Here is a 72,089-nt window from a genome sequence, read left to right as displayed (position 1 = left end):
ACAGGGGTATTTTTAGGGTTCAGGGATAGGTTTGGGTCTCGGGGTACAGGGGTATTTTAAGGGTTCAGGGCTAGGTTTGGGTTTTGGGGTACAGGGGTATTTTAGGGTTATGGGGTAGGTTTAGGTTTTGGAGTACAGTGGTTCAGGGCTAGGTTTGGGTTTTGGGGTACAGGGGTATTTTTAGGGTTCAGGGGTAGGTTTGGGTTTTGAGGTACAGGGGTATTTATAGGGTTCAGGGCTAGGTTTGCGTTTTGGGGTACAGGGGTATTTTTAGGGTTTATGGATAGGTTTGGGTTTTGGGGTACAGGGCATATTTATAGGGTTAAGATGGGTTAGTGTTTAAGGGTGTTGGGGTATTTTAAGGAGTAAGGGTGGGTTATGATTATGGGGTGCAGGGGTATTTAAAAGGAGCAGGGTGGGATTAGCACACGATATGGGACATGGCATGAACGTACCACATGCCCCCAGCGTTTGTCACACCCCCAGCACACGCCCACAGCACAACGCAGACACGCCCACATGGGACTACTTAGCTGACCCGGTTATTTTACCTTTTAAATGTATATGGTGGGCGTCTGCATAGCCTATGTCCTTCTGCTGCAACTGCCCTTTCCAACGCTGTATTGGGTTTTGTGATTGGTGGTGTGGTTCCCGAGATTACCCGCCTCAAAGGTTTGGGCTCTCTCTTTATTATATTAGAATGGATACCAGCGGCCACCATGACAGGACACAAGGGTTTGTTCCCTGCATCCAGAAAAAAATGACAAGAGCCATGAGAGGTAGTGTGAGCACCTACTGATTACCGGGTTCATGTGGGGGCCCCAAAGTGACCCTATAGAATTGAATTTTATTTTTGGGTTTCTTTTCAGGGATGCCATGGGAAAACTGCTATACTCAGCCTGGCTGATGGTGAGAGCTGTGGAGCATTTTGCAGTGCAAACTATAACGGGGCGGTTCACCGGGCCACGCCCCAACCCTAGCGGGCGAACAACTTCTGCTGAGTATGGGTTTTTTCCATGCACAGTGAGCTGTGTAAAGCCACAGGTTAGACCCTGAACCCAACCCCTGGGGCGGACAACTTCTGATGTGACACCCCTCTGCCTAACAGTCTGACCCCATTTAAAAAAAAATATGATTTAAATTATGAAATTTTGAGGGGCTTGCGGATGCTGGGCCCATGTATGCAAACCCTAACAGGTTTCTGGGTTTGCAAGCCCATTTACAAGGTACGTGAATCCTTCAATAAAATACATGTTTTTAAAAAAAAATAATTAAATCACTGACGGATCTATTTGAGACCACTCATGTGAGCCTTGGGATACCAGAATGCTCAGTCCACACTAGTCTGTCTAGGGACTCTTGCGTCAGAAGTTTGTGAAACAAACCTGGCCAGCAACAGCAAAATGCCATGCTCCAGAATTGTAGGAGGCCCTAGACCTGGCTTTTTGACGGAGACACAGCGCCCAGATACCCCTAAGGGTGACAGTGTTGCGCTTTACAAATGCTGTTTGATTTATGGATTGTTTGACCTAAGTTTTGAATGGTACACGCCTTCCGGTTGACTCTCTTCCCGCCTTGACCACCAGAGAGCTGCAAGCACTGGACTCCTTAGCTAGCACCACGTTCATGGTTGTCATCTGTATGAGGGAACCCAACACACGTAGTAAAGAGAACAACTGGGTCAATAGTGGAACATCCCCAATGCCTCCAGAATGGGCCAATGGCTGTCAAACCTACATTCTCACCATGCTGCTGTGGGCTGTGAACCGTGGAGCTGGAATCATTTTTAAAGCGGGGATACAGGCCATTGAAATCATCTGACTTAAGTGTCTTGATTGTACGTTCCATGTTGCTGATATATATTTTTAGATATTCTACATTATTTTTTTAAATATTCACGTCCTTACGTGTGTGTTAGAAACCAACTCTCTCCAATACTGTGACCTTCTTCTTTCATCTGTGTACCAGTAAGAGCATCAGTGTATCACTAGTGAAAAATACAAAATTAAGCATGCATTCAAAGAAATAGTGAACATGGTTCTCCATGCTCAAAGAATTAGCACAACTTTGTCAAACAATGTTTCCTGTTAGGAGACAGATTGTACTTGAACACAATGGAAATGCTTCTAGACTAATAAATAAAGCCCTCTTCGTTGTTAATTCTCCATCTGAACTCCAAGGATTTAAAGGGGTGCTTCCAGCATCACTGCCTGTGAAGAGAAGAGAGCTGACCCGCATATGCAACTGGACTGCTCCTGCAGAGGGAAGCCAATGTGATCCAGGAAAGCGCCTTGAGACCTTCACGGGTGAGAAGTGCGCTTTACAAACTCCTGGTTGATTGATTGATTGAAGAACAGCACATGGACCAGTTCACTGAAAGATCTTCATGCGGGTCATCTATCTGGATTTAGGATTCGAGGAGCTACAAGACCATCGCTGCCCAGCTGGCCAGGAGAAGAAAGATCCAAAGAAAAGCATTGCTTGAATCCCGGGGCAGCATCAACGCCTGATGTCTACGATAGGGGACACTGAAGATTACGTACAAGAGTTCTTGCATCGCCTGAGTTACACGAACAACTGCAGAATCCTGGCTAAAGATGCTCCCAACATCTTAGTAATCAAATATCTTATAGTGAGAGAGGTATCCACCCAATGGGATACCCACAAAAGGTTGAATTACAAATCACAAAAGACTCCCAGATCTCTGCCTTCTACATAGTACCAAAACTCCACCAAAACAGCCCCCCTCCAACAAGACTACCCATGGCATCGGGATCAATTTAACGTTGGAGCCACTATCAGCATTTTTAGGCTTTTTCCTTAGGTAACGAGACAGCAATCGTACATCAAGGACACTACGACACCGATATACTGAACACTTTGGAAGAGGCAACGTTCTACCCGATGAATCAACCTCTTTTAGCACCAGATATTGACGCATTGTATACTAGCATTCCTCATATGGCCACACCTCAGAAGTTTGTGCATAAATGTATTTTATTTATTTATTTATTTATTTGAGAGAGGAGTTTATATAGCGCTGGCTAGACCCTGAGGTATCAGAGCGCTTTACATGAGGATCAGCGAGTTACAGGTTACATAATTACATAGTCAAGTATAGACATAGGAGAATAAAACATGAGTTTACACAATAATATGAGTTATTAGCGCAAACACACGTCGAATGGGGAGTGAAAGGTAGAGGGGGAATGGTAAAACAGAAGTAAGGAAACACAACGGGGAACGAGGAAAACAATGTAAGATGTCCGGCTGGGTTGGTGATGGGCGAGGGGTGAACCAAAGTCAAACTTCTCTATAGCTGCATAGGAAAGCTCCACCGGGCATCAGCCAAGGATGCTCGGGCACCGGGGTACGTACAGACAGTTAAGGATTCCGCCCAGGGGGCATCGTCAAAGTTCAATCGAGAGCATTGGTCACGGTGTTACAGGGAAGCGCCATCCGCGTCATCCTCCATCTCATTTCATTTTCATTGACCAGGATCGATTTCCAATTTGAACAAAACCTATACCTACTAATATCAGGTACATTAATGGACTTGAACTTTTCATCCAGTATGGTCTGTCCTTATGTCAGCCTTTTTGAAGAAAATGCAATTTACTATGCATGACATTTCTACAGAAATCAACTATATGGAATACATACATTGATGATGTCCTCTGCACTTGGAATTTTGACCAATCAGAAAGCCTGAAGTATCATCCCTTGACATAAGGAGGAAAATTAATCATGGCAGTACATCGGAAACTACGGACAAGAAAATGTTTTGTTGCATTACAGATCTTTCCATCCAAAAGTCTTACATGGAAATTTGCCAGCGGGACAGTTCCTTCGTTACAAGAGGACTGCAGTGCGAAGCCAGCATTCACCATCTATGCACAAGACCTCAAACAACTACTGATGGAAAGAGCATACCCGGGCAGAGTAATGTCATGAGCACTTAAAACCGCATGTATGGCCCTCCTTGAACCTGGGACTAAGACAAAGGAGAACATGAGTTACTGCCTATGACCCTCTATCCACCCAGAAATGCAACATCATCTGTAGTCATTGCCAACTTTTGTATGAAGGAGGAACAAACATGCCTAGACCATGCTTTGCATTTAAGAGATCAACTAAACTCTGAGGCCCTCTACCAGTACCAACTGGCAACAGACCCTATTAGAAGGAAGTGAAAACACCCTTGCAGATGGATGGTCAGCGTGAGGCTCTACATTCTGCTGGGTTTAGGCAGGCCAAATCACTGGATAAAGGCCATAAATATAACGCAGAAATCAGGAAAGCAACACAGCTCCTCACCTGTCAACACACTAGCGTCTCAGGTGGCCGACATCCCCACACAAGTCCGGACATGCACTAGGTCTGTGTGCCTTCTAAGTCAGTGCCTCGGTTTGTCGTGCTTCTTCCAGTTGTCCCCACTAAAGAGAAGTGAAATACCGCACAAAACGTGGTAGGATTCCGCTTCTTTGATTCAGGTCCAGGCAAGTGCAAGTAACACGACCAACCGAGCAGGGCAGACAGCTGCAACTCCTGCCAGTTCTACCCATAACACTCTGAGTAGAACAGTGATGGATTCTAGCGTCAGAATCCAGTCCCAACACCTATGCAATGAACCACCACCAGAAGGACATGTTGGTGGCTTGACAGCAGCAAGCAATGATGTCACTCAGTAGAACTGATGGTTCCAGATCACTCTACCAACTGCAAAAATCTCAAGTCATATACAGACAGGAATGTTAGTACAATGTCTTTCAAGCAGGAATGACAACACGCAAAATGAAACTCAGGATACAAGAACAGATGAGTAATATGAGAAACTAGAATCTGTCACCAAAATCAGTCCACCAAGTCGCAGAAGCATAGCCTGCAGTAACAGGCTTCACATGGACTGTATTTGAACATGAGAGTGCCACACACAACAATGGTGAACAATTGTTACTTAAAAAGGAAACCAGGTGGATATTCTCATACTACACCAATAGAAAAGGACTGAATGAAGCTTTTGAATGGAACTGACTCATGGTGTGAGCTGGACGCTGTTGCGGAGACTTACTAGATCTGCACTCCTCTGTAGTCCGTTATTTCAAGTGTAAACATTACGTTAGTTTACCATCCTTGAGCAAGACAGGCAGATTCACCGTAGCAACCTTTCAAAAGTGTGGCGTGAATATTTATGGAGACACTTGCACAACTTTGTACAATAGGCTCCCCTCCTCCTGCAAGGTATGGCTTTACCACACTAGAAGCAACGTCTTGGTCATTCTTACAGTCAGAAAGCTCTCCCATGGCGAGGGGAGTCGCGCATTTCTTTTTTTTATTTACAAACAGAAAATCCAGTTTGGGGATTTTCTTTTTGAAATATAAAAAAAAAAAGAAAACTGTTTGGGGCAGAGCTGCATCCTGGTAATGCACCCTTCACCAAACAGCGAAATGCATTGGCAGGAACCAGTATTGTCTTACGTTTAGTAGAGGAAGAGTGAGTGCGTGTGAAGAGACAGTTGTTTCTTTGGCTTTAGATTGTCTGACCAAAGCTTGTCTCAGATCTATTGAAAGTTGGCGACATAAAGACTGCGCCACCATTGAAAACCACCTCTGAAGTGAGAAGCTTCTGATGGATGGCCACATTTTATAGGGAGTAGGGAAGCTTCACCTCTCTCTGATGACACTCGAAATTTCTGGCACCGGACATCCTAACTCAGAACTCAAGAGGACGATTCTTCGGTATCGAATACTCAATCGCTCCCCAGTATCACTTGAGAGAGAATCCCCTGCCTTCGCAGAGATATAGAGACTTTGTTCAATAACTATTTTTATTTTCTTACGTTTTTTTAATTTCTGCTGTTCATCTGGTTTTGGGAAGAATGTGGTGTTGCGCATGTGGTAAAGCCCATCACACTCACTCCTCCCCAAAATTAATTAATTAAGTTTGATTGGTTGCACCCTAAGCAGTGGTGTAACCACAGTCCCTGGTTTTGGGGGAGGGGGGCCTTGAGCTCCAGGGGACTCCTCTGGCACTGTGCACGGGCAGCAGGCACCTGGCCTGAGAGCTTCTGACTGGGTCTGGGGTGGACGGGACCTCTCCATGTACTTTCCACGGGGGCCCCTCAAGCTTCGTTATGCCACTGATCCTAAGATATGAGATTAACTGTAGAAGTGATGACCCATGGCCTTTCGAGGGTTTTTGGGCATGCCAAGATACATACATGCATGCATGTCATTCATGTGTATGATGGTGTTTGACCTAGCCCTGATACCTGTGGACGATTTACAACATCTGCATTATATACTCTTATCCCCTAGCAGGATTCTTTCATATATTTGCTTCCAGGACACAAGCTTTTAAAAATGGTCACGCCCTTTTAGAAAATGCCTCCCATCTCTGTACGGTATACAACCTTTACAACAAATCTTTTACCACGCGCTACCATTACAACGCAGTCATTACAACGCAAACCATTACAACGCATTGCGCTGGGGGGCACTCTAGGATAGGGAATACGTTTAATTTACTATCCAACACCTTCCCTAGTGTCCACGGGGACTGGGGTTGGAATAGTAAATTAAACTATTCACTATCCAGCACCCCAAAGCGCTATGTGTTGTAATGATATGCGTTGTAAATACCGCGTTGTAATGGTATGCGTTGTAAAAGTATGCGTTGTAACGTCATACATCCCTCTGTACTGTTATATAATAACAAAAGGAGCATTTGACTGAGCATTCACCTGAAGAAATTTACATGCACCTGGGCAACTGTTAAATATGTGAGCCGTTTTTTAGGTTTTGCCAATTGTCATTCGCTTGCGAATGTAATAGGCGAAAATTCAAGGGCTCAATCGACTAGTCAAACCACTACGGTTTCTTCACAGTGCATGTGAGTCACGTGACCACAAAAGCGGGTCACGTGACCACACAAGCACGCGCACCTCAGGCCGGTTTTTCTCCTCCCCTAATTACTAGCCGGCACATCAAAGGCTGCTGCTCTCCATGAGTCTTGTCACCCGCCTCCGCAATGCCGAGAAAACACAAACCCAGTACTGACTGATTGTAAAATGCACCAAGTTCTTTTCCCTTTAGCTCTCGGGCCCATTGTTTAAAGGTACCACTTTTGCGAAATGAAGGAATCTCGTCTTTTCATTCAGCGATTACCGGCCGCGCATCAAAGGCTGCTGCTCCCCATGCGTCTTGTCACCCGCCTCCGCAATGCCGAGAAAACACAAACCCAGTACTGACTGATTGTAAAATGCACCAAGTTCTTTTCCCTTTAGCTCTCTGGCCCATTGTTTAAAGGTACCGTTTTTGCGAAATGAAGGAATCTCGTCTTTTCATTCAGCGAGAAAGGTAGAGACACGTGTGTAATAGACGTTTAAGTGCAGGTTCAAGAGTGAAGGTATGAGCTCCTTCAAGAAAGTGCCAATAGCCTCTTGATGTCCTCTGGAAGAAAGTGCTATAGTAGAGGTGCACATTGGGCTGAAGCTTTAACCCTGCCTCACTTCCTGTTTCATTCTAAAGGCGAAGTCATTCAGGATTTAGTCCTGACGCTCTCACTGCACGCCTCAGACAGAGATGCTCCCAGCCTGTTTGCTGCCACGGCTTCTAGCCGCTATGACGGCTGGGCCAGAATCAAAGCAGATACCTGGTGCCTGCGCCTTCTCTGGCCCAACATGACAGGCATCCCAGGCCGGCCCCACCATTGGTAACTAACTGGTCAGAGGGCGTTTGCATCTTTGGTAGGATTAATAACTTGGCAGGCTATAACCGGAGCCTGTTTTTATTTCAGTTGCATTAAAATAAATTGCGCTTGAGAGCTATTGTGCGGCATACTTTTCGAAAAGTGTTATTTTTATCTTAAACTGTGGCCTGTGTTCTGTTCTTAATAATTGTGTAGTTGTTTGCTCTATATATCAGTATTGATGTCCGCAGTAACACTATAATAATTTGTTCTTTATTTATGTGGTGTCACGTGCTCTGCGTTTTCAGAGCATTATCGTATCGTACATCCTACTCTACGGCATGTATTAATAGTGTTTTACCAGCACTTACTGTATTGCTGTTAAGTACATGCGTGTAGTCCATAATGTACTGTACATCACTGAGCACAAACAGAGTTCTAAGTTCTGCATTTTCACTGAATAACCGACTTATGAAATGCGTTTTGGGGTGTGCAAGGACAGTCTAGCCACGTATGACGCCAATATATGTATATGTGCTGGATAATTGTACTGTATGGAGTTAGTACATGTGCAGAATTGTATCAGCTCGGCAAGCTGTTTGTCGGCCTTTAGAGAACACTACACTCACTTGTTCACCCAAAAAGCAAACGCACATGATGGTCATCCACAGTACAGCATCGAATAGTCTTTCACATCTGGCCAAAACACTCGTTTACTTTCTAGTTTGAGCGCTCTGCGCGGCTGTAAACTATGTACAAACTGGTCAGCCACCGTGGGCGCCTAATTTTTTTTATTTTTATTTACTTTTATTTGGCATAGTACCTTCTTTAAAAAAAAAAAAGTGTATTCTGCTTCGCTTCAATGCGCCGGGCGCACAGGGCGCTCTGCAAATATTCAAAGATTGTGTGTCTGGGATTACGTTATTTTCAGCCTTGGAAATGCCCATGTAACTAAAGCTGCTAATGATAAAGGGGATCTCGCTGTTCTGCTGACTCGAGTATTTTATCTGTCTGCATGCGACTTTTTCCCCCCTTTAGCAAAGCTCATGCCTAGTTTAACAAGCACTGGCGTTGCCAATAGGTTTCGCATTTGGAAAGTTGGAGCTATTGGTTTTGTAAATGACATTTTATATTTATATATTGTTATTGACAATGCCAATAACGATATATAAATATAAAATGTCATTTACAAAACCAATAGCTCCAACTTTCCAAATGCGAAACCTATTGGCAACGCCAGTGCTTGTTTGTATTTCTTGTTTATAGACGATGTTGATATCTAAGGGTTTTTAAATCTGTCAGTGTTTATCAATTAATCCATGCATGGTATGTGTACTTAAGGCGGAGCTGTGGTTGCAAAGCATTATGGTTTGACTACATAAAGAAACAGAGGCTTAGCTTGATTTTAATTTCATCATGGTTGCATGAGGAGGTCTTCTCGGGTTGATCCACTGTCCCAAGGAGCAATGGTCTTTATCTAGCAGTGTGCATATTTTTATTTGGTCACGATGAAACTGCCATTACCTTTGTGTAGGGGTGAAATATATAATATATATATAAGCCACTATTTAATACATGCTAGTATACACTTGATGAAAACAATTGGTGTTACTATGACACATTTTTATCAGTCCCAGGTGGGGTTTGCCCAGTTTTAAGGACTGGCACAGAACCACACCAGTACCCCTTCCCTCCCTACACTGGTTGAGGGAAGGCAGCAGAGGAAGGTTAAGTATGGGGGCGGCATGTCCCCGTGCCTTAGATAGGACAGAGACAAAGATGATTAGGGAAAGGCCGTACACTACAACTTGGGAGCCTCATTTAGAAGAAAGTGCTGCACCGCAAGCCCTTTGGCTGTGCCACGATGCAGCACTTTCAAGGCACAGGAATGCATCACATCTACAAGGATATGACGGATCCCTTTGCTTCCCCCTGCGCTGGTGCACAATTAGCTGCCATGCACTAATGCAGGCACCCTTGTACCATGGTGCAAGAGTGCCTGCGTGACAGGGATGATTGTTTATGTGCATGAAGGTGTCCCTTCCTGCTCATAAACAATCTGAAATTGCGTTTCTCCACCTCTATGTGTGCTGCATTAGCACACATAGAACTTGTAAAACGTATTTATTTTTAATGATTGTTTATCTACAGGAAGGGACACATTCCGGCACATAAACAATCATAAAAGGTGATTTCCTCATTCTATGTGTGCTTCAGAATGCAGCATGCATAGAAAGAGGGGGAAAAACGAGGAGAAGTTATTACATTTCTCCTCGTTGTGCCTCCCTATGCCTCCCCTGGGAAGGCGTAGCATTCAGACACATTTCCAGGTTTACGATTTCTCGTAAATCTGGAAATGTGTCTGGTTCCATGGGTGTGGCGTGGGAACACCCACAGCAACACCCATGGAATGCCCCTTTCATGCAAAGTGCTGCGTGTAAAGGGACTGTATTTACAAACTACAGGAAAAGCCACGCAGGGTGGCTTTTCCTGTCATTGGAAATATGGGACAGAAAGATGTCCAGCGGTGCAGCACCAAAAGTGACACACCGGCGGCACAAGGGGCTTGTAAATAAGCCCCAGTACGTCTCTAGGCCACAACTCCTGCCTACTAAAGGGAGCACGCCAATGATGAGAAGCCCAGGACATTGATATAAAGGTTTAGAGTGTACCCACCTGGTGCTCCAATGAGGTGTCTTCACCAATGGTTTATCAAACACAACGTCTTCCTTCAGGATATAGTACAATCCAGCATGACGGCTCCACGCTGTCATGAGCCACGGGCGGCGTGTGCTCATGACGCCGTGGAGACATCATGCAACTGCCGGGCCACCAACGCTTCGCCTACGCGGCACTAATTCCCCTCCTGTGCGGGCAAATTTGTGAGTGGGCGGGGTCATGACGGCTCCACGCCGTCATGAGAACACGGCGCCGTGACTCATGATGGTGTGGAGCCGTCATGAGTAAGGGAGCGCCACTCCCACCCCTTAGCCCCGCCCGCGCCGTGGCGGAATTCGCATTGCGGCGAAAAGGTTAACATATAAAAGATACAGTAACATTTGGGGTTCTAGCTTTTCTCCAATAGTGCTACCAGCTTTTGGTTTTGTTTATCATAACACACTGTAAATACCTACCTCCTACCTCTTACTAAATGTCCTTTTATCTCTCAAACATAAAGCACTGGCTGGACATTGATGGTATAGTATTATTTACTGTATCAGAATTTGTGATCCCTTTGACCTTCTGGAATAAACCTTGACTGCTCAGCCTTACTACCCTGAGAGAATGAAGTGCCAACTAGGAGTAACCTGGTTATCCATCCGATATGCATTTGTATTGTGGTCTTGGGACACCAGTGGTAAATAAAATTGCCCATGCGGAATGCTGCCCAGTTAGCATTGACTAACAGGCCCCCAGGAAAAGGGCACACGCTCAATCCCTCGCGATATCATCTGTGAAATCGTGTGAGGTCATGAGTAGCACTTTGGTAACGTTATTATTGCATAATACAACATAACAAGCACACATAAGTGTTTTTTAGGTTTTGGATTGTAACCATAATATCCTTTAATTTGAAAATTTACATAGGATCTTTTTCTTTGTTTTCAATAATATTGGGAGGGTTATCTAACTATAATATTGTGTAACATAGGTTTTAATAGGATGTACTTCATAAAGCCAAGTACCCAAACCCCAGTTCTGGCAGGAAAGGCCTCTTGGAAAACAATAAATTTCTGACGCAAGGGATTCTGGGTGTAGAACATATGAGGTTCATTGATCAATTGAGAGAATTGTATGAGGATCAGTATACAGTATCAAATTTCTTTTTTATTATTTATTTTGATTAGAGCTTTTTTCACATAAAAACTGTATAGTATCATAATTTGTATAGTTTACTGTTAGGTAAAACCCACATAGTTTTAAATACAATAAACCTAAAAAAATATTTGTTGTGGAAAAAGGAAGAAATCAAATTGAAAAGGATGGTTGGATCTATTGGTTCATTAAAAGATGGAAATCTCCAAACGCAAATGATTTTTCTGGCAAAATCCTCAAAATAGTGCAACAAGATGTTGCCCTCATACTTACTTCACTTTATTCATTGACATGATAATTAGCAAAACACGCAAGATGATGGACGGAATGTTGCACATTGGCAAAACATTCACTCCCAGTCACAGATCTGGGTTTAATCCATCGTTAATTTGCTCTCCACGCGCTACCCCAGTTCAGACATTGCCATATGCAAATCAGTTTTGACCCTGTGCCTCATGGGAACAGTCCAGCCCGAACTTCTAAGCCATGTCTTCCCTGGACCGGAATCAAGCATCCTAGGACCGGTTTCGAGGTTTCACCCCTCTTCAGCCTGGATAGCGTGACTCCAGTGGCGAAGTGAGCAAGGGACCCACGTCTTGGCATACCATTCCCACATAGGGCGAATAGCAAAACACACAAGATGATGGACGGAATGTTGCACATTGGCAAAACATTCACCTCCAGTCACAGATCTGGGTTTAATCCATCGTTATTTTGCACACCACGCCACCCCAGTTCAGGCATGGCCATGTGCAAATCAGTCTTGACCCTGTGCCTCATGGGAACAGTCCAGCCCGAACTTCTGAGCCATGTCTTCCCTGGACCGGAATCAAGCATCCTAGGACCGGTTTCGAGGTTTCACCCCTCTTCAGCCTGGATAGCGTGACTCCAGTGGCGAAGTGAGCAAGGGACCCACGTCTTGGCATACCCTTCCCACATAGGGCGAATAGCAAAACACACAAGATGATGGACGGAATGTTGCACATTGGCAAAACATTCACCTCCAGTCACAGATCTGGGTTTAATCCATCGTTATTTTGCACACCACGCCACCCCAGTTCAGGCATGGCCATGTGCAAATCAGTCTTGACCCTGTGCCTCATGGGAACAGTCCAGCCCGAACTTCTAAGCCATGTCTTCCCTGGACCGGAATCAAGCATCCTAGGACCGGTTTCGGGGTTTCACCCCTCTTCAGCCAGGATAGCGTGACTCCAGTGGCGAAGTGAGCAAGGGACCCACGTATTGGCATACCCTTCCCACATAGGGCGAATAGCAAAACACACAAGATGATGGACGGAATGTTGCACATTGGCAAAACATTCACCTCCAGTCACAGATCTGGGTTTAATCCATCGTCATTTTGCACACCACGCCACCCCAGTTCAGGCATGGCCATATGCAAATCAGTCTTTACCCTGTGCCTCATGGGAACAGTCCAGCCCGAACTGCCAAGCCATGTCTTCCCTTGACAGGAATCAAGCATCCTAGGACCGGTTTCGGGGTTTCACCCCTCTTCAGCAGGGATAGCTTGACTCCAGTGGCGTAGTGAGCACCGGACCCAAGTCTTGGCATACCCTTCCCACATAGGGCGAACAGCAAAGCACACAAGATGATGGACGGAATGTTGCACAGTGGCAAAACATTCACCCCCAGTCACAGATCCGGTCCAGGGAAGACATGGCTTGGCAGTTCGGGCTGAACTGTTCCCATGAGGCACAGGGTCAGACTGATTTGTAAATGGCCATGTCTGAACTGGTGTGGTGGGGTGAGCTAAAGAATGATGGTGGTGGATTAAACCCAGATCGGTTGACTGGGGGTGAGTGCTTGCAGTGTTCAACACTCCGTCCATCATCCCCTTTGGTTTTACTTTGTTTGCCCTAAGTTGGCAGGGTATGCCCAGACGTGGGTCCCTTGTTCACTTTGCCACTGGATTCAAGGCAGCCTGGCTGATGATGGCTGATTAGCCAGAAACCGGTCCCGGGATGCTTGTTTCCGGTCCAGGGAAGACATGGCTTGGCAGTTCGGGCTGGAGTGTTCTCATGAGGCAAAGGTCAGACTGATTTGCATACGGCCATGTCTGAACTGGGGTGGTGGAGTGAGCTAAAGAATGATGGTGAATTAAACCCAGATCAGTTGACTGTGGGTGAGTGTTTGATTTGCTCAAACGCTCCGTCCATCATCCCCTTTGGTTTTGCTATGATAATTAGGAGCCATTTTCCTTCTGCTATGAAGGGAGCTGAAATTGCCATCCCATAACCCAAAAAAGACCTCTTTGACTGCATATTCACAGGCCTGTATCTCTGCTGGACAGTGGCCTCCAGTGATGAAAAGGAATGAGTGCTTGTAGAATGGATCGCGTTTCAAAACAAGTTCATGGATAGGTATGCTACCAGAATATGTGTAAAAGTGAATAATCGTAAATATGTATTGTGTGTCTAATTTTATATTATTGGGCATGTAGAGGTTTTAATCAACCACACACGAATAGCAAATTTGAAAAATTACTACCCGAATAGCAACATTTTAGTATTGTGGTCCAATAATATAATCACTGTCAGAAACTCAGTGCCCAAGAGGTTAGATACAATTGATGCGTGTGCAAAGGGAAAACGTTGCATTGTGTTGACAATTTCATGGAAAAGGCAACTTTTAGTGACGCTGTAAAGGTATTTAATAAGTGGTTGGATCTGAACAATAATAACGGTGATGTAAAGGGGAAAAAAAGAAGGCTAACTCAGTATAAGGAATATAGAAGGCATATTGCTTGTCAAATGTAGTTTCGGTTTCAGTTTCACTTCTGCTTTCATCAAAGCAGAGACTGCCATGGAAGAGGATTTCAGAATGTGACAGTGTTTTATCATGGATATCTTCAGTCTGAAGTGGGCAATGCTAAACACCATTTATGTATTGTGGCTGAAATAGAGCTCATTGTAATAATTTCCTTGAATGAAAAGATATGGAAGAATTTGCGAGAAGGAAAACTGATTTCTTGCTTCCTTCTCAATGGCAAAGGACCTGTTGCTTGTGGTGCCCCCTCTGTGCATCGTCATTGCGCGTGGGTGTTGGTTTACTGTTTAATTCATTGTTTCAAATAGTTTTCTGAAAAACTAACTGAACTTCAAGAGACCTCAGTTGACACCTAAATACGAATAACAATGAACGAGAAAAACATTCTTCGGAAGGTGGTTTACAATGATTTATTTATTTATTTAAAAAAGGAACAAGCAGCATGATTTAGAGTTTGGCGGATGGGTTACTCTATGACAAATGCTACGGACGGGCTACTCTGTCACAAATGAAATGGACATTCTGACCACCTTAGTTCCGTAGGGTATAATGCACTTGTAATAAAGCAGACAGGATATATGTCACATTTGTAATGGAATAAACCATCTCCAAACTCTAAATCTAGCTCAAAGTATCTTTCGTGAGGGATCAAGGGATAAAACAACTTCGCAGACTAGAGACTGGAAGCCCACATTTTCTGGTGGATTTAGAGAAAGACAGAGTTAATTCAGAAAATCTAACTTTAATTTTCTTTTTTTTTAATCAAAGGTAAAAGGGAACAAGCCAGTGGTGTACAAGTAAAGGTATATTTTCTTTGCAATGTTCTGTTTTGGACAGTAGAGGGAAACTAAAAGGAAAATAAACTACCACAAATAGTAAGTAACTGCTTGCATCTTGTTCTATTTAATCAGAGGCAAGTTTACTCCCAGAGAGTGAAGATTTGAGTATCAAAGTGAAGTTTCTTACGGTAAAGGGTGAAGTTCCCTTCAGGAAAGAGCGGGTGTGGAAAAACTGTGTTGATAAATGACAGCATATAAGTCAATACATTTTGTCCTTAATCACTGCCACTTAGGGGCAGATCTACACGAAAGCCCTTTGTCTGCGCCGCGCTGCGGCACTTTAAGAGCACAGCAATGCGACATATTTACAAAAATATGTCCAATTTCTGTGCTCCCCCCTGGCAGCGCCGGCGCAAGCCCCCTTGCACCATGGTGCAAGGATGCCTGCGCCGTCGGGAGATTGTTTATATGCAGGAAGGGGCACCTTCCTGCACAAAAACAATCACTAAAGGCATTTTCCTCTTCCAATGCGTGCTGTAGAATGCAACACGCATTGAAAGAGGAAAAAACGAGGAGAAATGAAAACAATTCTCCTCGTTGCGCCTCGCTACGCCACCTCTAGGGTGGCGTAGCATTCAGACACATCTCCAGACTTACGATTTCTCGTAAATCTAGAGATGAGTCTTGTTCCATGGGTGTTACGTGGGAGCACCCACAGCAACACCCATGGAACGCCCCTTCAACGCAAACTGCTGCTTTTGAAGGGGTGATATTTACAAGGAGAGGAAAAGTCACGCAGGGTGGCTTTTCATGTTCTTGCAAATATGGAGGAGCCCCCTGCACCAGCACTACGTCACAAAAAGTGACATACTGGTGGCGCACGGGGCTTGTAAATCTGCTCCTAAATGTCTTGTTGAGTCGTCTTTCGCAGGATCATTTCCCTGCTGATTTCTTACCTTGCATCCTCTTCCCCTCGACTTCTGGTTTCTATTGCTGGGGTCACATAGCCAAGGGCTGGGATTACACTTATTGGCGGTGAATTACATGCTACTTACCAAGTGAGTCTTGTCTAACATCTGAGATCTGGCATGACCAAAGTATCAATGACCAATATATCAACAGTGTATGTACAAATAGACACAAATAGGTGTGTTATATTAAACTCAAAATAAATGTACCTTAACAATGTATATGTCTTCACAGAACGTAGATGTGGAGTAAAAAATAGTACTGCCCAGATTTACAAAGGACTTGAGTTGCCATTGGGTCCTTCAGTGAGATTTACTAGGCCACGCAAAACCACCTTGTGTGGCTCTGCAAGGCTTAGTAAATTCAGAGTAACACAAGGTTGCCAGAGTACCGCTACTTTGCATTACTCTGCATTGGGAAGGCGTTCCAGGGCTGGAGCATGGGTGTTTCCATGCAGCCATCCATGGATTTTGACCCAATCCTAGATTTACTAAGGTTGGTAAACATGGTATTATTTCAAAATGGTACGCCTTCCCAACAGAGACGCAACCCAGAGAAATATCTTTATTTGTCTTCATTATTTATTTGTTCTACTTTTGTTGCATTCTGCAGCACACAGAGAAAGAGGAAAATGCCTTAACCCCTTCTGTGCTGGTGATGAGCCTGGGCTCGCCATGAGCAGTGGAACGCTCACACGTGGGGATAATTCCCCCGCTGTGCTGAGCGTTCCATTGCGCGGGCGTGGTCATGACAAGCCCAGGCTCGTCACCAGCGCACGAGCACCGTGCTGCATGACGAGCCTGGGCTCATCATGAGCACCGCGGCGCCGAGCGCGGCCCCACTCCCCCCGCGCCACGGGGGAATTAGCCCCGCGGCAAAGGGGTTAAAGGATTGTTTTTGCGCAGGAAGGTATAACTTCCTACACATAAACAATCCTGCCTATAACACAGGCACGCCTCCGCAGGCACCCTTGCACCATGATGCAAGCATCCCTGCATTTACGCTAGACAGCACTCGATGCTCAAGCACAGGGAGAGAGTAGAAATCTGTAATTTTAATTTTATTTACTATATGTTCCAATGTGTAAGTTGTTATTCAAAAGCAACTTAGTGTTCTGCTTAACTGTTGTTGCTTATCTGCCTACTATATCCTCAGGTCATGAGCTCCTGTAAATAAAGCATCATCTTCTTCAGTGTGCTGACTGTATTTTCTACAATTTGGAAGGAGCACACATATGTACACAGCGTCAAGAAGTTCTGGCCTCTATTGTAACTAAGCTGCATCCGTGTTAGCACACCATTTTAGAACAGCATTCACCTGCACCAAATGGTACCAATAGATAAGGGATTCAAGCTACTCCACTCTTTCCAACTTCATCGTCAGGCTGTGGGCAGTGATCAGCATGCCATCGTATGTGTCCAGTGGCCCAACTGTTGGTTTAGGGTTAGTTGATTTTATAGAACGCTCGTACACCCAGAGGTTTCATAGCGCTAGGATTAAAAGCAGACTGGAGAGAGAAATCAAGATGATCCAGCAAGCCCAAGAGGATCGGGTGGGTCAACCGAAATCTGCCAACCAGCTAGAGTTAAATTTGTTTAAACAGCCTTGTCTTCATCACTTTTCGAAAGAAAGCTAGATCAGACATAGCACAGAGGCGGGAAGGAAGAGAATTCCACTTTACCGGGGCACGGCAAGAAGATCTATGACCAACGCATCAACAATCTCAAAATATTCAGCAGATTGCCAGTAGAAGATTGAAGAGTCTGTGAAGGACAATATTTTACCATTATTTTCAAGACAAAAGTAAGGGTTAACTCATCAATGGCTTTAAACATTTTTTTTATCTTGTTTTGCTGTTTTATAGGCAGACATGATATGAAATTTCTTGGGCAGAATAAAAACCAACCTGGCTGCATTAGTCTGAACCATCTGAAATTTAGCCAAATCCCACTTGAGTAGTCCAAGATAGAAGGCACTGCCATGGTCCAGATGGGATCTTATCACTGGTAACATAATACTTTTTTAAAGCATTAGCTGAAAAGTCTGCCTGTAATTTCGTTACCAGTCTTAAAATAAAGATACATTTGGACACGACTATGTTAGTCTGTGCTCCTAATGTTATGAAAATTACCACTATTACCTTGAAGATTTTAGTGGCCATCTTCGGTTAGGGAAGCGGTCTGATTTAATGTGGCCAGGTCTGCTTGGTCCAAAGCCCTGAATTCGGTCTCATGACACCTATCTCAATTTTATAAGCTTTATGCTCTAAATGGTTAAGCCTCATTAATCCAGTGATAAAACACCTAGTTCGACATGTATGAACATTTTTTGCAGTTGCAAACAGTGCAATTCAGTCAATTCAGCCATTTACGAATGCAAAATAGCATTTCATGATGTATGAAAGGCTTTGTAGTCGCAATTTTAAGTAATCGCAAAATGTGCGATTACCTAAAATTGCGACGACAAATAGGGAATTGCAAGTTGCGATTTCCCTTGCACATGTATGAAGCATTTTTCAAATGCAAGATGTGCATTTAGGAAAATGCAATTACCTTCAACATCAAGTCGATGGTAACCATGTGGAAACTTTGAAAAATGCACAAAACTGCATTTTTCAAAGTGCCATGTAGCGCACACATGCTCTAATGGCATGTGTGCACTTTACATGTACACATTTATTTTTTGAGGGTGCTTCAGAGTGGCCTTAGGCACCTGGATATCCTTGGCTTTGCATGACCTAATTTGCAATTACCAATTCGGTAATTGCAAATTAGCGGATGCAAAACCATTCGCACTCATGGGCCCTCTGGCTCATAGGAACAAATGGAGTAATATTGCATAATAGCGATTCGCTATTTACCAAACTGCTATTAGGTAATATTAAGGAATTGCCAAATCTTTGGTGATTCCTTACAAACATAGCATATTGTGATTACCAAATAACGATTCAGTAAATATTGCTGTTTGGTAATCGCAAAATGCTTATTTGATACATGTGGCCCTTAGTATCCTGGAAGTTGTCTTCGAGAGACACATTATCTTCCAGTCATAGCAAAAGTTGTGTATTATCTGAATAATTAAAAATGATACACCCCTCTTTTACAGCTTTTTTATGAGGGGTCTAATATATATGGCCTGCCATATGTGGACACAGTTGGGCAACTTGATCATGGTCTTAAAAAATTACTTCAACTAACAATGGAGAGTCTCTACAATACCCGCAGCTTTGACAGGCAGAAGCAGGATTTTGTGGTCTACTGTGTCAGATGTTGCAGATAAATCTTTTGAGTTTATTAGGATTAAGTTGTTATGTATCGATTTATATTCCATATGAATTTCCCGTTTCTTGCCCTTATATAGGTGCAAATCATATTGCCCTTATTTGGGCAGAGAAATCCAGCACTTCTTTAGGCATAGTCCATGCTACCCAAATACAGGCATGGCTACTTACATCCGTTCATCTACGTCACATCGAGTTCCTGGAAAACCAGACTCTTAAGCCTTTGCTTGGATATAGATTTCTCCAAGAACTCATTTGTTATGCATGAACATCTATTCCTTAGGGGTTCATTCATGACGTTCTCATGCCCGACTTTAACGTCAATACTGGCATTCCTAAACACCTTCAAGGTATAAACATACCTTCACTTGCTATGGCAAGGCACGGTTCGATGCATCCGGCTACCTAATTGCATGACGTGGCTCACCACAGCAAGTCCTGAAGGAAGTCAACTCCCCAACTGACGCACTGACCAGGAGCTGTCATCTTCCTCACCGAGAATCCAGCTCCAGTGTTTCTGACTCCCCTTGAGGGGTGTTAGAGATCGAGTCCCGGAAAGAGATATCAACCTTTTTCGTTCTAAGGTATGGAGCTGATTAGAACCTAGAGAAAACTTTGGCAATACTTGGCACAACTAAACTAAAAGCTAAACAGCACCTACTTCTTCACTCATACTAGACTTAGGTTAGGTACACTGGGGTAGGATTATTTTAGAAACACCAGTTGAGTATTTTAGCCAGTGTTATTTATGTATGTATTTCAATGAATATATAATAGCCACAAAACTATGCAATTACACTATTATTTTATATTACTGCTAACGCTGTTCATATTCTATTTCACATTCTGTCTTATGATTATAGCCATTCATATCTCTTGCAAGAGAAACAAGACTGTTGAATAAACCCTTTTATTGAAACGCCCGTCTCTCTATTACTCTGCAACTCTGTAGAAACTAAGCATGCACGATTGACTGAGTGAAACAGTTATCTATTGTTTCCACGACTCTGAAGATATTGTTCCGACTCTAAAGGGAAACAAAGTTGTCATGTTTATGCGGTTGTCAGAGGCTAATCCCTTCTTGTTCATTCGATAAAGTTTCTAGTGACCTCTGAGTTAGCTGGCACACAAGTAACTAAGTTTAATGTACTCGATAGAGACATACTGACCTCAGTCCTATGTCAAATCTATAGTGTATGTTATTCCAATGCGCAGAGCCTATTAGGGATATAGGAACTACACTACATGGCTCCCAATGTTTGGTAAGGCACTAATTTAACGCTAGATACTGAAGTAACTCAGTCGTGCTTTTCTAAGAGACCCTTTTACTCATAAAACTCCAATAGACGTCTGGAGTGGGTAAGGGATAATATACACCATAGCTAAGTAGGACAAAAAATCCTATGTATTAGTATTTTTGGTTTGTTCAACGTTGAAGGATACAGTGTTCCAAAATATTGTGCATCTTATCTGTGTTCCCTTGAAACTTGCTTTGCAAACTTTCATTAAACAATGGCTGACGATGCGGATAACACCGAGACCGGTGGAGCTACAGGCGACAACGGCGTACTAGTTTTGAACTATACAGGTTTCCAAGAAACCGATGAGAATGCTGTAATCATACCTCCAAATTTAAGGAGAGCAATCACTCTAAAACTTATAAAACATGGCCTAACATCAAGAGGTGGTAGGTCAGTTTTTGTGATAGAGGCACATGAATATCACCAGACAGAGGAATTCTATTCATGGATAGTATTCCCTGAATCAAATCCAGTAAAGAAAATGTTTCACTTTTACAAAGAAGATGATCCACCAGAGGAATATATTCCTTTCGAGGATATTGAAATTTAACTCACATACCAGGAGCATGAGCTCTGGTGTAAAGGCACCCTAAACATTTAAATCACATTACCAGACTCGGTCCACTAGGTAGACCAGGAGCAACATGGCCGGTTTTAGGCGGCTATACACCACATCCTGACATTGAAGAAATGACAGATGTAGAATTACTGACTCAACTTAAAGAGTTAATTAAAATGTATAGACAATTGGTTCAATATGTCATGCGGACTCTCACAGTCCAACCACCATTAGTTATTCCACAGCAAACCTCTCACCAGGGAAAACACTAAAAGTCACACCACAGACTTAACACGCAGTCATGTGAAAATTACCCACAAAACGTGAACAAATTTCGTTATGGATAGCTAAAAAAATTAGTAAAATCAAAGCAATATTTCCTAATACCAGACCTTATGAGAAACACAGAATTCTAACTATCTGTTTACCAATGGGGATAACACCACATCTGGAAAACGGCACCTCTTGGGGCACAGTCTTTGCTGCAATTTACACTAAAACATATGGTGTTCCAACTATGGCGGTAATACCTGATGTCCTGAAACAGATTGAAAACTAATACAGTGCAGAGCCTGCTCTGAATTTAGGTATGAAGTTACTTAAAAATTTCGACCAGGTCTCAACAATAATATTATCCAATATTAAAGGAGAAGCAGCATCAGTGGGAATCCGCCAGAAATTAAGGTAATTTCATGTAACAGAACAACCACAAGAACTAGCTAGAATAATTGAAAAATCCTATGAAGAATTAGGAAGAGACAGTTTGGGTGGTAAACCAGTTAAACCACAACTGCCTGAAAGTCCTGAAAAGGTATTTACTAAAAACACTCCTACATCTTCTAAAAAGAAGTGGGAAAATAATAAACATCATTCAAAAGAGAAAGATTCTCAATCTCGAGGTAGGTATCCTCAAAAGGAGCCCTCCGAAAGTAGGTACAACCTCAGGAAGAGGGATAATTTGAGAAAACCTAACAGGTATCAAGAAACTGATACACATTCCTCTCATCCCTTTCAGATATTGTCACAGACATCCGAAAGAAGAGGACGTTCAGAAAACAAGGTAGAACGCGTGAAGTCCAAAGACGATCAACACGTTCCGAAAAGTAAACCAAAACCTCAATTCACCAAAAAGAAGGTAGCAGGTCTAAAAATCAGACATGCCGAGGATCTTGAGGACACAACTCAAGAACAGAGAATGGGCTCTAACAATGTTGGACAGCGCAGCAGAAGTAACAATAGCTAGCCAGAACCTGAAGGGACTTCTGTAGACAGTGAACCTGAATGAGGACATTCAAGTTGAAACTGCAGACACCAGGGTTATCTCTCCACATAGGTTGTATGAAATAACACTCCGGATGGAGGGAGATATACCAAGAAAAGTGAAAGCACTCTTTTGATAGCCACTTTCCAAGAGCTATGATATACTTCTAGCAGAAAAAGACTGGCCACCAGAATTTGTCAGAGAGTGTCCACATGACGAAGACATCATTATGCCAGCCTTCTCTAATCATATTCTAGTACATTTAAAATATACGTATGCCAGGAAATGGGCAGTAGCCCAAGCCTCAGCTTTATATAAGAATCATGTAGGATGGGATGAGGACTCACCTCACCATAAAATCCAGTTAAAAAATCAATCAACTGCACAAAGGCAGTACCCATTTAAGCAAGAAGCTAAAAACAGGTCAGGGAGATCTTAGATCAACTTGAGTACCAAGGGGTGATTGAAACATGCACCTCCTCAATGAACAATCCTTTGTTTCCAAACCAGACATTACATATCGTCTAGTTTTGGATTATAGACACCTAAATTCTTGTTGCAAAACATTTGCAGTACAAAATGCACATAGTACAGGATTCATGAATAACATTGTGCGTAAAAAATATAAAACCACATTAGAAATATCAAACGGTTTCTTTTGTCAAAATATTGTACCTGAAAGCAGGCATTTGACCGCTTTCTCAATAATGGGGACACAGCATCACTTCTGTCGTCTCCCTCAGGGATTCAAGAATAGTCTGGGGTTATTCTCAGCAAGGGTAACAGAGTTACTACAAACTTATGATGGCGAGGCATTGTCATATGTCGATGATATCTATCTGACAGACAATGACCTGAACAGGCACTTGAACAGGGTGAACACCGTTATACTGGGCTTCGACTATGAGGGGTATAAATTCAATTTTAAAAAATCAAGAATTACCCATATCAACATCCTATTTCTAGGATATAAACTATCAAGTGAAGGAGAAAGCTTGGCAGCCAACTATTTAGAAAAGTGTGCGCTGCTCTAATCTCCAAAAACACTGAAAAACTTAGTCGATTCTAGGTTTCCTGAATTTCGGAAGAAGTTACATTCTAAACTACGCAGAAGGGGTTAAACCTCTCTACCAATTAACCCCTTCGATGCTCATGACAAGCTGAGCTCATCATGAGGCACGGTTGAGCTGTGCTGATGACGAGCTGAGCTCGTCATGAACAATGGGATTTACAGATAGCTCAGCACAGGAGGGGAATACCATCAGCAGCGATGGTGTTAATCAAAACTGATTTTAAAATCATTCATTGGAAAAAAGAACACACAGAAATTTTGCGTTCACTCCAAACAGACATGCTAGCAACAAAACATTTGCAAACACGCGTAAACGTACACAACTTAGTGATCCGAATCATCCTGGGTCAATGCGGATTCACCTATTTAACTTTTAATGAAGGTGGAAAAGTACCAATTGCATACAAGTCACATTTGTACACACAAGCGGATATGAAATTCACTTCTACAGAAAAAATTTAACAGCAGTTAAAACCGCTGTAGCTAAAGAAAGAGCCCTAGCACGGGGGAACGCATAATGGTCGTAACTCCTGTACCTGCCTTAGAAGCAGTGACAAAAGCGAGCATTTCAAATGCAAAAGCTTTACAACCAAGATAGATACAATGGGTTGATTCTCTTACTGCAACTGATGTTGAATACGTTTTTGATCCTTATTTGAAAACACAAGCATTCCTGCAATACGAACACAAATGTCCTCTGCCTACTGAAATTCTCCCTCTTGATCAGTATAAATGTATAATTTACACTGACGGATCTGTGCAACTCGCTACGGGGGGTAACCAGGCTTATAGTGCTGCATGTGCGATCGTTAAAGGTTGTATACGCTATGGCAAATTCAGACCTATGGTCACAAAAAAGCAATCTCTAGGAGATTGTACAGCCCAACGAGCTGAACTACAAGTATTCAAAATGGCACTTGAAAAAACGGATCGCGAATTCCCCACATTCATAATGTGCAATTCCTTTTACTGTGTTCAGTCTTACATTGAATATTTACAGAATGGCTTTAAAACAGTTTCAAAGATGCAAAAGGTGGCACAATCAAGCACAAAATGCGTGGGCAACAACTAGTTCAGTTGCGAAATGAACTACAAAACACTCACGTGATACACACGCTGAGTCATCAAAGTGATGGCGTTCACGTTGAAGGGAACTCATTGGCTGATGATGCCACGAAGGGGGCTGTACAAACGGCTTCCGTAGTTGCAATCGTTCAAAAATTAAAATAGTGAAATAATGTTGGCTGTCAATGCTTCAAGCAAAGGAAGCTGTGCAGCGTTACCTAAAGGATTTCCACTCAAATACTATTATATAACTGATACAAACAATGTTCCGTTTGCTCAAAACCCTGCAGTGGGGATAGGGTAATTCCAAACATGGAACATAGAAGAGGACTAATACTAGCAGCACACGAAGGGCTCGCCTCTGCTCATGCAGGTGTTTCCGCCACAGTATCGTTACTAAAACAGAGGTACTGGTGGCCAGGCATTAGGAAACAGACCAGAAACTATGTTTTGGACTGTGAAATATGTCAAAAGATGAAAGTATCTACTGTGAAACGTCCTGCGCAGACGCCCCTGTTAATCTCAGATAAACCATTAACGTGTGTTTACCTAGACCAGTGCGGTCCCCTACAAAGGGATGGTAACTATAAGTATACCATGGTCGCAGTGGATTCATGTTCTAGGTTCCTTTGGTTGTGGCCTCAGCGCTCAGCTGATGCTCGAACTGTTATAAAAGATTTGTGAGTCTTTATCGGCACATATGCAATAGGCACACTACATTCTGACCAGGGCCCTGCGTTTAGATCTCGAGTTTACAAAGAAGCCATGGCCAGTTTGGGTGTAGCATTGCGGTACTCTTCTCCATTCCATCCTGACGGAAATTCGGTTGTGGAAAGAAAAAAACGGGACTTAAAGCAGTCTATAACAGCTAGGGCATTAAGTTCGGGTGACGGGTGGGTCAAACATCTAATTGGGGTTCAACATGCTCTTAACAACTTGCCAAGACGTTCTCTAGGGGGTATCACTCCATATGAGGTCCTATTTGGGACAAGAATGTTGATTCCGGACCTTGATTGTCATACAGCAGTGGTGGAAACAAAAAAATTGATATCAAAGATCGTTTGGCTATTTTACAGCACTTAAATGAACTAAGAACAAAACAAAGCAACGTGTTCCTGAAGCCAACCACCACTGGGGAAAAACCAACCGTCCCAGCAAGGCTTGCATGGATCCCAAAGCTTGGTGATCTAGTCAGAGAAAAGATCGTGGACAAGAAGGAATTTGGGCCTTCTTACAGACAACCAGTACCTGTCCTAGCAATCCAGGAAACAAGAATAGTGATACTGCCGCCCCTTGCTGGTAAAAAGGAGAACAGGTTTGTGTCTATCAACCTGATCAAACCACACTATGTGGCCGATACTAAGCAGGAGGCCAAGTGAACTCCGCCAATGTAACAGACGTCCTGCTCTAGCTACAATCCAAGAGGTTCAAACTGAAAAAATCATCGCTTTTAAAGATTCTACAGTGCGAAAAGAAGGACTAAGCAACAATTCCATGGAACTCGTTCCTCTTGAGACCCAAATAACAGTTCGTCCAGATACACCTGCCTACAATGAAGTTACAAGTGATCAAGTGGTTCCAGAGATTTGTACAAATCCGGATGAAATTCCGACCATTGACAGAACTGCCTCTGGCTATTTCATTAACTTTGATACGTTTTCTGAGGATCCCAGCGAGCCTGAAATGACGCCAGCAAAAAGAACTTTCAAATCAAGCAACATTAATTTTCATCACCTGAAAAAAACTCATCTGGTTTCACAATGGATTGAACTATGGATTGTGTTGGGAATATTTTTTCTTCTAATTTGGTTAACTCTGGTAATAACTCTGGGTATGCCGATAAATGGAAGATATGTAAATATGGACACAGCAAGTAAGAACGTCAACTTACTTCTCCAGCCACACAAATCATCCCACCGTGAACAAAGAGACTTGTCAGCAGTGAACATCACAGCCATACCTATACCTGATGGTATAGCTTGGGACAGAACTGAATATGACATTTTTGGCCCGTAGGGGGTTTTCAAGATTCCACACTTATTCAAGATTTCATTAAGTGACTTTATTACCTCTAGTACCTTTTCTGATGATTGGGACTTCGAGACTGTTAATAATATGATGTCTGATCTAGAAATGTCTGCAGTATTCACAAATCATGAATATTCAGAGGGTTCATCAGATTATGAACAAATGTATTGTTATAACCATTATGGTCATCATTTCTTGCACAAATCCACAATGCCTAGAAATGTATATATGTACTAGCAGCCCGTCCTGACATTGTCCAGGTATGAATTGCTGCCGGCCAGTAGTATATTGTTTTGTAGGATTTCGTTTTGATAGCATTTCTTATCTGTGACAGGCCTGTGAAATGCTCCGAATCACAGTGCACTGCTGATGCACTTAAGAGTGCGCGTTCAGTAGTGTGTGAACTCGAGTTTCCCTACTTTATTTTTCCTTGCAATATTATATAGCGCGAACTCGGCAACATGGCATGAGCACAATTTACATTAGAGAAGAACACATTCATTTGTGGTAGGCACGGGGAGACAAAGCGATTTCCCTGGAATCACAGGATGTTGAGCTGATGCCAAGATTCGAACGTAGCTCCCCAGCTCTAAAGTTTGCAATTCTAGAACTTGTGGCGGGAGGTGTGTCTAAAAGTGTATGTCGGTGCTGGCCATCAATGAGAGATCCCTGTGCATTTTTCAAATGGGTGGTGAAAAAATATGAGTATGTTGCTGGAGATGTGGGCCGCCATGCCACCAATGTACTTACCGGGGGAGGGTAAACACCCATTATTCCGCAACTTTCTTTCCGCATACCATCACTCCGCATACTTTCATTACGAAAGTACCATGACTCCGCAATGCCATTATAACGCATGGCATTACATTTTATATGCTTTTACCATGCATACATTTACAACGAAATTTGTTGTAAATGCATGAATGGTAAAAGCATGTTTTTTTAAATGTTTGGATAAGGTAAGTATGGGTATAGGGGTATATGTTTTGGGGTACTGAGGTATATGTTTTGGGGTGTTTGGGTATTTTAAGGGTTCTGGGGTAGGTTTGGATTTTGGGGTACAGGGGTATTTTAAGTGTTCAGGGCTAGGTTTGGGTTTTGGGGTACAGGGGTATTTTTAGGGTTCAGGGCTAGGTTTGGATTTTGGGGTACAGGGGTATTTTAGGGTTCAGGGGTACGTTTGGGTTTTGGGGTACAGGGTTATTTATAGGGTTCAGGGCTAGGTTTGGGTTTTGGGGTGCAGGGGTATTTTTAGGGTTCAGGGGTAGGTTTGGGTTTTGGGGTACAGGGGTATTTTAAGGGTTCAGGGCTAGGTTTGGGTTTTGGGGTACAGGGGTATTTTAGGGTTCAGAGGTAGGTTTGGGTTTTGGGGTACAGGGGTATTGTTAGGGTTCAGGTCTAGGTTTGGGTTTTGGGGTATAGGGGTATTTTTAGGGTTCAGGGATAGGTTTGGGTTTGAGGTACAGGGGTATTTATAGGGTTCAGTGCTAGGTTTGGGTTTTGGGGTACAGGGGTATTTTTAGGGTTTAGGGATAGGTTTGGGTTTTGTGGTACAGGGTATATTTATAGGGTTAAGATGGGTTAGTGTTTAAGGGTGTTGGGGTATTTTAAGAAGTTAGGGTGGGTTATGATTATGGGGTGCAGGGGTATTTAAAGGGAGCATGGTTCGATTCTTTTTTAAGGTGTAAAGGGTAATAAAATAAAATAATAAATAAAAATAATATAAATAATGCAATTTAAAAGAATAAATATTTTAATTAAATTAAAAAATGTGTGTGTGTATATATATATATATATATATACACACATTTTTTAATTTAATTAAAACATTTATTATATATATACATATATATATATATATATATATATATATATATATATATATATATATAAATACTCATATATACAAACATATATTTAATGTTTTAATAATGTACTTTTACAATGTATATGTACTTTACCACACATGCATTTGCTTTATAATGGCATGCGTAATAAAGTCATATGCGTTGTAAAAGATTTAGAAGTGATGTCTTTGCGGAATAATAGTCCTGCGTTATAAAAATTGCTGAGTGATGGTATGCGGGATGCAGGAATAATAAATAAAAATAATATAAATAATGCAATTTAAGAGAATAAATATTTTAATTAAATTAAAAAATGTGTGTGTATATATATATATATATATATATATACACACATTTTTTAATTTAATTAAAACATTATATATATATATATATATATATATATATATATATATATATAAATATATATATAAATACTCATATATACAAACATATATTTAATGTTTTAATAATGTACTTTTACAATGTATATGTACTTTACCACACATGCATTTGCTTTATAATGGCATGCGTAATAAAGTCATATGCGTTGTAAAAGATTTAGAAGTGATGTCTTTGCGGAATAATAGTCCTGCGTTATAAAAATTGCTGAGTGATGGTATGCGGGATGTTGGTTTGCGGAATATCATCACATATTCCCGGGGGAGGGATAGTCCCTTTCTTGCTATTTCTGTGGAGGCGGGCCTTGTGTCCGGATGTGCGTGGCGCGAGGCCTCTGCGCAACAGAAGTGAAAAATCTCCAGTGTGCCCTTCAGGCGTCACCGGAAGTTAAGGCGAGATTACATTTCCTGCACAATGACCCCTATTTGCGCTCCTTCCGGCCCTTGGGAGTAGCGCCATGCCTGACCTCCATACAGTAAAGCAGGTGCACGTCACTGGGAGCGCGGGGCAAGCCCACACGGAGCTGGAATGTACAGAACCTGGGAAGAAAAAACAATGAAATATTGGGCACAACGCTTGCTTTATTTTTCCGTAACCCCGCGCCCCGCACACGCCCACGCCCACAGCACACGCCCACAGCACACGATATGAGACATGGCATGAAGGGCAGAACGTACCACACGCCCCCAGCATTTGTCATGCCCCCAGCATACGCCCACAGCACAACGCAGACACGCCCACAAGGAACTGCTTTGCTGGCCCGGTTCTTTTACCTTTTAAATGTACATGGTGGGCGTCTGCATAGCCTATGTCCTTCTGCTGCAACTGCCCTTTCCAATGCTGTATTGGGTGTTGTGATTGGTGCTGTGGTTCCTGAGATTACCCGCCTCAAAGGTTTGGGCTCTCTCTTTATTATATTAGTATGGATAACCAATGGGAAGATTGTCCAACACCTCCAAAGGGTAGCTCAAAACGTTTGCGAATAAGTTTCCATATTTTTCAGGGTTCAATATATTGAATGCAGAAACATTTTTCTTTAGAAATGTGAACAAAACAGGAATGAAAATTATGTTAACAAAAACAAAACAGATTTATTCTGCAGCCTTTTATACCCAACTGTCTAGACAGGGTTTCGACTTTTGGAAAGACAACATTGAGACATAATCTGTCTGGGGTTCAAAAGATTGGCAAGTTCAGGGGGTAGAAGCTTTGTTTGGAGCCTGCGTCATCCCTGAGCAAATTATGTTTTTGAATGACACTGTCCAACAAACGTCTTACCTTGGGTTAGCCAAGATCAAAGACATGAACACACCGACCATACCAATACTCGAGAGTAATAGCTCTACGCGGGGGGAGGTCGACGTACATAATATTTTGAAGCACAACAGATCAGATCCAGATTGGAACACATGGTTGCTCTGGCCCATAGACACAAATAGCTGTCAAGATCGATTCCTGAACAAAACTCAAGGTTTCAAAGTCAATAGTCGGGACCCAAGATATGTTGAAAGACAGCATCCTGGGGTAATAACAACATACAGTGTGGGGAAGTTATGCATTAATTGGCTACAGAAAACTACACTACAGGATGTAAAACAACACTTATCTTTACTTAAAGATGGCGCAGACCTTAGGGAATTCTTGCTAGGTCCAAGAAAACCGCGTCAAAAATGTTTCATATATGCTGCGTATAACGAAATATTGAAGATTACGCAAGCAGAGACTGCAGAACGAATACGAGAAATTTATTTTATTAATTTAGAGAAATCTCTCGCTGTAGTAGACAATGGGTTAACGACTCTGTCGTCCAGGATATATTCTTTGGACAGCACTGTGTCTTCTGCCATAAACATCATGGAACAAGACTTGGTCATGTTGCTACATGGTCAGTCTTAGCTACGTTCTATCATGCTATTGGGCTGGACGCTACAAAACTTGCGTTCAGGCTATGTCCCTTGGCGTTTAATCAACACTACGTCACTGTTTTCAGAATTCAATCTCACTGATAAACAGATCAAACTGGCACAAAGGGGAGCAGACTATATGGTGCTGAGCATTGAAAAACAGGAAAGAATACCATTTACAGTTGCGGAAAAACCAGCTACTGAATGGATAATACATGGAATAATCACTCTGCCGGTTACAATTTTGCATTTTCAGTATTGCCTAAAACACATGCCAGCAGGCAAATATGAAAGATTGGGTAAAGAATACATCGAGACATCCTGGAATTTACCATACGCACACAGATGTTGAAGTGGGGGGCGTGAGGTGTTTCTAAGCGATCTAACTGTGAAAATGCACTAAGTGGTTCTCTCCTTTGTCAGGGTATTAATTTACACATGGCCTGCGATGGTTCCTCTAACAACTTATCCTGTCTCCTGCAAGGTTCACCAGCTGCAGTGATTGATCCAATTTTTGGGCAACTTTCAAAGGAAGTTACCTAATGTTGAACGATCACAGCTGCTGTGGCATGTTGCCAGGTATTCCATATCTAGTGACTGTTTCATCCAGGGTCACTTGCTGTATGCAAGTATTGTTTCCACAAACTAAGACAGCCAGGGAGTCGGCTTTATGACCTTCACTGAACATCTCTTCTATACGAATTGATACTCTAAGCAGAATGAAAGCCATTCTTTTGCAAAAAACTGTGCCACTGACCTCGGCCAAAGAAACCTATGATCTACAAGTCACAAGGGACCCGATTCACAGAACTAACTTAAGACAAAATCCTAAACTTACTACTTTTGGTATTCACAGAAGTTAGGATTTTGGCTTAAGTTTGTCTTAAGACAGACTTAAGACAGACTTAAGTTAGGATTTTGTCTTAAGTCTGTCTTAAGTCTGTCTTAAGTCTGTCTTAAGACAAACTTAAGACAAAATCCTAACTTCTGTGAATACCAAAAGTAGTAAGTTTAGGATTTTGTCGTAAGTTAGTTCTGTGAATCGGGCCCAAGGACTTCTGCCGAGATACATGCCCTTTTGAATTCAAACTTCCCTATACATTTCTCAGAAATGTTGGAACGTATCTTAAACATGTCTGATAGGAGCGGTATTGTACATCTATTTAAAAACGTACGTTCAGGACTGTTAGCACCTTTTCAAGCAGTCCTCTGAATACTTCCCAACTTTGTGCACTCTGTGTTTGGCGGACTGCCACTTAGGGGTGGTCGGAAGTCACGTAAGGGACTTACACAGAGAGGCACGGAGATTGAACCAATCTCCCTGCCTCTCCGCATAGTTCCGTTACGCGGCGCCCGCCTGCCGCCCGCCTCCCTCCCGCAGTATTAAATTACATTTATAAGCCTAAAATAACATTTAAATAAAACTTACCTTATCGCAGGCGCATCCTTATCCATCGCAGTCTTCTTCTGGGAACTGCGAATGCGCGGGAGCCTGCGCATGCGCATTCCTTGCTAGGAATGCGCATGCGCAGTTCCCAGAACAAAGCACGATGGACATGATGCTCCCATGATAAGGTAAGTTTTATTTAAATGTTATTTTAGGCTTTTTAATGTAATTTAATACTGCGGACGGGAGGCGGGCGGCCAACTTCTGTTACACCCCTGAGTGTGCGGAGATTTGCCTTGTTTCTCCGCCTTCATTGCGAAAGGCGGAAGGGGCAAATCTCCGACATTCCGTGGGCGTAACGGAGATGTCCACACACCCCTACTGCCACTACTTTTTGGACTTGTTGCAGGGATCCTATTTTTGCTCCTACTGCTACGATATGGCAAGCCAAATCACCAACGTCACTCCAGGCACCATAGAGAGAGCTCTATTGGAGATAAAGTGTTGTGAGCGCATCGTTTAAAGTATAGGTTTACCTCATCTACATGAATTAAATACCACATGGTTTCTGTCATCAGACCAATCTGGCAAGATTGCATCTTACCTGTTCTACGCTGCCTGCTCTGCGGTGAAGAATGTGTGCTAGACATCTGTCTAACACTCTCATCATTCATGCCTACGGATATCGATACTCTGCTGGACCCGGTAATGGCCCATGTTGTGTGTTGTCCCCAGCGGCTACCAATTCTGATGACGGCATTCATTGAGATCTTATAGACGCTAAATGCTGATGCTGAGGTACGAGAGGAAATAACAGGCACGCAGGTAACATCCAATTTGAACATTGCTGATGCGACCAATGCTGAAGGCGATAGTTCACATCCCTGTGCTGTGAATCCTCTAAACGAGGTAATCCAACTCTCACCTACTATAGTAGATGACTTTTTGTCTACAGACATAGAGGATTTCATGTTTTCTCCAAGCCCTAACACTGACTTTTGATTTTGGCACACAGTGTTCGGAGAGACTTTGAATTTGACCTTTGTTTTCGAAAACAAGGGATTAACTTTGGAACTTTTTTCTATGATTAATTTATTCTCCCAAATTTGCATTTTTCTTTTCTCATTTTTGGCACAAGTAATCTGCTTATTGTAGAACTATTCATAGAGAACAAGAATTATTTGAATACTTCCAGAGACAATATATGACCTTGTCCAGACACAAACAGTTTTATGTAATATAAAACACATTTGAGGTATATACATACATACACATAATTTCTGCATATTTGATTATATCCATGTAGGGATTCTGTTTTTAATTCTGTATAGGGACAACATAGGGATGCATATTTGCCTCCTTTGGTTTATTAAGACTATTAACATATATTAAATATCCCTATTTTTACATGACTTGGTGTTATAATATGATGTTTTGTATTCCGCTATATTTACCTTGATGTATCACTGATGTGTATGTATGTATATACCAAAAATGTGTTTTAAAGTCATTAACATACATGTAGAAAGACTTATTCAGATTGCATCACAAGGGTAAGTGTTTTGTGCAGGTGTTTTTTCAGCTTTATGTGCTGTAGAAAATGACCCTCATCCCCCAATGCCCCCCCTCCATTATACCCCATCATCCCATATAATATCCTCAAACCAGTAACCATAAGCATTTGAAAGAGCATCTCCAAGCCCACCAGCCTTTACTACGTTGTTAAGGATCGGGATACAAAGTACCTTTAAGTCTTCCTGGTCCTGTCATGTGATCAGGAAGAGGAGTATACGTGTATGTGATGTTTTTATAGCGTGAGGCTGGCCAAAAGGCAGGGAAACTCAAGCTAAAAGTGAACAAGTGTTAGAAGAGGTGGCTAGTTTATGAGCTGTTAATGCATATGAGGTGGTGTTTTTTAAAGAGGTGCGTCTTGAACTCTTTCCTAAAGTGGAGCAGCATTGGGGTGGCCCCAATAGCCACGGATATGTTGTTCCACCAGATACTACCTGCATAAATGAAATGGAAATGGCCTACTGCCTTTTTTATAATGCAGTCAGCGAGTGTCCTGGCTAGAGGTATGCCGAGAATCAAGAGAGATGATGAGCTTGCCTGCAAGATACACAGGTGTTGGTCATGATGTCTTTGTAAATGATGCTGCTGAGTTTGAAGATGGTGTGGGTCGGCAAGGGGAACATTAGGATGGGGGTGATGTTGTCATATTTCTTCAGGCCCTGGATGAGATGCACTGTGGCATGTAGGATGCTCTTGAGGTTGGGAAGCCATGGAGCAGGATGTTACCATCAACCAGATGAACAAGTTTGAGGGCTTGGACAGCAGTTACTGGAACAAATGGTTTCACTTTCTTCAGAAGAGAGAGCTGGTACCAGATGGTCTTTGATGTTTTTGGCACTGTGTTCCTTGAAACATGGTAATCTTGGAGAGTGCTCTCGGTGAGTCAATATGAGATCACAGTGGGATGAGGAAGTGTGTCCTCAGGGTGCCTGTGACATGGTGCTGCATGGTGCTCTGTTGCAATCCTGAAGCGGGCCTCTCAAGGAGACAATATTGGGCCACTGTTTGAATGAGGGTTCTTGGGTGGCCACAGGGTTCCGTGGTTAATTAGAGACAATGTCCTTGGGGCACCTCCGGCTTCCATTTTTTGGTCTGATCATAAAGAGTGTCCTTCAGGGGCCTTTGATGCATCACTTTGGTGCCCACTCACTTGGCCCACTCACAGGCAATCAAGAAAAGTGGTCTGTGTGATCAGCGCGTGTGCTCAACAGATATGTCTGGTCTACTATTCTAATCCGAGCATTTAGCAGTGCATAGACTTTGCTACATAATGTAACTGACACAGACAGAGGTTTGCCTTTTCTGTGAATATTGTGCACTTAACCATCAATGGAGAATAGGAAAATCTTTCATTACCAATAAAACATGTACCCTGCAGCAATGCAAGCTTTTGCTACTGCATAACCTTCTAGTGTGCAGCAGTATGTGAGTTTTCATTACTACCTACACATCCACCTGTAGCAATGCAACCGTTTACTACTATATTGTACAATTTCTGACGTAAGCATCCATCCTGCAACAGTGTTAGCTTTCTCAAATTCATATATATCCACCCTTAAACCATGCAAGCTTCCACAAACACACAGCCATCCAGTGAGCGGCAGTGTCTGAGCTTTGATTACCACATAAACATCCAATGTGGAACAGTGCAAGCTTCACAACCCTATGTGCAGCAGAGTGAGTTTTTACTACCACATAAACATGCAATTCCAGCAGGATGAGGTTTCGCTATCACATAACCATGCAACCTGCTACTGTGCAAGCTTTCACTACCACATAAATATCCAAGGAGCTGTGGAGGGAGCTTTCACTACCACATACATATCCCACCACGGCACAAGTCCCGAAAAAAGAAGCAGGTAGACTAACCAAGCTAGGAAGTATGCAAGTGCCATCACAACCCATGATCTCACAGGAAGTGACATCACAAGAAGTGACATCAGATCTTATCACCTCACACAAATGTTTATCAGGTCTATAATAAGTACATTTGAGCGCATCACAATATTAAACAATTTTGATTTTGCGTCAGGTTGTGCCAAAAAAGTGATGCAACCCTGATGCAAAATCTAAGCCTCAATTTATAAGTTTCTTTTTTTTAATCTCTCCCACAAAGAAATTGGCAATAAGGAGAAGTGTGGCAGTACATATGTTCTGCTTAATAGGTTGCAAACTCTGAATTTTAGAATATCTTAAGGGGTTTAGGCACCAGCTGCAGATATCTTTGTGTGCCCAGTAAATCTCAGGGAATTATAATAATGGTGAGATAGGTTAACACATTTGCTGAGAGATCTGTTTTGTATAGCCCCAGTTTTGAATCATAGTAGCATTGAGGGTTAATGTGTCTCCTGCAAATCAGATTACAATGGCTAACAAAAGCCCCTGCAGAATCAGCGGTGCGGGAGCCCCCGGCCCCGAGCTCCAGGGGGGCCCTCACCAAAAGTGGTAGGTGGTGGGCCGGGAAGGAGGGGCCCCCTTCCTGTATTTTGCTTCAAGTTTTGTTACACCACTGGTACATTATGTAACACACAGATGGCAGATTTTTATTTTATGTAGATGGGTAAGGGGGTTACTGCTTTTAACACAGAGATGTTTTTGTTACTTGCAGTTCATAAATTGTACTCCTTCTGATATAGCACAGTGAGCTATGAAGGAAACATGACTGTCACACCTTGTAACACTCACTGTCTTACGTAGCCCATCCTGTACATTGATTTACACACTTATGTGATTTATTGTCACAGAATAATGTGTATGTGTTATGTAAAGGGCTCTGATGCCCAGCATTGGAATGAGTATGGTTATACAAGAAATTACACAAAATAGAGTTATTTAAATTGTTATTTGTGTAAACACTGGGACAGGCCAACACATCTGACATTCTTACAGTGGGTGCATATCTCTCATATACAGGGAATGAACAAAGTCAAAAGCAAGCCTCTCTTAAGTACTTGTGAAGTGACAACAACATGTGTGCCTTTGTTTCCCTTCCATTGTGTTTGCATCTAGGTGTGAAGCTTCAGATAGCTCCCAGTCCGGATTCTCAAGAACACGAGGCCTTATGGCCCCTTAACTTCGGCCTTTGTTTTGTGCCAAGGTGGAATTTAAAATAACAAAGTCCCCTCCTACGTGCACCTTGTTTATTATTTATTTATTTATTTAATGGTTTTATAAAGCGCGTAGTAACTCGATGAGCATCCCAGCGCTGACCTGTTTCTCCAGGGGTTTCAGCCGTCTAAGACGAGGTTATGTTTGGGGGAAAAAGGAGAGTCTTTAAGGATTTCCTGAACTGGAGGTAGTTTGGTTCTGTCCTCAGTTTTCTTGGTAGGCCGTTCCAATGTTTGGCCGTGTGGACCGAGAAGCGACGGCCACCGGATTTAGCTTTTTTGACTCTGGGGACTGAGATAAGGTTTTCTCCATTGGACCGGAGATCTCTTTCCACCTTGTAGGGGGTTAAGAGTTCTTTGAGAAGGGGGGGACCATTATTGTTGAGGGTTTTGTGGGCCAAGCAGAGGGCCTTGAAGACGACCCTTTCTCTAATAGGGAGCCAATGCAGCGATTTGAGAGCTGGCTTGGCTGAGGATCTTGCAGGTGTGCCCGTGAGTAGGCGGGCGGCGGCGTTTTGGACTTTCTGCAACGTGTTAAGCGTGGCTTCGGGTGCTCCCAGGTAGATGGCGTTACAGTAGTCCAATCTCGCTAGGATTAGGCCCTGAATAAGGAGCTTCCTTGAGTTTGCGGGGAGCAGAGGGAAGATCTTCCTGCAGGCTCTGAGGAGACCGAAGCATGTCCCTGCTGTTTTTTTGGCCTGGATTTTAAAGCTCATGTCCTTCTCAATCCACACACCTAGGCTTTTAACCTCGTCCTTAGGTGCTGGAGGGTCGCCCAAGCAGCTGGGCCAGAGATGAGGTGGTAGAGAGGGCCCCTTGTGACCTAGCATGAGTATCTTGGTTTTTGACCCGTTCAGCTTTAACGATGAAAGATTCATCCATCGGTGAACTTCAGAGAGGCAGCTGTGGAGGTCAGAGGGGGCGTGATGAGGATGTGATAGGGTGACAACCAACTGGGTGTCGTCGGCGTAGTTGATTAATGACACGCCGAACGAGCTGACCCTCTTCTCCAGTGGAGCCATATATACGTTGAATAACGTAGGGCTCAAGGACGAGCCCTGCGGTACTCCACATCGGAGGGGGATGATAGGTGAGTGGCTGTCGTTCTCCCACACCTGGAAGGAACGTCCTGATAAGAAGGATTTTAGCCACTTCAGGGCCATACCCTTTAATCCAATTCCTCCCAGTCGTTGGATTAGGGTGGGGTGGTCTACAGTGTCGAAGGCCGCACTGAGGTCTAGGAGGATCACTGCCACTGATCCTCCCGTGTCCAGGATGCTTCTGGCCTTCTCCACTGCTGCCAGGAGGGCGATGTCAGTGCCCTGGCCAGGACGGAACCCTGTCTGGGAGGCCCCCAATAGGTTATTGTTCTCCAGGAAGAGTGACAGTTGTTTGTTCACCAACTTCTCTGCGATCTTGCTGTTTCCTGGGAGAAGGGAGATGGGCCTGTAGTTAGAGAGGTCCTGTGGGTCTACTTGCTACTCAGAATGAAAGCATACAATGTTCACTCCCTGCAGAATGTATTCTGGTGTCTGAAAATTACACTGGGACGAGTTCAGCATATTTTAGTGGGACCCAGCTTTTTGGCAGGGTGGACGGTCCCCACTCTGTAAAAAAAGTGGGTGGACGCCGTCTACCTGCTGTACCCTCAACTTGTGCCTTGCATCCAACCTTCAACAGTGCAAGCTGTCCCTGTCACATACATTTCCAACGTGCAGTGGAGTGAGCTTTCGCTACCACATAAACATCCAACCTGCAACAATGCAAGCTTTCTCTACCACATAAATATCCAATGTGCAGCAGAGTGAGTTTTCATTACCACATAAACATTCAGCCTTCAACAATGAAAGCTTTCACTATCACATAAATATCTAATGTGCAACAGAGGCAATGTTCACTACCACATAAACATCCAACCTACAGCATTGCAAGCTTTCACTACTACATTAATATTCAATGCGCAGTGGAGTGAGTTTTTACTACCACATAAACATCCAGCCTGCAACAATGCAAGCTTTTACTACCACAAAAATATCCAATGTGCAGCGGAATGAGGATTTACTACCACATAAACATCCAACCTGCAACAGTGCAAGCTTCACTACCACATAAATATCCAATGTGTAGCTGAGTGAGTTTTCATTACCACATAAACATCCAGCCTGCAACAATGAAAGCTTTCACTACAACATAAATATCCAATGTGCAGCTGAGTGAGTATTCATTGCCACATAAACATCCAGCCTGCAACAATGAAAGCTTTCACTACCAAATAAATATCCAATGTGCAGCTCAGTGAGTTTTCATTACCACATAAACATCCAGCCTGCAACAATTAAAGCTTTCACTACCACATAAATATCTAATGTGCAACAGAGGCAGTTTTCACTACCACATAAACATCCAACCTGCAACAGTGCAAGCTTTCACTACCAAATAAATATCCAATGTGCAGCAGAGTGAGTTTTCATTGCCACATAAACATCCAGCCTGCAACAATTAAAGCTTTCACTACCACATAAATATCTAATGTGCAACGGAGGCAGTTTTCACTACCACATAAGCATCCAACCTGCAACAGTGCAAGCTTTCACTACCAAATAAATATCCAATGTGCAGCAGAGTGAGTTTTCATTACCACATAAACATCCAGCCTGCAACAATTAAAGCTTTCACTACCACATAAATATCTAATGTGCAACAGAGGCAGTTTTCACTACCACATAAACATCCAACCTGCAACAGTGCAAGCTTTCACTACCAAATAAATATCCAATGTGCAGCAGAGTGAGTTTTCATTGCCACATAAACATCCAGCCTGCAACAATGAAAACTTTCACTACCACATAAATATCTAATGTGCAACAGAGGCAGTTTTCACTACCACATAAACATCCAACCTGCAACAGTGCAACCTTTCACTACCAAATAAATATCCAATGTGCAGCAGAGTGAGTTTTCATTGCCACATAAACATCTAGCCTGCAACAATAAAAACGTTCACTACCACATAAATATCTAATGTGCAACAGAGGCAGTTTTCACTACCACATAAACATCCAACCTGCAACAGTGCAAGCTTTCACTACCACATAAATATCCAATGTGCAGCTAAGTGAGTTTTCATTGCCACATAAACATCCAGCCTGTAACAATGAAAGCTTTCACTACCACATAAATATCCAATGTGCAGCAGAGTGAGTTTTCATTGCCACATAAACATCCAGCCTGCAACAATGAAAACTTTCACTACCACATAAATATCTAATGTGCAACAGACAGTTTTCACTACCACATAAACATCCAACCTACAACAGTGCAAGCTTTCACACCACATAAATATCTAGTGTGTAGCGGAGTGAGCTATCAATACCACATAAACATCCAAACTAATACAGTGCAAGCTTTCCCGGATCCATAAATGCCTACAGTGCACCAGTGACATCTTTCACTGATGTAGAACCATTGAGGTATCAGCAATGCCAGCTTACACCATAGAAGACATACCCAGGCCACTTCGGTGGCACCTACAGCATCCGGGTGCAAGGTTTCTAAGGAATAGAAATATAAGATCTTTTTACATTAGAAACATCTGGCCAGCAGCAATGAAAGAGTTCTGAGCAGAATAAACACCTGGCCTGCAGCAGTGCACGTCCTCTCCGCGGGAGAGACATACAGCCCGAAGCACTTCAAACTCTCTATGCAACAGCCTGTGGAAATGCAAGCTTTCTGCATAATAAACTCACCCAGACAGCAGGTAAGATATGCTTCTTTCTCCAGAACAGAGACACCAACCCGCAGCTGTGCAGGATTTCTCCATAATAGAAAGAAAAATGGCTGTATGCGATGTGTATAAAAACACATTCATAGAATACAGGATCAAAGAAGCCAACTCACGAAATCTGTTTTATTGAAGATGGTTACTACTTTTTGGTAGAAATCAGTTCGTAGAATTTCTTTTTTTTACGTGCCTTTTACATGTTTTTAAGGATGTAAATGGCATTCGTTTTGTAAATGGGTTCTTTCTTTTAGTGTTTTACAAGGGTTGATAGATCTTTTTCCCTTCAACCGCCTTTGTGTTCCTATGTCTTGTCACTCAGGGCCGGCCTTAGGCATGTGCAAGCTGTGCACCTGCACAGGGCCACCAAACCCCAGGGGCCACCACACCAATATATATCCTTAATATATTTATCCTCTGAGGATGGATACATATTTGTGCGGCGGCCCCTGGCAGGGATTTGGCGGCCTCTGGCTCAGTTCCACTTCTAAAGACCCCCCCCCCCTCCGCGCTCTGCCCCACCCAGACCCCCTCTTCCGGGGCCCCCTACCTATGCTCCCTGCCCAGGGCCACCATGACCCTAGAGCCGCCCCTGTGTCACTGGTGACATTCCACTTTTTTAAATTGCTGTTTTTGGGGTGATCGCAGCCCTCTTCTCTCTATCCACTTCTTTTTCCTTCCTGCCTATTTAATTTTCCGCTCCCATGTGTCTGACATTCTATGCACTTTTTAGTGGGGTACTTCCATACCCGATCACTGCTCCTAGCTCCTTCCCTTACAGGCCTTTGTCTACCTTTGTCTCATTACCTCTTTTTTCTTCTCTAATATTAAAACTAGGGAGCATATGAACAAAGGGCCTTATCGCCGCTTTAGCGGAAATTTTTCCCCGCTAAAGCGGCGATAATTTTATCCCCCTATTACCTAGCTGTCGCTAACACCAGTTAGCGACAGCTAGTAGGAGATATGTTATGTTATGTTATGTTATGAAGTTTTTGTATAGCGCACGGCTACTCGGTAGGAGTGTCCCGGCGCTTTCCACCTGCAACTCAGAGTAAAAATAACACAACACACGAAAATGAAAAAAGAAACAGAAAAGAAAACATTTGAAACAGCCTAAAGATTAAAAAGCCAGGTCTTCAGGCTCTTCCTGAACTGGAGCAAATTGGCAGTGCTGCGAAGCGAGAGAGGAAGCAAATTCCACAGCTGGGGAGCTTTGCAGCTGAAAGAGCGACCTCCCGCACGGGCCTTCCTCACCCGCGGGACTACCGCTTTATAAAGGGATTCCGAACGCAAGGAGCGAACTGGTCGAATAAGGCCAGTCTCCGCCGCAGATATCCAGCCCCAGATCCAAACAGGGCTTTGTGCATCAAAGTCAGGGATTTGAACTGAATCCGCTTCCGGATGGGCAGCCAGTGTAACGACTGAAGATAGCGATCCTCTTGGGGCCCACTTTGCATGTCAGCGATATTTATTGCTAATGACATGCAAAGTGGGCGTGCCAAGATGTTAGCGACTAAGCGCGAATAGCTCGAAAAGCTAACGCCTGCCCAGAGCAGTTCTTAGCCATGTTATCCAATTGTAGGTGGATAACATGGCTAAGAGCATTAGCTCGGTAATGCATGAATATCGCTGAATTTTTCAGCGATATTCATGTATTTCAGCCGATTTTTATCACTTTTGAGATACACCTTGATAATAGCAAGGTTTATCTGCGATAAAAATCGGCGGAGCTCGGCGATAATGATATTACCGCTAACCGTGTTAAGCGATGATTATTGCTTGATCTTGGTAATAGGCCCCTCGGTCCCCTAATCTGGATTTGCTGCCATACCTACAGTTCTTTATTTTAACATGCAAATATTAATATTTCCCGTAAATGCTCTTCGGCTTTCTGGATTATTTATTACAGATCTGTATTTCTACTAATTCGTTTTTTCTGTCTAATGGGTTTTTGATGATTTCAGATCTCAGAAAAGGGTTTATTTTATTTTGTTCTTCAATGAATGTACTTGCTGCCAGGAAACGCAGATCCCATCAGTACAATTCTTTTCTCCGGGGAATCTGTTGATGGACATTTCCCCTTTCCTCGACAAAAGTCTGGTACCCAGGACATTATCGCAAAGGTGACTCCCATCTCTATCTCATCATTTCAGTCTAAAATTGGAGCCACCACCAGGGTATACTAGTAGCTAGTCCAGAGTAATCTGTACTAATGGAATGTTTTGCATATAAATAAAAGTATCTAAATGAATAACCAAATGTCATGTCATGTCAAAGATTTTTATATAGCGCATCTTATCACCGCAAGATCTCAAGGCGCTTGCAGCATAAAAACCAAATGATCAGAAGGGGGCTAGGCCGGAATCAGAAGGACTGCTTTGGGCTAAACCAGAAATGGGAACTACTTGGGTAAGAGCCAGGTTTTTAATGCTTTGCGAAATTGCATGTGTTCAGTGATGGATATGAGGTGGGGAGGCAGTTTGTTCCAGAGAAGAGGGGCAAGATAAGAAAAAGAGCACTGACCGTACCTTGAGGTACGGACGCGTGGCTGGGTCAGAAATGATTTATTGCTGGACCTTAAGGATCTCTTGGGGACTTACCAATTAAGTTTCTTATGGAGATATTTGGGCCCATTATTGTACAGAGAGTTGTGCGTTATACTCAAGATCTTAAAATGGCTTCTCTGATGGATGGGAAGCCAATGGAGCTTTCTCAAACATGGCGCAGATGCAGTTCTAGGGGGTAGGTCCAGGACTAGTCTGGCAGCCGCATTCTGGAGGGTCTGCAGTTTTGCCAGCAGGTCCTCGTTCAGTCCAAAGTGCATGGCATTGCCATAATCAAGATAGCTGATGATCAGGCCCTGTACCAAGGGTTTTCTCGCTTCTATAGGAAGCCATCTGAAAATCATCCTAAGACTGCGCATTATTCCATAGCATGTCCCTGTCACTTTAGCAACGTCATTTTTCATAGACAAGGTACAGTCAATTATTATTCCCAAGTTACGGACTGCCGAATTAGGAGAGGGACATACTCCCAATTGCGGAGGCCACCAGTCTTGTGTCCAGCACTTTTCTGCTTTACGGAACAGAATGATCTCTGTCTTGCTAGCGTTCAACTGGAGTTTGTTGTTCCTCATCCAACTGCTTATCTCGACCATACAATTTTTGCAACGTAAGCGAATGCTGACGGGATCCAGGCCGCAGGTGATAAGCAGCTGGGTATCGTCGGCATACGACACAGTTTCAAAGCCATAGGAATTAATGATTTTCGCCAATCGAGTTAGGTACAGATTAAAAAGTAAAGGGCTTAAGATCGACCCTTGAGGTACCAGGGCGACTACTGGAGACCAAGATGTCGACTCGGACGGTGGTGAGGCGATCTGTAAGGTGGTTATCCAACCAACCTAGGGCCCCTCCTCTGACATCTATCTCCCACAGGCGATGTTTAAAAATACTGTGGGAGATGGTGTCAAATGCGGCGGAGAGGTCCAGGAGGATGAGAATGGCTGATACGCCTCTATCCACCGCAAGCCTGATGTTGTCCACAATCTCGACGACAGCTGTCTCCGTGCTATGGGCAGTGTGGAAACCAGATTGGGAGGGATCCAGGATTCCGAGTGCTTCTGTAAAAGCCGTAAGCCATTTGTTTACTAGATATTCCAGCACTTTCCCAAAAATGGGCAGCAAAGATATAGGCCGGTAATGAGATGGTAGAGTAGGGTCGTCAGAAGGTTTCTTAAGAAGCAGCTTTACTTGTGCATGTTTCCATTTTGATGGGACAATGGCTTGTTCAAGTGAGGTGTTGAAGATGGCAGTAAGGAAGTTAGCTAGCAGTGGCATGATTACAGCACAGCGGCGCGGAGGGAAAAGGTCCATAGGGGATCCAGATTTTATTTTACTTAAGCCCTCCAGTGTTTCAGTGACTGTGATCGGGTCAAATTCAGTCAAATAAGAGGATTCATTGCAGTCCGCCAAAGGAGGCGGGGCATCAGGCTATTATCTTGCAGAGGCTGACCTAGGTCTGTGTTGGGAAAGGAGGAATAGATTGATTTAATTTTATTATCAAAGAAATCAGACATCGATTCAACCCATTTTTGAGAGGGACTAAAAAGAGCCTGTCCCGGACGAGGGGAAGTGAATTCTTTTAATATTTTATATCATTCTTTACTAGAACTAGCCGAGTTGTTTATACGCTGAGTTAAGTATGTCTTCTTGGCCATTTTAATGTTTTTTACATAACACGAATGGAGTAAGTTATACTTGACTCTATCCTCTTTCGTTTTTGTTTTTCGCCAGTTGCGTTCCGCTACTCTGCTGGCTTGTTTATCTATCTTTAAGGCGGAGGCCACCGATTTAGCTTTAACGTTGGTTTCAGGGATGATTACATTAGGGTTTGTATAATGGAAGACTCCAAGTTGGCTACCCTTTGTTCTAATGGAAGAGCCAGATTTTTTGAAGGTTTAAAATGGGTCAGAAAGTCTTCGGATGTAAGTTTACGCCATGGGCGTATAGGCACTCTTTTTCCACCTATTGATTTGGCTGAGGCCTGGCTAGGGAGGTTAAACTTTATGAGATAATGGTCAGTCCAGATCATAGGATGCGGGTCTTCATTGCTCAATTTAGGGGAGCTGGTAAAAATTAAATCCAAGGTGTGGCTGTCCATTGTTCTAATTAATTGACATATTTCTGGCTCAGAGGCATGATAAGTTCGGCATGATAATTAAAATCCCTGAGCAGGATGAAATTTTCCATAGCCAGTGCCTGGGCGACTATAGTTTCTAATAAATGGTTGATGAATCCGGTTTTAAGGCCCGGGGGTCTATAAACTAAAGCTCCTCGCCAATTTTCGTAACTGGAGATTTTTATATTAACTATCATGATTTCTGCTGTGGAGCTGGAAAAAGATTCCAATAGCTTAATCTCTATTGGGGCTTTAGCCGCAACGGCTATGCCTCCGCCTCGCCGCATTTCTCTATCCAACCTTGTTAGGAGGTACTCCGGGGGAAAGGCGGACGCTATATCAGATGACGCCTGGCTGTGAAACCATGTTTCAGTAAAGAAACAGATATCAGGTTTTTCTGCTTCAAGTAAACTCCAAACCTCAATGGCATGTTTAGGTATTGACCGCGCGTTGAGGTAAAGGGCGGTTGTAACCTTATCTTTTACTTGACTTTCCTTGGCCGGTATAGTAATCGACCTTGGTAAGGGAACCAAGTTCGATATACCCTTAGCTATGCCTGGAAAAGGACATTTTGATGTCCCATTCTGGGAGATCAAATCAGAAGATACTCGCAGCAGAGTTGCCTGAGTAATTAATCCTGGGTTTGAAGTTCTGCCGGTGTTCAGGAGTTTCAGTTCAGCACTGGTATAACACAGCATAATTCAAACAGCTTACCTGGCTAGCAATCAGGAAAAAGGGTAGGGGTCCAGGCAACAGGCGACGGTCAGGCGTGGACGGGCGCAGACGGGCTTGCCTTTGGCGCACCGCTGCGCTCGTCCGCGCTGAGATAGGCTTTAAATGGTGAAGGGGGCGGGTCCGTAGTAATGACGATGGCCAATCCAAGACCAAACACCTCAAGATGTTCCCCAAGCACTGCAACCAAGCAAGTAATGGCTCAAAAATAGTTTGACCAAATCCAGCACTTAGGGTCCTACTTTGCCAGCAATTGAATTGGTGACATTGGTACTCTGACTGCTTCTAAAGCCAGAAAAGTGACCCCTGATGCAATAAACAACACAAATTCCACGGATTTCATACACAAACTACATCAACCTCAGATTTTGCTGGCCAGGTGCCCAGAAACCTGAACACAAAATGCCCAAGCAGCATAGAAGCCCTTCAGATTTAGAGATTGTTGTTTCATTAAAGGTTCTCTGGGGAGCTTTATCTAAAGGGACAACCAAACTAGCGCCACGCGGTTCACGGACCTGTAGGCCCATTGCAGTCTGCTGAAGTAGTCACCATGCTCCCCACTGGAGATAAAAATATATTTTTAAATACTTTTGCCAACAATACAATTAAGCAGTAATGCCATGTTACATTGATTTGTATTTTTTTTAAAAGACACTGACTTGCATAATACAACATTAACAGATCCTCATAAAGGGGTTTCTTAACTGTATGAGGTACTTGTCGCTTTTCAGCCACTTTTTAGGAAAAGGATGCTGAAAAATGCATTGTTTACCATTTTGAGCACCTTCTTTGGAATGATGCACCCCACTACATATGAAGAGGGTCATACTTACTGAATATTTCAGGAGTAACTTTTTAGCCAATTTGTAGGAAAAGGATGCTGAAAAATGCATTGTTTACCATTTTTAGCACCTTCTTTGGAATGATGCACCCCACTACATATGAAGAGGGTCATACTTACTGAATATTTCAGGAGTAACTTTTTAGCCAATTTGTAGGAAAACTATGCTATGAAATTCACCATTTGGACACAATTTTTCTAAATTTCTAAGTGGATAACCTCCCCTTCTCCTCTTCTTCAATGATGACAGAGGAAGATTACCTCATTTATTTGACTCAACCAGAATTATTCGAGATGGATTTACACCGAATCTCTTTCGTAAATTGACCACCCTGGTGCATGGCCAAGACGGTAATGGAGCGAGACTTGCTTCGTCTTGGCTTCAGATCCCCATAGGCCTCACATGCAGCTACTGTGCACCAGGACTACCTGCTTTCACAATCACCCCCAAGACACCTTCCCGGATCTCCCCTGAATCGGGGTATGAGGCTGCAGACCTGTGGAGCAAGTCCACTGAGGAAGTTCTCGGATCTCACAGTCTGGCATGCCCTACTACTCCACCATCTTGCAAGGGCGGCCACATCGCAGGAGATGCCCTGAACCCTGGTGCAGATTGCTGACCTGCCCTCCTAGAGCACACATGAACCCTAAAATTACCCTCCTGGCCCTTTAAAACTAATACATTCCCTGATACCTAAAATAAGCCCCCTGGCACCCCAAAACCCATAACCCAGTAGCGCCCTGGCCCCTAAAATTGTCCCCCTGGCTCCCCAAAACCCATACCCTCCCTGAACCCTAAAATGTCCCCCCCCGGTACTCCAAAACCCATACCCACCATGAAGCCTAAAATTATCCCCCTGGTTCCCCAAAACCCATACCTTCCCTGAAACCTAAAATTACCCCTGCCCCCCCAAAACTCATACCCGCCCTGAACCCTAAAAATACCCCCCTGGCCCCTTAAAACCCATACCCGCCCTGAACCCTAAAATTACTCCCCTGGCATCCCAAAACCCATACCCACCCCGAACCCTAAAATTACCCCTTGGTACGCCAAAACCCTTACCCACCATGAACCCTAAAATTATCCCCCTGACACCCCAAAACCCATACACACCCTGAACCCTAAAATTACCCCTACCCCCCCAAACTCATAGCCGCCCTGAACCCTAAAATTACCCCCCCCCCCCCGGCCCCTTAAAACCCATATCCGTCCTGAACCCTAAAAGTACCCCCCTGGTACCTCAAAACCCATACCCACCCTCACCCTTAAAATTATCCCCTGGCACACCAGCACCGATACCCCCCTGAACCTTAAAAAACCTCCCCTGGTACCCCAAAACCCATACCGACCCTGAACCCTAAAATTATCCCCCAGGCACCCGAAAACTCATACCCACACTGAACCCTAAAATAACCCCCTGGCACACCAACACCTATACCCACCTGGAACCCTAAAATTACCCCCTGGCACCCCAAAACCCATACCCACCCGGAATCCTAAAATTACCCCCTGGTACCCCAAAACCCATACCCACCATGAACACTAAAATTATCCCCCTGACAACCCAAAACCCATGCCCACCCTGAACCCTAAAATTACCCCTGCCCCCCCAAACTCATAGCCGCCCTGAACCCTAAAATTACCCCCACTGGCCCCTTAAAACCCATATCCGTCCTGAACCCTAAAACTACCCCCCTGGTACCCCAAAACCCATACCCACCCTGAACCCTAAAATTATCCCCTGGCACACCAGCGCCCATACCCCCCTGAAACCCTAAAATTACCCCCGGCACCCTCTGAGGCTAGGGCCATAGGGCACCTCGCAACCTCCCTCTGAGGCTAGGGTCATAGGGTACCTCTCTGCCTCCCTCTGAGGCTAGGGTCATAGGGTACCTCTCTGCCTAACTCTGAGGCTGGGGTCCTGGGGCAACTCACTGCTGCCTCCCCTGAGGCTAGGTTCCTTGGATACCTCTCTTCCTCCCTGTGAGGCTAGGGTCAAAGGGTACCTCTCTTCCTCCCTCTGAGGCCAGGTTGCTTGGATACCTCTCTTCCTCCCCTGAGGCTAGGTTTCTTTGATTCCTCTCTTCCTCCCTCTGAGGCCAGGTTGCTTGGATACCTCTCTGTCTCCCTCTGGGGCTAGGTTTCTTGGATTCCTCTCTGCCTCCCTCTGAGGCCAGGTTGCTTGGATACCTCTCTGCCTCCCTCTGAGGCTAGGGTCAAAGGGTACCTCTCTTCCTCCCTGTGAGGCTAGGTTCCTTGGATACCTCTCTGCCTCTCTCTGAGGCTAGGGTTATAGGGTACCTCTCTGCCTCCCTCTGAGGCTAGGGTTATAGGGCACCTCTCTTCCTCCCTCTGAGGCCAGGTTGCTTGGATACCTCTCTGCCTCCCTCTGAGGCTAGGTTTCTTTGATTCCTCTCTGCCTCCCTCTGAGGCCAGGTTCCTTGGATACCTCTCTGCCTCCCTCTGAGGCTAGGGTCATAGGGCACCTCTCTTCCTCCCTCTGAGGCCAGGTTGCTTGGATACCTCTCTGTCTCCCTCTGAGGCTAGGTTTCTTGGATACCTCTCTGCCTCCCTCTGAGGCTAGGTTTCTTGGATACCTCTCTGCCTCCCTCTGAGGCTAGGTTTCTTGGATACCTCTCTGCCTCACTCTGAGGCTAGGTTCCTTGGATACCTCTCTGCCTCCCTCTGAGGCTAGGTTTCTTGGATACCTCTCTGCCTCCCTCTGAGGCTAGGTTCCTTGGATACCTCTCTGCCTCCCTCTGAGGCTAGGTTCCTTGGATACCTCTCTGTCTCCCTCTGTGGCTAGGTTCCTTGGATTCCTCTCTGTCTCCCTCTGAGGCTAGGTTCCTTGGATACCTCTCTGCCTCCCTCTGAGGCTAGGTTCCTTGGATACCTCTCTGTCTCCCTCTGAGGCTAGGTTTCTTGGATACCTCTCTGCCTCCCTCTGTGACCGGAAGACTCCTTCAGGAGAGTCCACAAGTAACCTGCGACAACAGCACACCTTTGCATGCAAGTAATAAGACAGCTGTTCTATGTACATGTGTGTAACAGCATCTTTTTAACTTAGGGTCACTCTCTTCAATCCATATAAATACTAATGTTGTTTTAGTAATAACTCCCACTCATTGGCACACGCAATCCTGGGGGTTCCTAGCATTTATTGTACAAGCTGATCCCGGAGGGGCACCTTTATGGAGAGTTCAAGATTTGACTTCTCCATTTTTGTTCCTGCAGGGAGCAGCTAACCTATTTAGCAAAAACAAGTGAGCATTGGCAAACCCAATAGTTTGTTTGAATAGCAATCTTAAATAGCAGTAAACAGTGGTGCAACATGGGTTTATGTAATCCTATTTCTGCCAGTGGAGATCTGGCCTTACGAGTACGTAACTAATGTCATTATTGGCACTGCAGGTCTGGGGAGGAGCTGAGCGACTGGATCTGTGGTTGGAGAAGCAGCAATGTTAGACTAATGTTCTGATTTGTTACCTTTGCCTCAAATTAAAAAAGCGCTCTGATATCCTAAAGGATCAAGTTTGCGCTATATAAAACTTTATAAATAAAAAATAAATAAAATAGGCTGGGAGCCTCTTAGAGATGGGGGAGTGAACTGCGTGAACCACCCGCCGCAGTGAGTCGCTGTGCCGGCGCAGGGGGAAAGTTACCGGCCTGTTTCTTGACAGATGAGCCCTCCTGCCGTATCAGCCGGGAGAGCTGCAGCAGCCAAGCGGACACGGGCTCTGGCACCAGCATGAGCTGGGCCTATAAAATTGTGACGGGCATGCAGGCAGCCCAGGGACAGTCCTCTGTAGATTTACAGGGCCCTCTCCCCACATCCATGTGGACTGAGTTGGTGAGTGCGAACGGCCACCCGTGTTGGCTAGACCACGCCCCACCAAGCAACTGATGTTTTGTGCCACAGGCGCGCCAAAGGTAAGCCCGTCTACGCCCGTCCGCGCCTGGACCGCGCCCAGCGCCATACCCCCTGTCCCTCGCGCTCCCCAGCCCTCCCCCATTACCTATGATGCCGCCACCCTCCTAGCCCTCAACCCCGGCCGCTCCCCCAACTGCGTCCAAGCCGCTCCTGGACACACCCATGGACCTTTCTCCTGCTACTCCTGCAAATTCATCGGCACCGACAACATCTCCGCTTCGACCACACCACAGATTCCCGACCCCAACCACCTACAATGCATCCTTCTCAACACCCGATCGGTGCACAGGCACGCCATTGACCTATGGAACCTACTAGACTCCTTCTCTCCAGACGTCGCCTTCCTAACAGAAACATGGATGAACGCTTCCTCCGCACCAGACATTACCATTGCCATCCCTGAAGACTATAAGATCACCCGCAAAGACCGTACCAGCCACACAGGAGGAGGAATCGCTATCGTTCATAAGAAATCTATCCGCATCTCAACTAGCTCTGACGCCAACCTCGCCAACTCCGAACACCTCCACTTCCAGATCCACATCGACCCCAAAACAACACTCAGAGGCACTCTCCTCTACAGACCACCAGGACCTCGCGCAAAATTCAGTGAAGACATCACGGACTTCATCTCTCCACACGCGCTCCCCTCCAAAGACTATATTCTTCTAGGAGACCTCAACTTTCACCTTGAAAAGATAAACGACCACAACACCGCCACCCTTGTGGACAACCTCGCCAACCTCGGACTTAAACAACTAGTCACTTCCCCCACCCACATCGCAGGTCACACACTCGACCCCATCTTCACATCCAGCAATCATGTCTCCTTCAACCACACTACGGATCTCCTATGGACCGACCACAGCTGCGTTCACTTCACCTACAACAAGCCGAAACCCATCAACCACTCCCAACCTACCCTGCAAAGAAACTGGAACAAAATCACCACGGACCAAATCTCCGCATCGCTCCTTCGAAACTCCCCAGCCCTCTCTTCTAACGCCAACGAAGCCGCCGCCAACCTCACCCTATGGTTATCCAACACCGCCGACTCATTAGCCCCACTGAAAAAACGTCAAAGCAAACCTGGCAGCAAGAAAGCCTCATGGTTCAACGATGATCTCAAGAAGTCCAAGAAACTCTGCCACTCCCTTGAAAAGGCCTGGAAAAAAGACCCAACCACCAGCACCAAGGACGCCTTCAAAAGCGCCACCCGCACTCACCACCAACTGATCCGAAAAGCCAAGAAAACAGCATTCAAGGATCGACTTGACAACAACGCCCACAACAGCAAGGAACTTTTCAACATCGTCAAGGAATTTTCCAATCCCTCGGCCAACTCCAACGACATCACCCCCTCTCAAACCCTCTGCGACTCCCTAACCTCATTCTTCCACAACAAGATTGCAGACATCCACAACAGTTTTGACAATCAACCCGGAAACCAACCCACCCTACCATCTGCTGACCATCTTCCCCCCGTGAACACCCTTAACGCCTGGAACCCAATCTCCACTGAGGACACCATCCGCCTGATGAACTCCATCCACTCAGGATCCCCCACAGACCCATGCCCTCACCACATCTTCAACAAAGCAGACTCCGTCATAGCACCGCACCTCAGAGACGTCATCAACTGTTCCTTCAACTCCGCTACCTTCCCAGAAGACTGGAAACACGCTGAACTCACCGCCCTTCTGAAAAAACCAACAGCCGACCCCACCGAACTCAAAAATTACCGCCCCATCTCGCTTCTTCCATTCCCGGCCAAAGTCATCGAGAAAGCCGTCAACAACCAGCTTGCCGCCTTCCTCGAAGCCAACAAATCCCTCGACCCCTCACAATCTGGCTTCCGAGCAAAACACAGCACTGAGACCGCCCTCATCGCAGCAACAGACGACATTCGAACTCTACTGGACAATGGAGACACAGTCGCCCTCATCCTCCTCGACCTCTCCGCAGCCTTCGACACAGTCTGCCACAGCACCCTTCTACAACGCCTTAATAACATCGGAATCCAAGGAAAAGCACTTGAATGGATCACCTCGTTCCTCACCGGAAGAACCCAGAGAGTCCGCCTTCCTCCATTCAAGTCCGAAGCCTCTGAACTCATCTGCGGAGTACCTCAAGGATCCTCACTCAGCCCCACCCTTTTCAACGTATACATGAGCCCCCTCGCGGCCATCGCACGCCAACACAACCTCAACATCATCTCTTACGCGGACGACACTCAACTGATCCTTTCTCTCACCAATGACCCCAGCACCGCCAAAACTAACCTACACGAAGGAATGAAAGAAGTTGCCGAATGGATGAAACAAAGCCGTCTGAAACTGAACTCAGACAAAACAGAAGTCCTCATCTTAGGTACATCCCCCTCTGCTTGGGACGACTCCTGGTGGCCGGAAGCCCTCGGAAAAGCACCCATCCCAACAGACCACGCACGGAACCTTGGCGTCATCCTGGATTCTTCACTCTCAATGAACAGACAAGTCAGCGCCATATCCTCTTCCTGCTTCAACATTCTTCGCATGCTCAGAAAAACATTTCGCTGGATCCCCTCCGAAACAAGGAAAACAGTCACCCACGCTCTGGTCACGAGCCGACTGGACTACGGAAACACCCTCTACGCAGGTACCACCGCTAAACTCCAGAAGAAACTCCAACGAATCCAAAACGCCTCAGCCAGGCTCATATTAGACATCCCATGCAACGAACACATTTCTGGTCACCTTAAAGACCTCCACTGGCTACCCGTCAATAAAAGGATCACTTTCCGACTGCTTACCCACGCACACAAATCACTCTACGACATCGGACCAGATTGCCTCAACTCTCGACTATCCTTCTACACCCCCTCCCGCCAACTACGTTCTTCCAGCCAAGCCCTCGCCACTGTACCTCGCATCAACAAGACCACCATGGGAGGCAGATCCTTTTCTTACCTGGCTGCTAAAACATGGAACTCACTCCCCGCTTACCTTCGCCTCACCCAGAACCACCTAGCATTCAGAAAGCAGCCTAAAACATGGATATTTGACAAATAATCTTCCTCCCCTTCCTAAGCGCCTTGAAACCCTCTGGATATGTAGTGCGCTATACAAATTTCATGACTTGACTTGACTTGACTGTGCGCGGATTTCCCCCGTAGTGCCCCTGGGCCCCACCTTGCCGACCCTGAGCCGACTGCCGCCTGACCTGCAGCCAGAGGTGAGCCAGAAGCACCTGAAGAAAGAGCTGCCTGAAGCTTGGGGAACCCTCATTGGGCAGGCACATGCTCGCTGAACCAGAGTTTATGTTCTGAAGGACTCTTGAAGGGGTGCAAAATCTGTGACCAGCTCATGGCTTTACAGCCATGCACCCCCCACTAACTTAAGGCCTACTAATCGGGCGTCCCCTCCCCTCTCCAGCACAACCTGCACGTCAATGTCTGCATGTCCAGTAAGCAAAACTGAAACTACTTACCAGGTTCAAAAGTTCAAGCTCATCATTAGTAGCTATTTCCTGTAGTGCTTCCTGAGGGGCCTCTCCAGAGTTCAGTTGCCTACTTGCAACTATTATGTGACCCTGCTCTGACCCTCAGAATAGTTACACATATGCAACAAAGGTCCTGAATTACAGCTAAGGGAGACAAGCAGGAGCCAGGCTGGAAGTTCAAATCCAGTGGCGCATTAATCAGCCCCTAATTCATTATTGTCAGTTGGGGCAGGGCAGGTGTTGTAACTAATTTTGCAACAATGAAAGTACTTAGCAAGTGCAAAAGATCACTAATCAGGAAGCACTAAGAAAGCAGGTGCCAGCTAAAAAAATATTCTGTGACACATTAATCAGCCCCAAATTAATTCAGGTCACTTGAGGCAGGGAAGGTGTGCTTTGCTTTGCCACAATAATGTACACTGGACAACCAGAGGGTGCTGTGATGAAACAGAGGGTGGCATGGGTGAGCCAGAGGGTGGCATGGGAAAACCAGAGAGTGGCAGTGGTGACAGAGGGTGGCAGTGATGAAGAAGAGTGTCCCAAACAGGCTGGACACGTAGAAACAACAAGTTCGCAAAACTTGCGACCCGACAGGTAAGTTTGCGTTTGCGAAATTGTACAAAAACCCTCGCGACCTGGCAGAAACCCGCGCGAACACAAAAAAAAAAATTCGCGAGAATTTGCGGATTTTGCGGATTGCGAGTTCGCAAATCCGCAAAATACGCGAACGCGAGATTCGCAAAATTCGCCCATGCTTAATGTCCAGCCCATGTCGGGCAGGCCCTTCGCACCTCCACCCGTGAATATTGCAAAGTGCCCACGAGGGAGCGTTCTACAGGTCTACATGTCCTTCTCATGAGAATGGCAGATGCTGCACTTAGACCGCAGCATTATGCCGCATCTCAAACCCACCACAGAAAACTCCATGACCTCTTTATGGAACAAAGCTTGAGCAGCTGTTATAGAAGCAAAGGAGAGCTCCCCGCCTGCTGCGCCTGGAGGTTCCGCCCCGGTGACCATCTTGCAGGACTACATAGATCGCTTCCTAAAAGAGATCTGCTCTGAAATTGGATCCCTCAGGTCAGATTCCCGAGCAGTATAGATATTGTTTTGAGTGATGGTTGCAGTGTGTGCAGTGATAAAAGGAAAAGTGATTTAAAATTGACAACCAGGAAGAAAAAGAACTTTAATATGATCTAACCTAGTGTCAAATATGAAACCTGTGCATGTGCAGCTTAGAGGAAATAGCTGCATCAGTCCGAAAAAAAACAGGTCTACATGTTTCAACCGCATTAATCAAGATTTGATCTCGGCATTCCTCAGGACCTAGATATTTTATTGCTTCTGCAAAATTTTTATGTAAATAAATATATATATTACCTACTGGCGGTCGCCAGTAGGTATATATAGTTAGGATTTTTTCTCTATGGAACTTTTGAAAATTCTATGCCTAATAACTTTGGCGTTTGTGGACGGAATCGGCAGAATTTTCAGGAAAATGGCACATTTTGTTTCTGAGCAGGCCCTAAAAATTTGGGGGGGTTTCGTCAAGGGGGGGCCGAGAAAAAAGGGGGGTCCCAAAACGCGTTTTTCCCATTCATTTTTCCATAGGGCGTTTGGCCTCACTTTTAGCTCGAACGGCTGAATGGATTTGCACGAAACTTGGCAAAATTGTAGGGACTGTTAGCCCGATGTGCCTTTGTTGGGTCTCAATATATGTGCTCCAGTGGATTTTGAGAAATTAACGTTTTAAAAAACAGATATATCTGTGACAGCGTCCCGGGTAGCGCTCCGGTTCGCGAACTTTTCGCGTAACGGAGCTTTGCGAAGCGAAGCTGATTGGCTCTCCGGCGTCTGTCAACATTCTAAACAGTCCGGAGCGGCCGCCATCTTGTCTCTCGGTAGGATCGAGAGACAAGAAGAAGAGAAAAACGAAGGGGGAATTTAATGAAAGGGGGCAAGGTAGACCCCTCTTGACCCACTCGGAATGATGTTGGGGTTAATAAAGGGTCCCGTGGGGAAAAAAAAAATTGATTTTTCACGGTAGAAGCGCTTCCCGGTTCGCGAACAGGTAGCGAAACGGGAATTCACCATTTTGTATTTCGTTTTAATTAAATTACAGGGTATAAGGGGGTACGGGAGACGTATCCTGACCCTTTATGTTTTCTGAGGGTGGCTGAGGAGGCTCATATATGTTGATACATGTCTTCCAGCGGCTGCGCGTGAGCGTTTTTTTTTTTTGCTGCGTGACGTCTGTTAACGTTCGATTCGAAGGAAATCAGGAAGTGTTGACCGCCATTTTGTCACTGCGAGTAAATATTTTGTTAAAAATAATTGTTATAAATTAATCCGTATTGATAAACATTGTCTGCGCCATCTTGCTTTTTTTCCAATCCCAAAATGTTGTCGTGCACGGCAGCCATTTTAGATGCCTTGACCAGACCCACTCTCTGCACGTCGCCGATCCTCAGCATGGCTCCCCACCCTCGCAAGCATCTCCCCCACGCACTGGTCACCCCCGCTCTCTCTCTCATGCATGGGCCATAAACCTCCCCCCATCTGCGCTGTTCTTCCCTGAGAATCATACCCTGTGCCCGCCCGACACCTCCCTTTCACCCTATTCACTACCGCACCCTCTGACACTCCTCTTCCTCTGTGTCTAATTGTCCAGGCCGGTCCTAGGCTATCACCTAGCCGTGCGGATGTAGTTTATGGCCCCAACTGTAAAGAATCACCCCTGTTCAAAGGAGTTACAGTAGATCAAGGCCCCCACCTCATGAGATCCGTCACAGCACACACGTTCCTACTATCTGATAACCATCCTGTATTGTGATTGGGGAGGGGATTCTCACTGTGAGGGTGTGTGGGACCGAGCCTGAAGCGGAAGATTCCAGGGATGCCTCTTTGTACATCAAAGTTTTTACAATTATGTGTCACATTAAAAATATATAGCACTCCAACAAAGTAGTAGGATTATAAAACTTTAATAACTTATAAATATATACAACGCAACAAAAACAGTAAACACATTTTAAAAAAAATTTGAAAAAAGAAGCAACAATGGTCAGTAGCTGTCTTTTGTGCGAATAGTCCCAAGGCAGCACAACGTGCTGAGTTCTGGACGGCACCCAGGTGATGTCACCTGGGTGCCGCACTGGTTTTTTGTATCCTACAATGCTGCTCTGAAAAACGGCGTGGGGCGCCCCGGGGGGGGGGGGGGGAGGCCTCGTCAGTAGCGGCCTGTTGTGCGAATAGTCCCAAGGCAGCAGAACGCGCTGAGATGTGGATGGCATCCAGGTGATGTCCAGTAAGTTGCCGCACTGGTTTTGGTATCCTACAATGTTGCTCCGAAAAACGGCGTGGGGCGCCCCGGGGAGGGGGGTGGGAGGGGGGGGTGGCGGCATGAACGGGCCTCCCCAGGTGGAGGCTCGTCTGCTGTAGTGGGGCGCCCCTTTACCGTTTCAGTTGCCATTCCGCCCGCTTTTGGTACACTGTGCCAAAATCCGCCATTCAGCTGAGTTGCGCCCACTCTTGCAGTGCAGCGATAGGCGGCTGCCACAGGATTCTCAAAATGGCGGCAGGCTCTTCGGATTTTGGCCTGGTCCACTAAAATGGCCCTGGGACACCTTGGAACTCGGACGCTTGTCTGCTAGGGCTTGGGCCCCATTCTCGAAAGCGTCCCCTCAGCCTTGAAGATTCTACAAAAGTCTTGGGGGCCCCCGACTCCCGCAGGCTTCCGGTGGGGAGCGGCTGTCAGGATTGCTTGCGGAATGGCCACGACGGAGCTACGAGATGGTGGTGCTCTCATGCTGACGCCAGCTTCAGTCTGAAACATCCAGAAACACTGTAGACTATCAATTCGATGAGTTCCGGTGGAGCCCCAACGTGACCCGGTAGGGAAGAACTTGCCCTCCCCTTTTTTGAGTGATGGTTCTTGTTGCCTGTCCCCTCTGTTGTCATCTAACAGAACCTTTTTGGATTGCCGAGTGAGAAAAAGAAAGGTGGGGCTTTCATCGTTTGGGAAAAAAAATGTTTTAATCCAATGAAAAGTGTTATTTTTAGGTCATATGATCAAGCCTTCCATCATTAGGAAACCAAAAGTAAAATGAACCAATGAAAAGTTTTAAAAACAAGTCACATGACCTGTTATGCGGCTTTGGGCTATAAAAAGCCAAAAAAATCAGTTGGCCCGTGAGGCGGCATCAGTAGCGGACCGATGTGCGAATAGGCCGAAGGCAGCACAATGCGCCGAGATCCGGATGGCACCGAGGTGGTGTCCAGCAAGTTGCCGCACTGGTGTGGCCATCCTACAATGCTGCGCCGAAAGTCGCCGTGGGGTGCCCTGTTGGCCTGTGAGGTGGCGTCAGTAAGTGGGGGCTGTTTGAGGATCTGACTGCATTGGAAAGCAATGTGATGCGTTGCCTCGCCCCCAAGATGGAGGCTCCTCGGCTGCAGTGGGGTGCCCCTTGGTGTTTCACTCGCTATCCAGCTGAGTTGCGTCCGCACTTGCGGCTACAGTAGGCCGAAGGCAGCACAACGCGCCGAGATCTGGATGGCACCGAGGTGGTGTCCAGCAAGTTGCCGCACTGGTGTGGCCATCCTACAATGCTGCGGGGGGGGGGGAGGCGGCGCAAATGAGCCTCTCCCGTCTCTCCAGGTGGAGGCACTTCATCTGCAGTGGGGCGCCGTCTAGCTGAGTTTCGCTCGCTCTTGCTGCTACAGCGATAGGCGGCTGCAACAGGACTCTCAAAATGGCGGCCTGTTCTTTGGATTTGGGCCTGGTCCACTAAAATGGCCCTGGGACACCTTGGAACTCGGACGCTCGATTTTTTTTCCTTTCCTCCACATGCAAAAAAGGTAAACGCCCGGTACGTTACCTGCCTCATCTGCCACGATGTACTCTCCAGAGGAACCGAAAAAAAATATAGTTATGGTAATTATACCATGCATCGTCATATGGAGAGGTGGCACCCGATTAATTATAGTGCTGCCCAAATTCGAGATTTGGTGGATAACCCCCGACCTGCCAGTACATCCACCAATGAAGTGGCAGTGACAGCATCAGAGGCAAGGGAAACGGTTCTAAATCTTCAGAAGAACTTTGGACAAATGAAAATGACATGTTTAACTTGCGGCAAATTAATTTCATGTGGAGAGAGGAGTGTTAGTCTAATCAATAGAGCTTATGAACATCATCATAGTCGATGGTTGGTGGAGATATTTTGACTATATCCTGGACCTGCTCGGCCTCGCCCAAAATGGCGCCGGTATAAATGGGACTCGTAACTCCTTGTTGTGTACTGGTTGCCCAACCTTGATATCACGAGATACGTATGCAGTTTTGAAGCACATGGCGGGCGGGGACGAGAATTGATTGAACATTTCGACATCCCTATTATATTAAGTTCTGATGTGTTATTGATTACTGTACTAGTGAAAGTTCGAATTAACGTCACCCATGGTACTTGCCCGCAAATGTATATCTAGATAATTTTATTGTAACTGGCTTGTCGTATTTTAATTATAAAATGTACGTCCATCGATTCTGCAACTGTTAGACACCTTAGTTCTTGCAACCTAATGGCCCGCCCGTTACGTTCTTCTACAGTGAGTGTAAATGTCCCGTCATCATATACGATTCCAGTTTGCTCCGTGGCCGGCCCACGTGGTTATAGGCCCGTATTTGTATACTGACATTTTCACAATAAAGGTTTTTAAAACAAAACATGGTAGTAGTACTTACATTGGTAAAGTTTTGAATAATAGCCACTGTTTTCGAATCAGTAAAAGGCAAGTGAAATAAAGCAGTCCAATTACATGACGGTTAAAAGGTATAATACGCAGGAACGCAGTAAAGATAAATGGTCAAGGGCTGTTGTGTTTTCTACTCCTGCAACATAAAGTGATCGATAAGAATCTGATATTCATGCCGATCAGCGACTAAGACAGCAGGCCGAGCCTCTTTTGCTCAACGGTTCCCTCATGGGACGAAGAAACGCCCTTTTTCTCGAAAAAGGAATATTTTACTTGCAGGACAGTTGTAAATTTCCCGGGAAAATACATTAGCCTGGAACATTGTTAGTGATAAACTGTAAATGCATCTGGGTCCTTTGCTTTACAAGTCAGAGTGAGAAAAAAAAAGGTGGGGCTTTCATCATTTGGGAAAAAAAAATGTTCGAAAGCAATGAAAAGCGTTATTTTTAGGTCATATGACCAAGCCTTTCATCATTAGAATAACAAAAGTAAAATGAACCAATGAAAAGTTTTATTAACAAGTCACATGACCTGTTATGCTTACATTACGCGCCGCACTCTGGATCGCTTCCGGGAAGCTGCGCCTCGCGCACCGGAGCACTTCCGGGTGCGCTAACGCGACGCGTCATATGACGCATTACGCGACAACGTAGGTCCAGAATATAGTCAAAATGTCTCCACCAACCAGCGGTCGGAACACAACCCCTTTCAGTAGTCCAAAAAGTTCTGTAAAATGACAACAGAAGGGACAGGCAACAAGAACCATCACTCAAAAAAGGGGAGGGCAAGTTCTTTTCTACCGGGTCACGTTGGGGCTCCACCGGAACTGATCGAATTGGTAGTCTACTGTGTTTCTGGATGTTTCAGATTGAAGCTGGCATCAGCATGAGAGCACCCCGTGGCTACGTCGTGGCCATTCCGCGAGCAATCATGGCAGTCGCTCACCACCGGAAGTCTGCGGGAGTCGGGGGCCCCGGTGACTTTTGTAGAATCTTCAAGGCTGAGGGGACGCTTTTGGGAATGGGGTCCATGCCCTAGCAGTCAAGCGTCCGAGTTCCAAGGTGTCCCAGGGCCATTTTAGTGGGCCAGGCCTTAATCCGAAGAGCCGGCCGCCATTTTGAGAGTCCTGTGGCAGCCGCCTATCGCTGCACTGCAAGAGTGGGCGCAATTCAAGTGGATGGTGGGCGAGACGCTGTAGCCGCAAGAGCGGGCGCAACTCAGCTGGTTGCGTAAAGCGCTGGGGTGTACCTGAAAAACCTCCACCTGGGGTGGTGGGGGAGGCTCGTTCGCGCCGCCTCTCCCTTCTAGTGCATCCCACGCCGTTTCCTGGCGCAGGAATATGTGATGGTCGGACTAGGGCACCGCAGGACGTGTCTTCAGGTCAAAAGGATTGTGGGACAAGGTCCAGAATGGAAGAGTCACCAAAAGGCAAAAAGTTCCGCTTGACCCCGGGAGCCGGCCGCCTATGTCGGGGGCGATCTCAGGCCACACCAGGGCAACAAGACTTGGGGAGGGGGTCGGAGCCAACAGCCCCCTCCGAGTCCGCACCATCACACCGCACCTCGGGGGCCTCCGTCGACCGGTTTAGGGAAGCACCGCATCACATTGTTTTCAAATGCAGTCAGGTCCACAAACGGCCCCCACTTACTTTGAGAGTAGTGAAGCTGCAGCAGGTGCAAATAAGCTTCAGACAGTGTTACAAGCGCTGCTCAGAACTCTGAACTATGGCACCCAACATCCAGGACTTATGCCATTTGTGCAAGGCAGTGACATCGAAGCAACTCAGGGACCAAAACCATGAACGTACACTCATGTATGAAAATCTTACTATTGATGCTTGACTGAGGCCAAGGAGACCAGAGTGCATGAGTCTCATGCTCGATCGATTGAGCTAGCCGGATTGGGCAACAAAAAGTATAAAATAGTTATGTAAATAGTTATTTAATAAAATGTTTTACCCTGTTACTTTGCTGGTGTGTTGTATATATTTATAATATTTGCATAGGGTTTGTCGTTATTTTGGGTGGGGTGGGTGGCGGAGCCGAGCTGTCTTGCAGCCATCATGGTGTGGAGCTCAGTTCATCTCACTAGTTTCGTATTTCTCATGAGGGGTTGTTCATAATGTTTCTATTTTAGCGAGGTCAAAAAGAGATCCCATTAGTGGCCTACTGATTTTGCTCGATTCCTTTTGTTTTTTTAAAACGATTTTTCACTATCTGCAAAGACTAAACAGAGTATTGCGACTCTGTGCTTGTTTGTAAATAGAGAATGAACCAAAGAGAACCAATTCTAAAACAGTAAATGTACTATATGCCCCTGAGCACACAATAATTTTATAATCAGTATGTCAAGTAGTCCTTGTGCTTCCAATCAATCAGTAAACCACAAATAATATAGAAAATGTCCTTCGATTGTCCTTCAGAGTTTTATTCCAAATGTTCCAAGTTAGATCAGATTCCAATATATATTTCTTCAGTACATCAATTCAAATGGTGAAGGTAAGGTTGCCAACACGTGTTTCGTCGTGTGTACATTCCACACATAGACTTCATCAGGGCTTGAAGCAATATATTTGCAATCCTCTCTAAACTTCTGTTAACACGTGTTTCGTCGTGTGTACATTCCACACATAGACTTCCTCAGGGCTGTAACACAATATACAAGGGCCCTATATTAGAATCATACATATTAATAGCTGTTGGGAAAGAAAGATATAGTCCCCATCACCTCCGAAAATTCTTTTGTGCAACTAATGTGTAGGCTCCAGGCCGGAGAAAAATAGGAAAGAAGAAATCCACCAGCTAAGGATCACCAACATAAGGTGTGTACCCTATGAGCCAATAGCAGAAGAATGAGAGTAAGAGTGCAGTATAATATTCACCTTGAAGCAATATATTTGCAATCCTCTCTAAACTTCTGTTCTCCAATCCAGCAAAATTTCGACCAATGTCTGAACGGTATAAAAAAAATACCAGACATTACTAAAGTATTCTCAAAATATATGTTCAACTACTCCCTACGTTCCTAGCAGAAGCCTGCATGTTAAAGTAGCTCCAGTAGTTTAAAGAACAAAATGGCGCGAAAAAACTGAATCATGCTATCATATGATATTCATAATGCGTCATATCCAGTCATAGACCCGCCATTAGTTTGCGTATGTTATTCCAAGCTCGGGTGTAAATCGGTAACTCACCCACTATCTTGTGGTGATTCCTTCACCTGAATTATCTTATCATCACTGTCACAGTCTTTCTAAAACAGAAATATCCATATAACATAACGAGCGTAAGCCAACTGTGCATATATCCCATTAATGTAAACTCAGAAAATAGAACCTCCACTCACCCACTCCAATACTGTAAATCTCTGTATACTGGGGCGCTAGAAATTAAAAGCGAATATATTCACTTTACACGTACATAATGCTGGTAATTATGTCAGTTGTAGTAAACCTAGTACGTTCTCACCTATGTATCACAAAAGTTCCGCCCGGTCCCCAGACGAATCCGAACCATTCAGTAGTATCAATTATGTGGGCCAAATCTAAGTAATCAAGGACCTTCAAAAAAGAAAATAATTGGGGAAAAGCTGTAAGCGATAGACTTCTAAGTATCATTCGTAGATACTCTAAACCTCTAACCCCACGTATTTATCTTACCGAGGGTAGTCTGAATTAGTGGAACATCATCACCGTCCCGACCTGAAAACACGAAGGAAACCGTTAAGAACCAGGTATCCTACACAAGTCATACACTCATCTCAAACCCAGTAACGGGCTCTGAACACGAAGACACTCACCCGTAGTTCAGCGGCAAGTGTCCTCGCTGTACTCCGGCGTTAGCTGTAAGAGCCATCTTGAAATGTCCAGTTATAGGCTAAACCGCAGTCGCCATCTTGTAATGGTGTACTCGCGCTATTGTTTATCTTTATATTCTTACAGAGTTCCCTCACCATATCTATACGACCCAATATAAAGAGATGGTATTATTTATATTAGCGCATCCTCCGAGTCTGGTAGTTGTAAATTAATCGTCGGGTGATAATAAATAGTAATGTGTCACCGCATATGTTATAAGCATGTCTTAAATAGTTGTTAAAGACAAAATATTCTTATCTTTCTCATTGAGAAAATAGGGTTCTACCTAGTCTTGGCGCTATCACCTACAGGCTATTATTTCATGTCCACAGCTGAATAGGGTGAATGAAGAACGAGGCGCAAGTAAGTAGCCTCGGTTAGTCTGAACAATCCTACAGTTATCCAATTAGATAACATATAAATCACTACCAATTCGTATGGAAATAACAGACGCGTTCCATGGTCGAGTCCAAGCTAAAGTGAGATGACTTAACACCTTGTGTAACCAAGTGTACTATGTGATATATACCATAAGTAAAGAAAGAAAAGGTGTACAGGCAGATTACCCACCAACGGAAGGAAAGACAATTTCCTATCATACCAATTATATGAATGTACATTCTGTAACAAACACTGAAACATATCCGTAAAATACAGTATTTGTTTGCAAAATTCAGAGGAAAGGTAAAGATCCTATCGGCAGTAGATATCCACGGTTGAGAGAAAATACATAAGGCTGATATCAGAATCACAACATTTCTCAACCTGTACATTGCCTAGTACATAGAAACAGACACAGTACATTACATATTTCTTCTCTTTGAGTATCACGTACATACTATCCTATATAAGGCCAGAATCCTCAACATGGACAAAGTCAATCCTGCCCCAAGTAATATTGATACTCATTGTCAATATTCAGACCCCTGCTTACAGCCCGAAGCTTCATAATCCAGATTACCTCTCTTCTTCTTAGCTTAAGTTGTCTGTTGCCACCCCTAGGGTCTACTGCAACATGATCTATTCCATGATAACTGAATTGGTGTTGTTCCTGTTTGTCATGATGTTGTACACTATGGGCTGCAATCGGGTATCTGGTGTCACCATTCTTCCACGCTCGGAAATGCTCTACCATTCTATCTCTCAGTCTCCTAATGGTGCTACCCACATATATCTGACCGCATGAGCAGGAAATGACATATACAACATAAGTCGTGTCACAGTTGATGAATACATCAATGGCATATGTGTCTGAGCCATTGTAACTGAATCGTAGTACTTTCTTCTCTGCCCATCTGCATGAGTTACAACGCCCACATTTATGGAAGCCCTTCCTAAGATCATCAAACTACACTTCTCTCCTGGTTTTAATGGGATAACTTGGGCTTAAATCGTTGGCTAGTGTTCTGCCCTTCCTGTACGTAATAGAAGGTTTCGTAGTTATGAATGGCAGTAAATCTTTATCCGCCTTCAATAAATGCCAATGTCTGTTAATGATGGAATACAATGTATTAGACTCAGTATTGTATTGTGTGATCAGCCTCACTTTATCTGTACGATCACCAATTGTCTCTTTGCTTGCTAGAGTATGCTGCCTCTGTAGATTCTTAGCCCTCCTCCTAACCTTGCCAATTATTTCTCTGTTATAACCTCTTGTCATGAATCTATTTGACATGTCCTGTAAATTATGTTCAAAGTCCTCATCTTCCGAGCAATTTGTCCTTGCTCTGGTCATCTCTGAATAGGGAATAGATCTTTTCTGACAGTTTGGGTGACAACTAGTTGCATATAAAACTGCGTTGCAACTCGTATCTTTCCTGAACATCCTCGAGCAGAGTCTCATGTCCTTCACAAATAGTTCAACATCTAAGAATTCTATTCTCCTCATATCAAATTTGGTAGTAAACCGTAAATTAACATCATTTCCATTCAGGTAGTCAAAGAAACAATGTAAGTCAGCAAGCGAACCAGTCCAGCTTGGAATTACATACGCAAACTAATGGCGGGTCTATTACTGGATATGATGCATTATGAATTTCATATGATAGCATGATTCAGTTTTTTCGCGCGATTTTGTTCTTTAAACTACTGGAGCTACTTTAACATGCAGGCTTCTGCTAGGAACGTAGGGAGTAGTTGAACATATATTTTGAGAATACTTTAGTAATGTCTGGTATTTTTTTTATACCGTTCAGACATTGGTCGAAATTTTGCTGGATTGGAGAACAGAAGTTTAGAGAGGATTGCAAATATATTGCTTCCAGGTGAATATTATACTGCACTCTTACTCTCATTCTTCTGCTATTGGCTCATAGGGTACACACCTTATGTTGGTGATCCTTAGCTGGTGGATTTCTTCTTTCCTATTTTTCTCCGGTCTGGAGCCTACACATTAGTTGCATAAAAGAATTTTCGGAGGTGATGGGGACTATATCTTTCTTTCCCAACAGCTATTAATATGTATGATTCTAATATAGGGCCCTTGTATATTGTGTTACAGCCCTGAGGAAGTCTATGTGTGGAATGTACACACGACGAAACACGTGTTAACAGAAGTTTAGAGAGGATTGCAAATATATTGCTTCAAGCCCTGATGAAGTCTATGTGTGGAATGTACACACGACGAAACACGTGTTGGCAACCTTACCTTCACCATTTGAATTGATGTACTGAAGAAATATATATTGGAATCTGATCTAACTTGGAACATTTGGAATAAAACTCTGAAGGACAATCGAAGGACATTTTCTATATTATTTGTGGTTTACTGATTGATTGGAAGCACAAGGACTACTGGACTTACTGATTATAAAATTATTGTGTGCTCAGGGGCATATAGTACTGCTCTATTTCTGTTTGTTACAGAAAGACAGGGGTGTTGGATACACGCCCTTCCTCTAGATGCACCAAATCTGACTAAGAATATAGGTTACACATTTCCCTGATATTAAGAGGAGCGCCCTGAGTTTGTTTGTATCCCATCTTTGAAGTTATATTGTCAATTCAGGTGCAGACCCAGTGGGAAGTAGCATTATGAATAGAGATCAGGAAGCACAAGATTTGTTTAGTAATTTACAGACTGGCAGAACCAGTAAGCCCACAAATGTGCAACAACCTACTAAGAATGTGGGACTTAAGGAGAAATTTAAGAGATTAGAATATCTTAAAAAACAAGAACTGAATAAATGGTGGGACGCGGCCACCCTGAAACAGCATCTGATCCTCAACAGAATACCTAGGGGTCTCAGATCTCAGATTATGCCTACCTACGAAGACCTGGAATTAGACCTATTAGACAGATGGGAAAATGAATTAACCTCTTCCTCCAGGAATTTGATGAATTTACTTATCGAAAATGCGGATCGTAAAATCAAGAAATTACTGGAGGAAATACATAAACTTGAAGAGGAGATTAAGGAACTCAATATGCCTGAGGCTACTGTCAAGAATTATACGATTCTTGATAATTATTTAAATGATCTTCAGGCTGATATTAAACGTAGGAAGGCACGAAAATTACAACGGGATGAAAGGGATTATAAATCAGGCCGTGTTTTCACCTTTGCAAAACGTTTTGATTATCTGATTCAACAATCCCGTGGATCTAAACAGAAGTCAACTGCCACTGCTAGTGCGAGTGAGACGGAATTATCCTCGCTGGCTAGCAGTGAGAATGAGGAGGTGGGAGGTGCATTGCAGGCTGATGGAGTTGTGGAGGACAGTAGCAATAATTTTTTAGAGGAAGTGAAACGGGTCAGAATAGGGAATCGGGACAGTACCTTCAAAGGCAGAGGTGGGGGACTGTCAAGACAAGACGAGGATCAAGGGGCAAGGGGTCAGCAGGCTCCAAGAAGAGGAATGAGACTCAGGTCGTGGAAAGATTAAATCAGAGTCCCAATGTACCGAATTGGGAATAGGAGATTATTAATTTGTCAAATTTGATTCTCACTGATGATATGATCTCTTTGTTGAAAAAGGGTCTTGGTTTCTGTCCTAATGTATCGTCGGATTGGTATCATGCTAAAATGGATGTATATAAGCTTGTGAGATTGTTGAAAATTAAGAAACATTTTGTGCATGTACCTATTAAAGCTATGAGTTCTGAATATTCACAGACCCTAAGTGATCTGAGTATAGAGGGAGCGAACGCAACCAAACTACTACTTTCACTAACAGAAAATGAACATGATCCTATTACGATGGCTAAGCTATTGGACGTGATTGATCAGAAGAGGGATAAGGGATCAAAGTCTCCGTTTCATTCCCCAAGGTTAGTTACTAGTTATCAAAATAGAAAAACGGACACTAGTTACACCTTATGACCATTGGCATAAGGGATAAAGATCAGAGTAGCCTCAAAAAACTCTATGTTATGGTTGGAAGGAGGTGCGGTATATCTGGTTCATCCGCCCCACAATAGAGTTATGGCAGTTATCATTGGCTACTCCGAAGTAGTGAATGTGCCAGCCTCACCCGAGGCGCCTCTGGTCTGGGGTGCAGTGTCCAGAGATTTTGAGTGAAAAAAGGTGTAAAGTAAAATGTGCAAAAAAAGGAAGAAATTGTTAAAATGGTAAACAGCCCGGAAGTTCTTTAATAGGGGATGTTTTTTACCATAGTTAAAATTTGGGTGATACAATTTTAGACCGAGTTACTGGGTCTGATAGTATAGTTAACAAGATACGTCGACATGTTTCAGCTCCTGGGCCTGGAAGGGTCTGCGGAGCTTTCGTCAGGACAAACAAACATAAAGATATTGTACTTACACAATTAGTGTAGTCGTATTTGGCGTACAAGCACTTTTGTTTTTGGCTATATATTGTTAGGAAATTTTCCTTCAAAATCTGCAATGAGACGAAAATAATGTACATATATTGCATACACACACACACCTTATTTCATTGTTTAGTAATGAATTTCATTATTCAAGTCTGGTTACGTGACATTATCATTACCAAAAACTTTTTATCTTTGCAAAGGCAAATAATGGAGAGTAAAGATGCTGATTCTGGGTCTCGCTAAGGATCGCCGATCCTCATAGACGGAATACTAGTTTGGTACGCTGGTATCTATTTTCCACAAGCCCGGTCTAAAGTGCGTGGAAAAAACTATAGGTATAACATGAACACTCTCACTCTATAGTGTACTGATAGGGGAACAGAACTTTATCGAAACACAAGGCAACGCTAATGTAGCGGGAAACGGGACAGACAAGCCCTGCAAACAGTGCTACTTCAAGCCCTGTAGATAGTCTGTGGCTAATAGAAAGGGAAGGGAAAGGGGTATGTTTGCCTACCTGTAGCCAGTGTTACTCTGCTTCACCGGGGTGTCGCTTTTGTAGCAGCATGGAGCTCAGAGCTGTTATAAAGAGGACTCCGTTAGTTAAAAAGAATTGTTCGTCTTACTGGTGTATCTGAAGGTCGGCGCCATTACCCGCGTGTGTGGAGGATTTCGCCTTGTGCTGACTCTGCCCCGGGGAGTGGCTAGGTTAGAAGCACTGAGATTATTTAAAGGTGCATCATCGGTCACATGGACGTGTCAGTTTCATTGGTTTTTCTTGTTTTTTTTTCGATGTATTGTTACTCTGGTAACTTTATTGGTCCAACACTGCTGAGTGTTGAAAATGGTTAATGTATATATTTCATTTCATGTTCGAGCATATTGGTTTAACAGATTTTATGTCAATTAGCAAAACGGTGCCAGGGAATGGCATCGTTCAACCCCTGTTCACAGGTTTTTAGACGGTCCACCCACCTTTGCTCCTTTTCAAACAAACGGCGCTCACACATGGTATTTTTATCGGTAAGCATTTCAAGCACTGTCCAGTGAAGCGCTTCACATGAATGGCCCATCTCAACAAAATGCGCACATAGTTTGGTGGTATTTTTCTTCAAGCGGATGTTGCTTTTATGCTCGCCAATTCTCAACTTGATTTTGCGGCAGGTCATACCAATGTACCTCTTATTGCATTTGCAGGTGATCATGTATATAACATGTGATGAGTTGCAATTCGTATGCTGACGTTGTGTCCATAACAGTGTCTCCGTTAGTTGTAGTGTTTTTGATACTGTGGTGGTTTTGCAAGCTACGCAAGACCCACAGGGGTAGTGGCCAGTTACCGGATTCATAGTCACATCCCTCGTGATGGATTGTTGTTGTTTTTTCAAAGGACGGGTATGGACTAAAACGTCTTTGATGTTCTTTGTTCTGCGATTGGCAAACCTCGGCTTTGGCCAGTTGAAGATTCCAGTGTTCAGGATATGCCAATTTTTGTTTATCAATTTGTTTACCTCATATGTTGATGGGCAGAAGGTGGTGACACAGGTCGTCAGATCCTGTGTTTGTGCCTTAGGGTAGCTTTGTAGAAGGCACTCCCTGGGTTGATTGCTCGCTCTTTTTTTGCAGTACTTTATTGTTTTTGCATTGTAGTTTCTTTTAGACAGTTTTTGACTCAGCTCTTGTGCTTGGATCAGATAATCTTCTTTTTTACTGCAGTTGCGTTTTAGCCTGAGAAACTGGCTAAAAGGAAGATTGTCTTTAAGTGGCTTGGGGTGGTAGCTCTGGTATGAGAGCAAACTGTTTTTGGCAGTAGGCTTTGTATAGGTTTTTGTTTGTAGAATGTTGTTTTCCACAAAAATTGTGAGATCCAAGAAGTCCAAACTTTTGTTACTGGAAGTGTAGGTGAATTTTAACCATGGATCAAGGTGGTTAAGCCAGTGGATAAATTGTTCCAGGTCTACTGATGTGTCCCAAATTAGGATCACGTCATCTATATATCTCTTCCAGTAAAGGATGCTGGGAGAGAACTCGTTGGCTGCGTTGTGGATAAACTTACTCTCGAAGTTGCTCACATACAACCCTGCCACCGATGGGGCGAAGGCACTGCCCATCGATGTTCCATGGGTCTGAAGATAAAGGTCATCCTCGTAGGCAAAAAAGTTTTCTTTCAGAGCTAATTTACAACATTCAAGGATGAAATGCCTCGGTGTGTTGTATTGCCAGTCTTCAGAATAAAGTATATCTTCCAATACTTGTAGTGTGTCATCTTGTGGCAGACTGGTAAACAATGACTCCACATCCAAACCTACTAAAGTCATTGTGTCCGGATCAAATGTTTTTGCTTGAATCTGTACCAACAAGTCTCGGGTATCTTTCAGATATGAAGGTGTTTGCTGTACAAGGGGTTTTAAAAATTTGTCCGCAAACTTCGAGAGTGGCTCGAGGACTGACCCTATTCCAGACACTATAGGTCTCCCTGGAGGGGGGGACCTATTCTTGTGAGTTTTTGGAAGGGAGTAGAAATAGGGGATTTTTGGGTCCGAGGTGATGAGATATTCAGCTTCCTTTTTGGTTACCCAATTTTTGATCTCTGCTTCGTGGACCATGCTAGATATTATGTTTTGCAATCTTTCTGTTGGATCAATAAGTAGTTTTCTGTAGAATCTTGTGTCTGACAAAAGGGTAAGGCATTGGTCATTGTAGCCGTCTTTACTTAGGATTACAATGCCCCCCCCTTTGTCAGCGGGTTTGACCACTATATTCTCATTCTGCCTTAGTGAGTCCAGGGCTGCTCGCTCTTTTTTGGAAAGGTTTTGGAAAGTTTTTTTGTTCTTGTCTAAAAGGTCCACGCCTTTCATTAAAGATTGTTCGAAGGTATGGAATTCGGGCGGGATACTGGCATGAGGGGGATTGAATGTAGATTTTTTGCGCAATGAAGTGTCCCCTTCTATTTGGTTGTTGGTAGTATTGTGAAAAAATGCTTTTAATTTGAGAGTTCTACAGAATTCTGCTAATTCGCTTTTTAATTTGAAAATATCCAGTCGAGGTGTTGGCACAAAGCTTAAGCCCTTATTCAAAACTCCTATTTGATCTTGGGTCAGTTGTAACTCGGAGAGATTCACTACGAGGGTTTGGTCTTGCTGGTTGATGGTTGTGTTGCAGCCATGCTCCTGGTCTGGACGTTTCTCTGTTGGTCCTGCCATCTTATTGTCTTTTTTCTGCCTCTTGTTTGGTTTTGGCCCCTGGATAAAAAAGGTGGCTCTTGTTGGTGTAGGTTGGAATAAGTGGCCATTTGTTGTTCATCCAGTTGTGGCATCTGTTGTATGCCTCGATTAAATGGATCCATCCACCCTCCGTATTGTGGTACAAAAGGTGGATAGAAAGGCATGTTGAAACCCGGGTAGAAAGGTCTTTGCCATCTATTACCCCTTCTCGGG

The sequence above is a fragment of the Lissotriton vulgaris genome, chromosome 9 (genome assembly GCF_964263255.1).
Source record: "Lissotriton vulgaris chromosome 9, aLisVul1.2, whole genome shotgun sequence".
NCBI classification, from domain to species: Eukaryota; Metazoa; Chordata; class Amphibia; order Caudata; family Salamandridae; genus Lissotriton; species Lissotriton vulgaris.
Note: the sequence above shows the minus strand (reverse complement) of the source record.